The sequence below is a fragment of the Plecotus auritus genome, assembly GCF_963455305.1.
Source record: "Plecotus auritus genome assembly, chromosome: 10".
Lineage (NCBI taxonomy): Eukaryota > Metazoa > Chordata > Mammalia > Chiroptera > Vespertilionidae > Plecotus > Plecotus auritus.
In genome coordinates, this window is record NC_137785.1 from 32622358 (window position 1) to 32694446 (window position 72089).

Below are 72089 nucleotides of genomic sequence, written 5' to 3' on the forward strand. Positions count from 1 at the left end.
GCTGAAAGGCCTTTGTCTGGGCTTTAGCCTTGGCCTGATCTCGTCTTTCGTTTTTGGATTTGTGACTCCTTGTCTCTATTATTAAAGACCTTAAAGGTCATGTCTCATTGGGGTTTTTTTTCTTCTAGGCTTATAATGTCAAGATTGGTGTATTTTCTCATGGCCTGTGTAAGGCGAGGGAGGAAGACTGCCAGATTTTCATGTCTTTCCTGGGTGACTTTTGCTAATTTTTTATAATTATCTGCTTTGTGGGCTGCATTTTTCAGTCCTTCTAGGCAGAGAACCGTGTGGTCTTGAGACCTGTGACCTGCGACCTGCCTGCCCTTCCTGATAGATTTACAGTGGGTCTCTATCAGGGACAGCATCCGCTCAGACTGGGAGGGCAAGGGCCTGCCGGCAGAGGGTATCAGCATGGCCCTGGGCATGAGCCAGATTTGGTGCCAGCAATCTCTGGAAGGGAGCGCTTTAAGGCTAGTGCCGGCACGGGGGGAGAAAGAGAGCCAAAAACTGCTCCGGAGCGGGTGTGAGATGGAATGGTGGTGGTGGGATCTGCTGGGTAGGGTGGCAGACTCTCAGGCTGCTGAGACTGAGGAGTCATAGGCTGGTGGGAGTGGGGTGGGGATGGTCGGCGAGATCAAAAGTGGTAAAGGAAGAGGAAGATTTGATATTCTTTGGGGGCTTAGAGTAAAGAATGAAAAATCTGTGAGGGAGAGCAGCTGTTACAGAGAGAAGGATGTGTCCTTGAGTGTAAAAAAGCCTGGATATATGGGACCTCAGACAAGTTGCCCTGCCTGCGGCAGAATTGTCAAGGTCAGTTAGGATTTGGAAATTGAAAGTGCTGTTTTACTGAGGCCAGAAGTCCTACGCGAATTCTAGGGTCTGAAGGCTTTTAAGTAGACAGCAGCGAAGGGGTGTGGTGCGGGGAATGGTCGACTGCGAATTCCCTATGGTGACTGGCAGTGACTTAAGGTCTGCTTTCCGTGAAGTTAAGGCTGAGAAAGGCATCCCCGTCTCCCCCTAACGTTCACCAGAAACAGAAGAACGGAGCCCTTCCCTCATGACAGGCATCCCTGTCAGGAGAGTGGGCGAGGGAACCTCGTTCCCCTGGAGGACTTGTCTCCACTAGCGCTGGATTTCCATGGGGCCGGCTGAACAGTATAATCCCCGAGCCTGGCTCCAAACCCAAAATGACAGGACAGTCCGGATGGAGGAAAATAGACTAAAGCCACTTACCTATGAATTTCTGTCTGGTGTTGATGCAGGAGGAGGCAAGGCAAGGAGAGGTCCACTATCCAGACCGATCCGAAGGAAGGCGAGGGAAGCCCATGTAAGTGTCCGGAGTTCAGCAGAAGTTCAGCTGTGCAGGAGGGTGGTTGTGGGCCTGTGGGGAGGGGTTTCCCCAGACATAAGGAGAGTTCAGGAGCCAGATGATCAGGGTCTCTCTGAGTGCCAAGTGACCGGTTGCTGGAACCTTGCGATGGCTCTTACCAGACTCCTCACTAGACCTTTCTGGGTGTTTGGCACCAAATGAAAGGTTCAGATTGAGCCGGGATCACACACCTTTGACATGAAGCCATAATGTATCAAAAGAGATTTTATTCCTGACACTTGGGTGCAGGTGGGCTGAGAATGAGAAAGGCATCAGCCAAGAGAGCAGGGAGATATAGGTTTTTATTCATTTTTGCTGGCTGTAAGCCGCTCTGCTGACGTAAGGGTCTGGTCCGTCCTTGGTTCCTCCCATGCCAGGTGTCTTCTGGTTATCTGAGCTATGCTGTGCTCAAGGCTGCAGGCTTTCTGCAAAATATCTGCTAAGCACAATAAGTTTTCCTCTGCCCCATTTTATTCTCTTTAACCCTTTCATGTACCATCTAAATGTTTTTTAAAATTTATTTTAAATCATAGTTGGCATACAATATCGTGTTTGAGTTGTACAATATAGAGAGTCAACATTTATAAATATTACTAGAGGCCCGGTGCACAAAATTCGTGCACAGGGGTGTGTGTCCCTCAGCCCAGCCTGCACCCTCTTCAATCTGGGACCCCTTGAGGGATGTCCCAAAATGGGCAGTCAGACATCCCTCTCACAATCCAGGACTGCTAGCTCCCAACTGCTCGCCTCCCTGCCTTCCTGATTGCCCCTAACCGCTTCTGCCTGCCAGCCTGATTGATGCCTAACCGCTCCCCTGCCAGCCTGTTTTCCCCTAACTGCCCTCCCCTGCAGGCCTGGTCACCCCTAACTGCCCTCCCCTGCAAGTCTGGTCACCCCTAACTGCCCTCCCCTGCAGGCTTGATCGCCCACAACTGCCCTCCCTTGCAGGCCTGGTCCCTCCCAACTGCCCTCCCTTGCTGGCCATCTTGTGGTGGCCATCTTGTGTCCACATGGGGGCAGGATCTTTGACCACATGGGGGCAGCCATCTTGTGTGTTGGAGTGATGGTCAATTTGCATATTACTCTTTTATTAGCTAGGATAGAGGCCTGGTGCACGGGTGGGGGCCAGCTGGTTTGCCCTGAAGAGTGTCCCGGATCAGGGTGGGGGTTCCCTTGTGGCGTGGGGCGGCCTGGGCGAGGGGCCTGTGGTGGTTTGCAGGCCGGCCATGCCCCCTGGCGACTCAAACAGAGGCCCTGGTATCTGGAGTTTATTTATATTCTACAATTGAAACTTTGTAGCCTGGAGTGAGCCAAGCCTTCTGCTTGCTCCGTGGCAGCAGCCATTTTTTTTTTTTTTTGGATTTATGTGTCTTCTATAATTGAAACTTTGTAGCCTTAAGCGGAGGCCTGGGCCGGCCAGGGTGTGCAGAAAGCTTGGCTTCCTCCATCGCCGGGGGCAACCCTAGCCTCCTGCTCTTTCCAGCTCCTTGGCTGCCGCTATTTCTGTTTTGGTTTATGTATCTTCTATCATTAAAACTTTGTAGCCTTGAGTGGAGGCCTAGGCCGGCAAGGGCAGGCAGAAAGCTTGGCTTCCTCCAATGCTGGGGAAACCCAAGCCTCACTCCTGCTCTCTGTGGCTGTAGCCATCTTGGTTGGGTTTATTTGCATATTTACTCCTGATTGGCTTGTGGGCGTGGCTTGTGGGTGCAGCAGAGTGATGTTTAATTTGCATATTACTCTTTTATTAGATAGGATTTTATAGATATGAAATGCATCAATTTATTCTTCAGCAGATACAGGGAGAAAAGCAGGACTGAAGAAGGGAAAAGAAACTTCACCGACTTTTGAAATGATTTACTTCTTTTTAAAATTTTAATTAAAAACAATAAGATACCTAATTAGTAAGGTGCTGTTTTTCTGCATTTTTAGTCAAAGAAATTTAAAATAAAATTTGAAAAAATGAGTTGAAATAGACAACTCAGGAACAAAACCAGAAAATAGATATTATATAGCAAAAAAATTACTGCAAATGGGTCAGCAAACTACAGCCTCCTGGTCAAATGTGGCCTCTTGCTTGTTTTTATAGTTTTATTATAACACAGCCATGTTCATTTATTTACAGGTCAGGATTTCTCAAATTCAGTATTACTGACATTCAGAATCAGATAATTTTATGAGGGGAAGGGGTACACTATGCATTCTAAGATGTTTAGCAGCATCCCTGGCCTTTACTGAGGTGCCAGCAGGATCTCCCTTCACAGTGATAACCAAATATGTCTTGGGGCATTGATGAATGCCTCCTGTGTTTGGGGGAAGGGAAAGCAAAATTACCCCTGGTTGAGAACCACTGGTTTATGTATTATGTGTTTTCATACTACAAAGGCAGAGTAGAGACTGTATGACCACAAAGCCGAAAATATATACCATGTGGCCCTTCACAGAAAAAGTTGGTTGACTCCTTTTGCCACAAGAAAGGCACAAGATACATACCAAGACCAGAAAACAAACTGCAAAGTGTATGACAAAACAATCTCTATAAAGTTTCTACAGATTGCTTAAAAAAAACTCCAATTTTTAAAAAAGAAATAGGTAAAAACAAGCAATTCACAGAAACAAAATCCAAATGACTCTGTCAGTTAAAAAATGCAAATCAATGGCACACTTTTTTTTTCTTCATCCTTTTAAAAAAACGTTCATCCTAGTTAAAACTGATGGGAATAGAATACATTCCTGTAAAGATTAATGGTGAGTTTCAGAAAACAATAAGGCATCAACTACTACATTTATTGTATTTTAACTTTTCAGGAGATATTTATTAGGGAGAGAGAACCAGAATGGCAATAAAAATTCCATCACCTAAACAAACCAGTTCCAGGTCAATTTGACAAATTAATCTAAAGATAATGTTCCAATTAAGAATTTTGTAGGCTTTCAGTCTTCCCAAAAACAGATCCTACTTGAAGCTTTAAAAATTTTTGGGACATAAATGTTGAGAAAGATTTAAGTATTTTCTGGATTAATGACGATTATTACCATCACTCAGTTACACCAAAATTTATCATTTACAGCAAGCAAATCAATATTTTCAGTGTTGAAAAGCAGGAAAACTTTTTTCAGAAACACCAATTATACTAAACCTTCAATATTATATCTGACTAGAGGCCCAGTGCATGAAAATTCATGGACTGGAGGGGGCGTCACTCATCCCAGCCTGCCCCCTCTCACAGTCCAGGAGCCCTCAGGGGCGGGAGGCGACCTGGGGATCAGGGGAAGGCAATGCCCCATCACACCTCTGCTGCTGCCACTGTCAGCAGCACAAGCCTTGGCCAGCCCTTGTTACCTGCACCTCGGGTCAGCCCTGGGGGGCTGGGCAGCCACCATCCGATGCTTGCCTGCGCCTCGGGCCGGCCCTGGGTGGCTGGGTGGCTGGGTGGCTGAGGGAACTGGGGGACTCTGGAGGCAGGCGCCCTGGTGGGGCTGAGGGGACAGACCATCACCATCTTGTAGGCTGTGGGTGCCACCATCTTTGAGGGTGGGGCAGTCAATTAGCATATTCCCTCCTTATTGGCTGTGGGCGCCGCCATCTTTGCAACAGTGTGAGGGTCAATTAGCATATTCCATCTTTATTAGATAGGATATTAAAAGAAGTATTTTTTTTACAGTGGTGTTGCTGAAATCATCACAATTTAGCTGCATCCTTTTTTAGAAAGTAAAGGAAAATAAATATATACCAAATATCCAGGTCACTGGCTTTACTTAACAACTAGAGGCCTGATGCACAAAATTTGTGCAAGAGTAGGCCTTCCTTACCCCGGCTGCCGGCACTGGCTTCCCTCTGGCACCTGGCAGCCCCAGCTTCATCCAGAAGAATGTCTGATCTAATTATCATATTACACTTTTATTATTATAGATAGCCAAACAGTTAAAAACAACATTAGATACAGACACACTTTTATTAAATAACTTCACAACAATTACTTTTAAGGCCAGTTCTGAAAATGTAATCTTTCTGTGTGCCCCCACCAGCTTAGATAAATACACAAACTTGTTATTAAAATAATGCTGAAGTCAACCTAAGTCTCTAAAATATGAACAACTGTCCCTCATACCACATCCAAAGTTAAAAAAAAAATACAACCTTTAAATCTCCAGCCAAAGACATGGTTGTTGGAAAAACATTAATTTGTAAAGTCCAACATTTACATAGCATCTTGAGGGGAGGGCAATCCTATCCCTTCAACCTCAAGCTCGAATTAGACTTTAACATTTAGAGCAGTTATTGGTTTATAGTACGCAGGTCGGAGGATGAACTTCACTTCCTCTTCTTTCCTCCTTGGTGTTGCCCTCCTTTCCTCTTGCCACCCAAGTTGGGCGGCCCAGAATTCATCTTGCCTCCCAAGTCTCCTTTCCTCTTACCACCCTGGCTGAGCTGCTCCCCTTTCCTCTTGCCCCCAAGGACCCTGCCCCCCCCCCTTTCTTTTGGCCTTTTGGCTCCTTTTTCTCCTCTTGGCCACTTCCTCCTGGTCCTCCTCCCTCATCTGCTTATTGGTGGCCCTCGCCATGTCCAATTGAGGCTTTTTTCTGTTCCTGACTTGCAGCATCTCCAACTGGCTCTTTTTCTCTGCTGCAAAGTCCCCGGAAAGGGGTTGATATGTCCTCTTCTTGCCGAAACCCTGGAGCCTTCTCCTTGGGCAGAGCTCCTGGAAGTGCCCCACAAAAGCAGCGGAGACCTTGGCCACTTGCAGGGCATGGCCCAGCTCCTCCTTACTCTGGTGTCCCTTAGGGTGCAACTGGCCGAACTGGGGAGCCGCATCTTGTGCATGCAGCTAAGTTATGCAGTCGGTTCGCTCATTCTTGGCCACCTGTTCCTTCTTAGCCTAAATCCACTTGGTGAACTGGTCCTTCAAGGGGTCGGCACTACTGGGCACCTCCATCAGCCACTCCTTGGTGTGTCATTTCAGGCACGCTGGTAGACCCAGCAGTGTTGCCACTGGCCTCTTACCTAGTCTCAAACCAGATTGGTCTTCTTTTTGGGATGGATGCCCTTGAGGTGGGTGAACTGCTGCCAGTGTGTAAGTGGCTGTGGCTGGGGCACTGGCTTCTCCCACGGCAGGCGAGTGGTGGGCTCCAACAGCTGTGCCACCAGAGCCTCCACCACGCTTTCCATGGGCAGCTGTCACAGCTGGTTGATGAGCAGCTGCGTATTGTCCCGCGCCAAGGCCTGCAGTTTGTCCTCCGGGTGGGTTCCCCATGCTGCAGGCCCATGAGAGGATTCCAGTGCGAGGCCAGCAGGTTACCCAGGTCAAACTCCAGCACCAGCCCTTTGTGCACTGTGATGCACTGCAACTTGCCGGCTTCACCCCACTCCATCTTTGACAGCAGCTCCTCCATGCTCTGGCCCTCCAGGGGACCAGCTCCACTCACTAGCTCCAGTAAGACAGTTCAAATTACTTCTCTAAAGTACTACCTTTTAAATACATTATGTTGTAAGGTAAGGAATCCACTTGGTAGAAATCCACCCACTCTACAGAAATAAAAACATGTGACAATATACACTGAGTGGCCAGATTATTATGATCTCTGAACACATAATAATCTGGCCACTCAGTGTATATGTAGTGAAACTGTTATATAATTATTTGTAAAACTAGAGGCCCGGTGCATGAAATCTGTGCGAGGGGAGGGGCGGTTTCCTCCTCAGCCCAGCCTGCACCCTCTCCAATCTGGGACCCCTTGGGGGTTGTCCGACAGCTGGTTTAGGCCCAAAACCAGCAGTTGGACATCCCTCTCACAATCCGGGACCGCTGGCTCCTAATCGCTCACCTGCCTGCCTGCCTGGTCACCCCTCACTGCCCCCTGCTGCCAGCCAAGTCACCCCCAACTGTCCCCCTCTGCTGGCCTGGTCGCCCCTAACTGCCCCCCCCCCCGCCAGCCTGGTCACCCCACACAGCCTGCTGTTGTCATTTGGTCATCCCTCACTAACCCCCCTGCCAGCCTGGGCATAGGCAGCCATCTTGTGAGGGTGTGATGGTCAATTTGCATATTACCTCTTTATTATATAGGATAATAAACCTGAAGTTTCATTGGTGGACAACCCATGTAAACTACTCTATATAAATAAATATATCACCCAAACAAGCCTCATAGTTGTGGATATGCTTCTTTAGTATTAGGAAAAGCCTGAGAGGCTTTTGATACTGGCACTTCAGAGAATAAGTGTGGATATACTTTTTTCTTTTAAAACCTTTACAGTATACTCCTGATTTTTTGTAAAATACGCTATATAAATTTGGAATAAAACTTTTAAATCTGTTTTTAAATCTTTTTTTCCCGTTATTGATTAAGGTATTACATATGTCTTTATTGCCCCATTGCCCCCACCTCCCGACTAATGCCCTCACTCCCTTGGTATCTGTGTCCATTGGTTAGGCTTATATGCATGCATACAAGTCCTTTGGTTGATCTCTCCCTCTTACCCCCACCCTCCCCTACCTTCCCTCTGAGGTTTGATGGTCTGATTGCTGCTTCTCTGTCTCTGGATCTGTTTTTGTTCATCAGTTTATGTTGTTCATTATATTCCATAAATGAGTGAGATCATGTGATATTTATTTTTCTCTGACTGGCTTATTTCGCTTAACATAATGCTCTCCATTTCCATCTATGCTGTTGCATATGGTAAGAATTCCTTATTTTTTACCGCAGCATAGTATTCCATTGTGTAGATGTGCCAGAGTTTTCTAATCCACTCATCTGCTGATGGGCACTTAGGCTGTTTCCAAATCTTAGCTATGGTAAATTGTGCCACTATGAGCATAGGGATACATATATCCTTTCTGATTGGTGTTTCTAGTTTCTTGGAATATATTCCTAGAAGTGGGATTACTGGGTCAAATGGGAGTTCCATTTTCAGTTTTTTGAGGAAACTCCATACTGTTTTCCACAGTGGCTGCACCAGTCTGCATTCCCAACCAGCAGTGCATGAGCGTTCCTTTTTCTCCACATCCTCACCAGCACTTGTCATTTGTTGATTTGTTGATGATAGCCATTCTGACAGGTGTGAGATGGTACCTCATTGTTTTGATTTGCATCTTTCGGATGATTAGTGACTTTGAGCATGTTTTCATATGTCTCTTGGCCTTCCTTATGTCTTCTTTTGAAAAGTATCTATTTAGGTCCGTTGCCCATTTTTTGATTGGGTTGTTTATCTTCCTTTTGTTAAGTTGTATGAGTTCCCTGTAAATGTTGGAGATTAAACCCTTATTGGTGATAACATTGGCAAATATGTTCTCCCACTCCATTGATTTTTAGAGAGAGTGGAAGGAAGGGGGAAAGGCAGAGAGAAACATCAACGTTAAAGAGACATATTGATTGGCTGCCTCCTGCACATGACCTGACCGGGGCTAGGGATCAAACCTGCAACCGAGGGAGATGCCCTTGACCACAATGAAACCTGGGATCCTTCACTCTGAGGGCTGAAGCTCCAACCACTGAACCAAAATGGCTAGGGCCCAATTGTTCTTTTTTTTAAACCTGTAAAGAATTCTTGTGAGTTTATTTGAGCCAAACTGTCGACATATGCCTGGAAGCAGAACCTCAGGGAATTGAGATAATGCTCCGGAGAATGGCGGGTTACGTCTGTATTTATACATTGCAGTCAAAGGAGGGACGTACATAAAATTCACTGGTGATAGATTAAGGAGATGGGAGAAAGCAAAGCGGTGTAGGGGGGGGGGAGAAACCCCTGGGATTGGATAAAAAGTAAAATGATGGACACATACTTAGGTGGGTGCAGGAACAGTTAACATGATAATGAAGGAATTTGTGGTATCTGTCCAGGCGCCCAGCACATTTGCTTGTGCCCCAGGGGGTCCAATTGTTGTTCTTAATCCCTTCACCTTTCCATCCATTCCCCAAGCCCCCTCCTCTCTGGCGACCATCAATCTGTTCTCTGTTCTGTGAGTTTGTTTCAATTTTGTTTATTCATTTATTTTGTTCTTTAGATTCCACACATAAGTGAAATCATATTGTAGTTGTCTTTCCCTGACTTACTTCACTTAACATAATACCCACTAGGACCATCCATGCTGTCACAAATAGTAAGATTATTTATGGCCTACTAATATTCCATTGTATATATGTATCACAGCTTTTTTTATCCACTCATTTATTGATGGCACTTGGGTTGCTTCCACATGTTGGCTATTATAAATATTGCTGCAATAAACATAGGGGTGCATATATTCTTTCAAATTTATATTTTTGTGTTTCTTTGAATATATACCCAGAAGTGTAATTGCTGGGTCATAAACCAGTCCTTTTAAAAATTTTTGAGGGACCTCCATACTGTTTTTCATAGTGGCTGCACCAATCCTCATTCCTGCCAACAGTGCATGAGAGTTTCCTTTCCTCCACATTCTTGCCAGCACTAGTTGTTTATTCATGATAGCCACTCTGACATGAGGTGGTATCTCATTGTGGTTTTAATTGGCATTTCTCTGATTAGTGATGTTGACATTTTTTCATGTCTATTGGCCATTTGTATGTTCTCTTTGTTGAAGTATCTATTCAGATCCTCTGCCCATTTCTTAATTGAATTGTTTGGGGGTTTTTTGGTGTTGAGCTGTATGAGTTCTTCATAAGTTTTGGATATCAACTCCTTATCAGATGTATCATTGGCAAATATATTCTTCCATTCGGTAGGTTTTATTTTCATTTTGATGGTTTCTTTTGCTGTGCAGAAGGTTTTTAGTTTGATGCAGTCCCATTTGTTTTGTTTTGTTTTGCTTTTTCTTTGTTTTCCTTGCCAGAGGAGACAGATCACAAAACATTCTGCTAAGAGAAATGTCAGGGTTTCCTACATATGTTTTCTTCTAAGAATTTGTTTTGAGTCTTACTTTTGTCTCTTATACACTTTGAGCTTATTCTTGTATATTATGTAAGAAGGTGGTCTAGTTTTATTTTTTTTTGCATAAAATAAATCTGTCCATTTTTTCCAACAATATTTATTGAATAGACTGTCTTTACTCCATTGTATGTTCTTGGCTCCTTTATTAAATTTAATTGACCATATAGGCATGAATTTATTTCTGGGCTATTTATTTTGTCCCATTGACCTATATACAGTATGTTTCTATGCCAGTAACATGCTCTTTGATTACTATGTGTTCATGCCTAGTAATACTTCAATACTTCTAAAGGGCACACATCTTAAGATGATATGTACAACTTCTAAGAACAGACTTATGAAGTAACTATACCAGTGGAAATAAAATTGAATAATCATTTCTCCCCTTTAAAAAACGACCGAAATTTTGTTAAATTGTTCACTAATAAGCTTGACATTTAGCTATGACTCATTTAATTTACCACATATTGCATGTTTACATTAAACTTACTCAAAATCCTATCTAATAAAGAGGGAATATGCTAATTGACCCTCATGCCATTGCAAAGATGGTGGCGTCCACAGCCAATAAGGAGGGAATATGCTAATTGCTGCCCTGCCCTCAAAGATGGCAGCGCCCACAGCCAATAAGGAGGGAATATGCTAATTGACTGCCCTGCCCTCAAAGATGGCAGCTCCCACAGCCACAAAATGGTGGCGCCCAGTCTCCTCAGCCCCACTGGGGCAGCAGGCATGCAGCAAGGCCAGGCCTGCCCCCAAGGCAGGCCCAGCCACTCCACGTGCCTGCCTCCAGAGTCTCCCAGTCCCCTCAGTCCCCCAGCCCCCCAGGGCCAACCTGAGGCACAGGCAAGCCTTGGATGGTGGCTTCCCAGCAGCCCAGGGCTGGCCCGAAGTGCAGGCAAGCCTCGGATGGCAGCTGCCCAGCCGCTCAGGGCCGCCCAAGACTCAGGTAACCAGGGCTGACCGAGGCTTGCATAGCCAGCAGTGGCAGCAGCAGACGTGTGATGGGGCATCGCCTTCCCAATTGCCAGGTCACCTCCTGCCCCTGAGGGCTCCCGGAATGTGAGAGGGGGCAGGCCAGGTTGAGGGACCCTCCTCTCCAATGCATGAATTTTCATGCACCAGGCCTCTAGTATGTATTATATTCTAAGGTGTGGTGCAAAAGTGGAATCCACGGTATGATTATTCCGAACGTTGAGAATGTCTAATGATTATGAGGTATGTTTAAGTGGACAATGAGTGATTTCACAGTAGTCAAATATGCATATGCTGCAATAGTTTCTTGTTTATTACTTTCAGTGATAAGTTTAGTTTTCAATGTGTAAACACTATATTTACACACTACATTTTAAAAAAATTTTCAGAGAGGGAGAAATAGAAACATCAATGATGAGGGAGAATCATTGATTGGCCTTCTCCTGCATGCCCTCTACTGGGGATGAAGCCCACAACCTGGGAATGTGCCCTGGCCAGAAATTGAACTGTGAAATCCTGGTTCATAGGTCAATGTTGAACCACCAAGCCATGCTGGCTGGGCCACTAGTTTATTTTGTTCATTAATTTTATTGTACACTTATTTTGATTTTTAGATTTAATTGTTGATAGCTATGTATTTGTTGCCATTTTATTCATATTTTTAAATCTTTTCTTCTTTTTTTTAAAGAATATCCTTCAACATTTCATGTAATACTGATTTTGTGTTGAGGAACTACTTTAGTTTTTTCTTGTCTGGGAAGTTCTTTATCTGACCTTCAATGCTAAATGATAGCTTTGCTGGGTAGAGTAATCTTGGTTATAGGTCCTTGCAATTCATCTCTATGAATATTTCTTGCCACTCTCTTCTGTCCTGCAAAATTTCTGTTAAGAAATCAGCTGACAGTCATATGGCACTCCCTTGTAGGTAACTAACTGCTTTTCTCTTGCTGCTTTTAAGATTCTCTTTGTCTTTAACCCTTGGCATTTTAATTATGATGTGTCTTGGTGTAGGCCTCTTTGGGTTCCTCTGTGCTTCCTGGACTTGTAAGTCTATTTCTTTCACCTGGTAGGGGGAGTTTTCTGCCATTATTTCTTCAAATAGGTTTTCAATATCTTGCTCTCCCTCATCTTCTGGCACCCTCATGATTTGAATGTTGGTACACTTGAAGTTGTCCCAGAAGCTTCTTACACTGTCTTCATATTTTTGGAATATTTTTTCTTTTTGCTCTTCTAATTGGGTGTTTTTTGCTTCCTTGTATTCCAAATTGTTAATTTGATTCTTGGAGTCCTCTACTCTATTGTTGAATCTCTGTCAATTATTTCAGTTAGTGTATGCTTAATTTCTTTGACATTCTTACTAAGATCTTTGAATGTCTCACTAAGATCCTGGAAGCTCTCCATTTATAGCCATGGTTTTGAATTCTGTATTCAGTAATTTGCTTGCTTCCATTTCTTTCATTTGTGATGTTTGCCTCCACATTTTGGCTGCTTCCCTGTGTTTGTTTCTATGTATTAAGTAGAGCTTCTATGTCTCCTGGAATTGGTAGAGTGGCCTTGTGTATTAGGTGTCCAGTGGCTCAGCCACCCCAGTCACCTGAGCTTGGCACTGTAGGTACACCCATGAGTGGGCTGTGTGCACAGTCTTGTAGTTAAGCCTTGACTACTGTTGGCATTACTGGAAGTTGTTCTCCAGGCCAGTTGGCTGTGAGGACCAGCTGTGACTAAAACGAAAAAGCTGCTGTGCAGGAAACACCTCTATGGCATAGGATGTGCTTCAGGGGGGCTTCGGTGCTCACTGTGTCTGGTCCTTGAGTGTGTCGCTTATGGATATGTAGAGTTGTATTCTGGTGTGATCTGAAGCCGTCCACCAGGTGCACTGGCTCTAAGGCCTTCAGGGAGGTTCAGTCAGCCACTGCCTTGGGCCACTTAGCAGGATGAGATCTGCAAATGGATGCAATTTGTATTGGGCTTGGAAGTGCCCAGGTGAAGCCCAGCTGTGAGCAAAGCAGACTGGTGCTAGTGCCAGGTCTTGGCCTTTTATTAATAGGTTTGGGGCATGCTGATAACATCTGCAACTTTTTGAGAGATTTTAGCAAAGTCTGAAGCCTGAACTAGGACAGGCCATTCATATTGAAAAACAGCTGCAAACAGTTTGGGTGGGGCTGAAAATTGGATGGGATCTCAGGAAATCATCAGGGCAAACAGTTTAAGCCAGGTTGATGGAGACACAGATATGGACCCTGACAGTCAGCTCTGAAACAGGGGAAGTCCCAGCACAGGAACAATGACCCCTGCAAGCACCCCCATCTGGGATTAAGCTGGCCCTAAGTTCCTGCTCTGATGCCAGACAATCCAGTTCCATTATATGTCTGGGTCCCCTAAAGCTGCCAATACTGGAGGTCAGAGGGATTGAGTCTGAGTAAGTTTGTGCACTGGCCCTTTAAAAGGAACACCTGAGTCTCTAGCAACCTCTATATCATGCAGCTCCAATCCCCACTGGTCTTTATAGCCTGTAGTTACGGGACTTCTCTTCCCAGCTCTGGAACCCTGGGCTGGGACACCTTGCTCCTGATGGGCAGCCTCCTCAGCAACGATCTACCTCCCAGTTAAAAAAAAAGGCACACGTGGGTGTTGGACCAGCCCATTCCATGCCTGTGCCCCTCCTGCCAGTCTCAATGTGCTTACTTCTTTACTTCTCTAGTTGTAGGACTAGAGAAGTAAAGAAGCTTTCAGCTAGCTTTCAGGTGATTCTGAGTAATGGTTGTTTTATATTTTAGTTGGAATTTTGATGTGGTTATAGGAGTGGTGTGTACTGACACTCACCTACACCACCATCTTGGTTCTCTTTACACATTACATTTTCAAACAATTGGACAGGTCAGGTCACTTTATTCTGGATAAAAAAAAATCCTATTACTTTTCTATTAGACTGCTAGATTTGACTTGGTATTTTAATTGGAATACTCATCTATGATAAATACAATGTATTATTTTTTATAGCTGATTTGGATTTGGATACTTTCCTTACCCAAATTTGGTCAACGGGTTATGCTAGCCTTGTAACTATGACTTTGTATATTGAACACTTAGAAGATTTTATGTGTAAGATACTCTGGTAATAGAGGAATAACACGGTGTAGTTCTTTTTTTAAAAAAAATACCTATTTTATTTATTTATTTACAGAGAGGAAGGGAGAGGGAAAGATAGTTAGAAACATGTATGAGAGAGAAACATTGATCAGCTGCCTCCTGCACACCCCCTAATGGGGATGTGCCCACAACCAAGGTACATGCCCTTGACTGGAATTGAACCTGGGACCCTTCAGTCCACAGGCCGATGCTCTATCCACTGAGCCAAACCAGTAAGGGTGGTGTAGTTCTTTAATTAGTTTTTTCTTAAAATAATACTTTTCTAGGATTTCAGACAACTGTAAAAAGCTGAATATAAATAGGCACACTGCAAAATACTCTAAACACACATTTCCTATGAATTACCAAATCACAGTTGAGTGTGCATATACACATATAGGCATATTGTGGTTTGCTCTATTGCATGTCACAGATGTTGCATTTTTTTTTTTTACAAATTGAAGGCAAGACTCTCCAAAAGCAAAAGGATCATGACTCACTTTAATGCCATACTCAATATATTGTAGTGCTCTGAAACCATACCTGAAATATGTCCAAGGTATTAATATATGTTTAAGAAAGTAATGCTTTTCCACAATTTGTTATACTGTAAAAAGATGAATATAAACAATGTCCCATCTTACTAAAGTTGAATAAATGTGTGTGTGTGTGTATATTTATAAAAGTATTTTTTCCTGAGACTCAGATATATTATAAAAAGTTGAGTATAAACTTATAACAGATATGATGGAGTTTCTTTTTCACACAAGTCTAGGAACAGGGCAGTTCTGAATTGTTTTATCAGTTCAACAATGTTAAGGACAAAGGTAATTCCCACATATCCCATGCCAATCTGTCTCTTACCCCTCTGGTTGCAAAATGGCCACAATTCCAGATATCATACAGACATATAGACATGCATCCTATATAATAAAATAATATGCAAATTAACCATCACTCCACTACACCCACAAGCCATGCCCACAAGCCAATCAGGAGCGAATATGCAAATAAACCCAACCAAGATGGCTACGGCCACAGAGAGCAGGAGGGAGGCTTGGGTTTCCCTGGCAATGGAGGAAGCCAAGCTTTCCGCCTGCCCTTGCCGGCCTAGGCCTCCACTCAAGGCTACAAAGTTTCAATGATAGAAGATACACAAACCCAAACAGAAATGGCGGCAGCCACGGAGCTGGAAAGAGCAGGAGGCTAGGGTTGCCCCCGGCGATGGAGGAAGCCAAGCTTTCCGCACACCCTGGCTGGCCCAGGCCTCCACTTAAGGCTACAAAGTTTCAATTATAGAAGACACATAAATCAAAAAAAAAAAAAAAAAAAAAATGGCTGCTGCCACGGAGCAAGCAAAAGGCTTGGCTCCGCTCCAGGCTACAAAGTTTCAATTGTAGAAGATAAATAAACCCCAGATACCAGGGCCTCCGCTTGGGTCACCACGGGGTGTGGCCAGCCTGCAAACCACCACAGGCCCCTCGCCCAGGCTGCCGCACACCCCAAGGGAACCCCCACCCTGATCCGGGACACCCTTCAGGGCAAACCAGCTGCCCCCCACCCATGCACCAGGCCTCTATCCTATCTAATAAAAGAGTAATATGCAGATTGACCATCACTCCAACACACGAGATGGCTGCCCCCATGTGGTCAAAGATCCTGCCCCCATGTGGACACAAGATGGCCACCACAAGATGGCCAGCAAGGGAGGGCAGTTGGGAGGGACCAGGTCTGCAAGGGAGGGCAGTTGTGGGCGATCAAGCCTGCAGGGGAGGGCAGTTAGGGGTGACCAAGCCAGCAGAGGAGGGAAGTTGGGGGCGACCAGGCCTGCATGGAAAGGCAGTTGGGAGGGACCCAGGCCTGCAGGGGAGGGCAGTTGGGGGGGACCCAGGCCTGCAGGGGAGGGCAGTTAGGGGTGACCAGGACCGCAGGGGGAGGGCAGTTAGGGGCAAACAGGCTGGCAGGGGAGCAGTTAGGCATCAATCAGGCTGACAGGGGTGTGGTTAGGGGGTGATCAGGCTGGCAGGCAGAAGCAGTTAGGGGCAATCAGGAAGGCAGGGAGGCGAGCATTTGGGAGCCAGCAGTCCTGGATTGTGAGAGGGATGTCCAACTGCCCGTTTAAGCCCGATCCCGGTGGGTCCCAGATTGGAGAGGGTGCAGGCTGGGCTGAGGGACACCCCCCCCACACACCGTGCATGAATTTCATGCACCGGGCCTCTAGTTCTGTATAAAAGAAGACCATTTCCTCCTATTTTGTTAGGAAAGAAAACTTAACTGAAGCTCACTTGCAGACTTTTGCTCAGTTCTCCTATGGCCAGGACTGGTATACATGTGCCAAGATGCAAAGCAAGCTAGGTGAGCAATCATCTCGCATTTAGACTTAAGTGGGTGGCAGGTAACCCTGGCAAAGGGAGAATAGTTAATACCAATGAATAGGCAACCAACAGTATCAGCCACAATAATATTGTCTTATTCCTTTAAATATCCTCCACTTTTGTAGTTATATACCCTCTCTTATTCATGAGTTTTTTTCTTTCTTTTTAGGATACAGTGTTTTTCATTTCAAAAAATGTTTTCAAGTTTTTTTCTTTCTTTTTTGGCTTTATACTTATTTTGTTAGAACTTTTCAACCTATGAGGGTCAAATGCTTATTCATTCTCTCTCTTATTCCTTTGATCAACAATGTTCAACCTACCAGGAACAGGGAATGGGCCGTGTACCAAGTATAGTTAAGTGGGAAAGAATCCTGGCCTTAATTTTTCCTGTTTCCTATACATAGTGAAAGAAGTAAATTTTCCTCAAGTCTTGCATTGCAGTATCCTGCAAATTTCAACATGTAGTCTTCTCTTTGTCATTCATTACTAATGATAATTTGCCTTTTAATATAAAAATATTTATAGTTATCTTTTAAATTTCCATATAGAAAAAATGGATTTAGACTAAGGCTTTGTTATTTTCTAATTATCCAGAACAAAAGTCATAGGGTGTGCCCTATGTAAATTTTTTTAATGTCTTAATATATCATCCAGATCTTCACCCTGACCTCAGAGCTACCCACTTTTATTCTACTGGGGTTCTTTACATTATGAATCTTCTGATGGGACAAAAATGTAAGCTATGACAAAAGTTTGTTTTTAAATTTTTCTCCAGAAGGAATTACTTACCATTCTTCAATAAAGACATGAATTAAGATGTTCATATAGTCACTGAACCCCAGAGGCTTTCCTCTTGTATAATCTCTCTAATAATACACACTTATGAAAATAAAAATGCTTATTAATAAAGGCAACTCTTATCTAGCAGACTTTCAATACAATACAGACACTGTTCTATGGGATATAATGTAATTATTTAATCTTCACAATGCTACTAAAAAATATGGTGCTAATATTACCAATTTATAAATGAGAAAACTTAGACATAGTTAAATAATTTGCCCTATAAAATATGAGTTATAGTGTTGAAGGCAAATAAAGACTAAATATTGGTTAAATGCTTTCCCACTCTGATTCAGTTCAAGTTAATTTTAGAGAATGAGTTTGCAAATCTGAACAAGATTTGGGCAAGGTAAATTAATTTTCTACAATTTTAATATTAATGTAGCCTTCATCAAGTGTGACTATCAGATAAATAACTTGTTAGCTAAAGCAAATTGGTGTCCCATATATATGCCATTTATATTATAAATCTTTTTATTTCCCTTAAAGGTTAATGACCCTGATGTTGAGAAAGATTTAAATGATTAATGTCTCTAACATATTTGCTGCCTTCACACTTTCCTTACATTCATGAAGGTTTTTGCTTTTGCACCAATTGAACTCTGATATGAAATGAATTTTAAAACACAAATAAATGCTTCCAATTCTTAACACTTACAAGGTTTCTCATCAGTAACAAATGCTCAATTAATTCTGGCCCTTAAATAAAGACTTTATATCTACAGTACAAACTCTGTTATTAAATTATTATCCTCAAATGCTTTCCCACGTTCCTTATAATCACAGAGGGCTTTGTTTGTTTTTATTTTACTAGTATGAACTTCAGATTACAATTAAATTCTGAACCTTCCCTCATGTCTTCATTCATTCCTCTATGCTGCATGAATTTTTTGATGTTGACTAAGGTGTGAACCACGAATAAAGGCTTTTCCACATTGCTTACATTCATAAGGTTTCTCACCAGTGTGAATTTTCTGGTGTCGATTAAGTTCTGAGCTGCGACCAAAGGCCTTCCCACATTCCTTACACTCATATGGTTTTTCACCAGTATGACTTCTCTGGTGATGAGTAAGTTCTGACCTTCGAATAAAAGCCTTCTCACATTCCTTACATTTATGGGGTCTCTCACCAGTGTGAATTTTTTTATGTCGAATAAGTTCTGTGCTACAAGTAAAGGCCATTCCACATTCCTTACATTTATAGGGTTTCTCACCACTGTGAGCTCTCTGATGTCGAGTAAGTTCTGAGCCACGGCGAAAGGACTTCCCACATTCCTTACATTTATATGGTTTCTCACCAGTATGAACACTCTGATGTCGAATAAGATGTGAATCAGAGATAAAAGCTTTCCCACACTCCTTACATTTATGAGGTTTCTCACCAGTATGAATTCTTTGATGCAGATTCAGTTGTGAGGCACAACTATATGCCTTTCCACATTCTTTACATTCATAGCGTCTTTCACCAGTATGAATTATTTGATGAAGACTAAGTTGTGTATCATAACGAAAAGCTTTACCACATTCCTTACATTTATGGGGTGTCTCACCTGTATGGATTCTCTGATGTCGAAAAAGGTGTGAAGGACGGGCGAAGGCTTTTCCACATTCCTTACATTCATAGTATTTCTCATCTGTATGAATTCTCTGATGTAAATTAAGTTGTGAGGTAGATGGAAATGCCTTCTCACACTCCTTACATTTATAGGGTTTCTCACCAATATGAATCCTTTGATGTTTTCTAAGTTGTGAGCTAGAATGAAAGGCTTTCCCACATTCCTTACATTTATGAGCTTTCTCACCAATATTAATGCTCTGAGGTTTAGTAATTTCAGAGTCATGAATAAAGGCACATTTCTCATGTTCATTACTTTTCTTTCTTTCATGAATTCTTTGATGTTTAATCAAGTCTGATCTACTATTAAAGGCTTTACCATAGTCTCCACATTTAGAGCTTTTTTCCTTATTATGACTGCTTTCATGTTGGAGGTGATATGCTTGGTAACTGAAAGCTTCCTTACATTCCTTGCATTCACATTTCACTCCAGTATGAATTATCTGAGGTAGTCTATTGACTGTACACTGAATAGAAGCAGACCAGAGGTCATTACCTTCAGAGGTCATTACCACTGGTCTGAAATGTCCATCCTGTTGTTTCTCCAAGTAGCATTTGATTTCACTATTATCTTTGACCCTAGTGCACACAAGGTTAGAACTTATAGGTCCTTTTGTTATCTTTGGTTGCAATGATTTAATTTTATAACTGCCCTCCTCTGGAGACAAATTCTTGGTTTCTCTTCTGGACTCCCAATCTGTAAGATAACAAGAAAATAGGAGGTATTTTTTATTGCAGGAAAAAGGAAAGCTTTTCTAAGGTAGAAATTACAAACTAAAAATAGCAAATAAATAGCTCTTAAGATTGCTTTGCAATTAAAAAAAAAAAAACAAGGGGCAGGGGAAAATGAGAATAGAGAAAATGAGGTGGACTTACAGAAGTAGTAGTTCTTTGGAGAAGTATCAATTTAGGTCCTTCACCCATTTTTTAAATTGAATTGCCTGTCTTCCTTTTGTTAAGTTGTATGAGTTCTTTTTATATTTTGGAAATTAACCTCTTATCAGATGTATCATTGATATATATGGTCACCCATACAGTGGGATCCCTTTTCATTTTGTTATTGGTTTCTTTCACTGTGCAGAAGCTTTTTATTTTGATGTAGTCCCATTTGTTTACATTTTCCTTTGTTTCCCTTGCCCTAGGAAATGTATTGGCAAATATCTATAATAATAAAAGCATAATATGCTAATTAGACTGGACAGTCGAATGACCTTTCGGCTGAAGCTGGGGCTGCGGGCTGAGGGCAGCCGCCATGGCTGTGAGAGCTGAGCTCCTTACACAAATTTCATGCATCGGGCCTCTAGTATTGCTATAAGAGATGTCTGAAATTTGCTACCTATGGTTTTCTCTAGGATTTTTATGGTTTCAGACTTACATTTAAATCTTTTATCCATTTTTAGTTTATTTTTGTGTATGGTGTAAGTTAGTGGTCTAGTTTCATTTTTTTTTTTTTTTGCATGTACCTGTCCATTTATCCCAACACATTTATTGAAGAGACTGTCTTTACTCCATTCCTTACTCCATTCCTGTCAAATAGTCTCCAAAGAGGACATACAGATTAACCAAAGAAATTATATGCATAACCCATGGACATAGAAGGTGGTAGACCTGGGGGTAGAGTGGGGATAGGGTGGAGGGTGTCAATGGGGGTAAAAAGGGGACATCTGTAATACTTTCAACAATAAAGATAAATTTTTTTTTTTTTTAATTTAAAAAAGTGGTTCTTCACCTCTGGTGAGAAGCTGAATCAGCTGAGAAACTTGTAAAATACAATGTTGAGGAACCATCTAAGATCAACTAAACAAGAATCTAAAGGAGTAGGACATTACAACTAATAGCAAGTCCTCCCATTTCTAGCCTCAAAATATATCCAGATTATGACTACTTCTATCAGTATCTTTACCACCCATCCAACCATACTAAGATTAACATCTATAATAATAAAAGTCTAATATGCTAATTAGACAGGTCAGCTGAACGACCTTCCAGATGTCATTCCGGATGTCCTTCTGGATGAAGCTGCAGTGGCGGGGGCCAAGGCAGAGACAGTTAGGGGCAATCAGGCAGGCAGGCAAGCAGTTAGGGGTGATCAGGCAGGCAGGCAGAGGTGTTTAGGGGCGATCAGGCAGGCAGGTGAGTGGTTAAGGGTGATCAGGTAGGCAAGCAAACAGGGACAATCAGGCAGGCAGGTGAGCAGTTAGGGGTGATCAGGCAGGCAGGTGAGCAGTTAGGAACATCAGGCAGGCAGGCAGAGTGGTTAGGGGCAATCAGGCAGGCAGGCAGAGGTGGTTAGGGGCGATCAGGCAGGCAAGCGAGCTGTTAGGAGCCATGGGTCCCGGATTGTGAGAGGGTGCAGGCCGGGCTGAGGCCCCCCCGCCCCATGCATGAATCTTGTGTACCAGGCCTCTAGTACTATCATAATGGGTCTCCCTACTTCCACTGTTGCCTTCCTAATATTTCATAGCCAATACAATAACTAGCATATCCTTGTTAAGATAAATTAGATCATATCATTCTTCTGCTAAAAACCTCCACTGAATTTCTTTCTCAGGAAGAGTAAAAATAAAAGTTTTTTATGTGGTCTATAGTGTCTTCCCTGAATTTTTGCATTACCTCTTTCTGACCTCATTGCCTATCTCCTTCCTTTAGCTGACTCTGCTCTTGCTCTTGACCAACGAGATGTTCTTCAAACTTGCCAAACATACCCCTGCTTCAGAATCTCCGCCTGGAAATATCTTCCTTAAGATATCAATATGACTTATTCAATTACTTCATTCTGACCTCTAATCAAATGGCAACTTATGAGATTACTCTTTATAAAATAGAACCCTCATCACTCTTACTCCATTTTTTATAGTGCACTTCTATCATATGCCATGTACCTATTTCCCTGACATTATTATGAAGATTTTCAAACAATAAAAACAATAAAAGAATTAGACCATGAACCCCCATATTCCAGCATCAGATGTCAGAAGATGATGTTACTTTAAATATTGGGAAAAACAATCTTATAGTTGAATCTTGTGATGACCCCTCATGCACTAGATAGATGAAGGCCACACCTTCATTACTTAGAACCTGAGGCGGGGTGGCTCCTATAGCTCTGAATCCTCAACTTACAAACTGGTACAAAAGAGTAAAATGAAATTTTATGGGTCAAAGCTACTGTAATCTGGATGTCTGTAACACACAACAAAACTATATCTTAACTCATATACTGGCTTCTTGCTGATACTCCATTCACGAAGCCCATTTTCTCTCCAGAGCTTTTGTGCTTATTGTTCTCTCTACCTTGACACTCCCTCCCTGCTGCATCTTCAGACATCTCCTTTTCTCCCTGCTTTCAGGTCCCCCCTGGTTCCAATATTACTTCTTCAGAGGACCATCTCCAACACAATCCAATATTACAGAATCACCTCTCACCATTCTCTAACTTAAATGCAATAAGATTTTTTTCTTCAAAATGTACTGTTATTTAAATAACATTACATATGTATCTACTTTGTCCATTTTTCCCACTAGAAGTACAATAAACTCCATGAGACAGGGCCTTTCACTTTTTCACTGTTGTATCAGCAATAAGAAATTGTTGAATGTTGACCAATAGATAACTCTAAATACAATACAGAAGACAGGAGATTGATTTTAGAGTGGGAACCTTGGTGAACTTACTTTCCTACAAAAACAATAAAAAGACTGCAAAGAAACAAACAAGCAAACTGGGAAGATAATTAGGATCTGATATTTTAATTTAAAGTTGTGGGGCTATTCCCATTCCCCCTTTCACCAGCTCATTGACACAGCTGCTAGCCGATTTGCAGCCAATAGAGAAGTCTGATCTCTTTTGGAGTCCCATTAAAAGCATCACAATCCATCCAATATTTTTTCAGAACTCTGGAAAATATATTCCCAAGTTGTTACTACTATTTAATTTGAATCAGGGCTCAACTAGGATGAGAGAGTGGAGGGATGGGAAGTTCTATCCCACAGCATTACGGAAAACAATAGCAAGCAATGGCAACACAGGAGCTGACTAAGGCTCTTAATTTCAGTTGGGGCAACCAATAACTAGAGGGGAATTTGAAAGGAAATCTTAAGAACTAGGTGACCACAGAAAACTCTAAAAATTTCCAACAGGTTCCTGGGAATATAAAAATCCCAATCAGCCCTAGCTGATTTGGCTGTGGATAGAGCATCGGTCTGCGAACTGAAAGGTCCCAGGTTCAATTCCGGTCAAGGGCACATGCCCGGGTTATGGGCTCGATCCCCAGTGGGGGACTTGCAGGAGGCAGCGATTCATGATTCTCTCTCACCATGGATGTTTCTATCTCTCTCTCCCTCTTCCTTCCTCTCTAAAATCAATAAAAATATATTTTTTAAAAAGCCCAATCATTCATATTTGCCTAACTTTGAGGTCCTGTGAAATTATAAAGTGCATGATAAGACTGTAATATAAGTTGCCTAAAGTTTTAAGGTCAGCCTTCTCACATAGATTTCCTTTGCAAAGGGTAGAAGAAATACAGGCAACGCATTTAAAGCAATCTTCTAACCAATCATTGACTTACCACCAATTTACACTGACCCATGAGTAACCCCCAGGAAACGAAGCTAAAAAATAAAAACAAGAACTTAAAAAAAAAAGCTACTGTAAAACTTAAGAGGCTGCAAACTATAGAGAACAGGCTGGACAAAATTAGCCAAAGAAAGTTGCTAAATCAAAGAAACAAAACAAGAACTAAAAAATAAATCAAGGAAACAACAACAAACTATTGGTGAGAGAGGAATAAGATACCAGACCTGTGACAATACATTATCTAAAATGTCTACATTTGCCAAAAAAGACGAGACATACAAAGATACAGGGAACATGCCACATACACAGAAAACAAAAAGGAACCAATAGACAATATCCCTGAAGGAGCACAGTTAATGCACTTACTTAGGCAAACACTTGAACTAAGCTATTATAAATATATATATTTGCTGAAAGAACCAAAAAAAGTCATATATAAAGTATAAGGAAAAAATGACAGTGGAGTAAGTGAATGCTCCCAGGACCAAACTGGAATCACAACTAAAACACACACACACACACACACACACACACACACACACACACACACACACACACACACATTGAATAATCAACTGAAGACTAGCTGGATAACCAAAATAACCAAGGATGGAAAGAGGAGACCTCATTGAGATTGAATGGAAGGGAAGAGGCACAAAAGGAGTGGCCTGGCACTCCACAGACAGCACCTGACATTCAGGAGAGATATCTCAGCCATGGGGGGTTTCCACTGACAACTCTGGGGTCTAATCCCTAAGCTTCCCCCCCTCCCCCACTGGAAGAGAGCACCAGAACTGAGAAAGGTACCCACATAACATCTGGCAGTGAAAAGCAGCAGGGTTGCTGTCTGCCAGGGAGAGAAGGCTGGAATACAGGCACCCTCTTAAAGGGCCATAGCAAAAAATTTTGTGTGTAGCCACTCATCTTGGGCTCCGGCAGAGAGAGGGCAGACTTAACTGGAGCTATGTGAGTAAAAGCCAGGGTTGGGGACTCTGGGGTTAGAGCTCAGAAGACAGGCACCCCAGCTTCCTGTCTGGGTCATTCCCTCATACTGCGGAGGTCATCTATCTCATGTAGACATTAGCTATCCAGGCAGTTATTGCTTGGGGGAAGACAGTTGACCCACCCTATCGGAAACACCCTTACCCCACAGTGTAGAGACCCATTAAGAGACTGAGAATAACAATTAGCCTCCCGGCAGAAGCAATTGCCCCACCCCATTAGAAAACCTTTCCCCCACCTGTGGACAATTGCCTGACGACTACTTAAGACTGAATCGAATCAGTCAGCAGGCAGAGGTGGGTCTCTGGAGTCTTTGAGTCTTTGCCAGGTCTAATTAGTCAGAAATAGTGTTAGCCACTGTCCTGCACTAGAGATTCAGAGGCTTAGCAGATCTATCTAATGGTCACAAACCCAAACAGCCAAAAGCGGGGGAAAAAACAACAACCTCCAAAGGAAAGAGCAAGAGATTCCTCCAGAAGAAGAGATAAATGAAATGAAGATAAAAATGTATCTGGTTTAGGGATCATAATAATGATGGTGAAGATGCTCAACAGTATTAGAAAAGATATAGTAACTATGAAAAAAGAACAGTTGGAAATGAAGAATGACATAGCACTAATAAAGAACACATTAGAAGGAATACACAGCAGATTAGGGGAAGCTGAGGATTGGATCAGTGAATTAGAAGACAGGGTTCAAAAAAATCACTCAATCAGAGAACCAAAAAGAAAAAACAATTAAAAAACAGGACAGCGTAAAGGAGCTGTGGAACAACATGAAACAAAACAATATTCATATTTTCAGTGTCCCAGAAGGGAAAGAAAGGGAGAAAGAGATAAAGAACGTGTTTAAAGAAATAATGGCAGAAAACTTCCCTAACCTGGTGAAGAAAAAAGTCACACAAGTTCAGGAGGTTCAGAGTCCCAAGCAAAAAGAACCCAAACAGGCCCACATCTAGACATATCATAATTAAAATGCAAAAAATTAAAGAAAAAGAGAAAATATTAAAGGCAGCAAGAGAAAAGCAATTTATTACCTACAACAGAGCTCCCATAGGCTGACACCTGATTTCTCATCAGAAACTCTACAGGCCAGAAAGGAATGGCATGAAATACTCAAGGTAATGGAAAGCAAGGATCTGAAACCAATATTACTATATCAAACAAGGCTATCATTCAAAATAGATGAAGAGCTTCCCGCACAATAAAAGGCTAAAGGAGTTCATCACCACCAAGCCAGCATTACAAGAAATGCTAAAGGGGCTGTTTAATAAGAAGAAGAAATAGAGAGAGAAACCTAGGCATACAGAATTAAAATGGTAATAAATAAGTACCTATCCTATATAATAAAAGCCTAATATACTGTCTGGTCATCTGTTCAACCAATCAAAGCATAATATGCTAATGATATGCTAAGACCACTCAACTGCTTGCTATGACATGCACTGACCACCAGGGCGCAGATGCTCTGACTAGTAGGTTAGCTTGCTGCTGGGTTCAGGCCAATCGGACTGGGTGAGATGGGCCGGACATGCCCTGGAGCCCTCCCATGGCCCCTCCCCAGTTGGCCAACCTCCCGCATTCCTGCACGGCCCCGATCGTACACCAGTGGGGACCCTCGGCCTGCCTGCGCCCTCTCACAATCAGGGACCCCTTGGGGGATGTCGGAGAGCCAGTTTCAGCCCAATCCCACAGGCCAGGCCGAGGGACCCCATTGGTGCATGAATTTGTGCACCACACCTCTAGTCAATAATAACCTTAAATGTAAATGGATTAAATGCTCTAATCAAAAGACACAAGGTAGCTGAATGGATACAAAAACATGACCCAATTATAACTGTCTACAAGGGACCCCCCTCAGAACAGAAGACACACACAGGATAAGAGTGAAGGGATGGAAAATTTTTTTCCATGCAAATGGCAACAATAAAACCTGGGGTAGCAATACTCATATCAGACAAAATAACCTTCAAAATGAAGGTCATCACAAGAGATAACAAAGATCACTACATAATATTAAGGTGATTGACCTAAAAAGAGGATATAACTGTGGTAAACATATATGCACCCAATATAGGAGCTCCTAAACATATGAAAAAATTCTAGAGGACTTTAAGGGAGCGATCAACAACAATACAGTCATAGTAGGAGATTTTAACACCCTGATGACTTCACTGGATAGATCTTCCAGACAAAAAATTAACAAGGAAATAGTGATTCTAAAAGACACACTGAGCAGAGGGATTTAATTAACATTTATAGAATATTTCACCCCAAAGCTGCAGAATATACATTCTCCTCAAGTAGATCATTCATAGAGATAGACCACTGTTAGGACACAAAACAAGTCTCTTCAAATTCAAGAAGACTGAAATCATATCAAGCATCTTCTCAGATCACAGTGGAATAAAATTAGAAATCAATTATATTAAAAACACCCAAAAACATTCAAACACATGGAGGCTAAGTAGCATGTTATTAAACAATAAATGGGTTACCAAAGAGATCAAGAAAGAAATAAAAAACTTCCTGGAAACAAATGAAAATGAACACACAACAACTCAAAATCTCTGGGACACAGCAAAAGCAGTCCTGAGAGGGAAGTTCATAGCACTACAGGCATACTTCAAAAAACTAAAACAAAACAAAAAAAAGAAAACAAGAAAAACCAACAATAAACTAACCCTACAACTAAAAGAACTAGAAAGAAAACAACAAGAAAAGCCCAGAGAAAGTAGAAGGAAGGAAATAATAAAGATTAGAGCAGAAATAAATGACATAGACTAAAAAAAATCAATACAAAAGTCAAGGAAACCAAGAGCTGGTTCTATGAAAGAATAAACAAGATTGATGAACCATTATTCAGACTCATCAAAAAAACACAGAGAGAGGACCCAATAAATAAAATGAGAAAAGAAAGTGGAGAAGTAACCACTGACACCACAGAAATTCAAAGGATTGTAAAAAATACTATGAACAACTATATGGCAAAAAGCTGGATAATGTGGATGAAATGGACAAATTCCTAGAAAAATACAATCTTCCAAAACTGTATCACAAAGAATCAGAAAACCTGAGTAGGCCAATAACAACTGATGAAATAAAAGTAGTAATCAAAAAACTCCCATCCAACAAAATCCCAAATCCAGATGGCTTCACAGGGGAGTTTTATCAAGCATTCAAAGAAGAACTAACACCTATACTCCTCAAACTATTCCAAGAAATCCAAGAGGAAGAAACACATCCAAGCTCTTTTTATGAAGCCAGCATTATCCTAATTCCAAAACCAGATAAAGACACTACAAAGAAAGAGAATTACAGGCCAATATCCCTGATGAACAAAGATGCTAAAATCCTCAAGAAAATATTAGAAAATTGGATCCAGCAATATATTAAAAAGATCATACACCATGACCAAATGGGATTTATTCCAGGGATGCAGGCTGGTACAATATTCACAAATCAATAAATGTGATATATCACATAAACAAACTGAAAGACAAAAATCATATGATCATATCAATAGATGCAGAAAAAGCATTCGACAAAATCCAACACCCTTTTTTGATAAAAACTCTCAGCAAAGTGGGAATAGAGGGGGCATATCTCAACATAATAAAAGCTGTATATGACAAACCTACAGAGAATATCATACTCAATGGGCAAAAACTAAAATCATTTCCTCTAAGAACAGAAACAAGACAGGGATGTCCACTCTCACCATCCTCATTCAATATAGTATTGGAAGTTCTAGCTATAGGGATTAGACAAGAAATAAAAGGCATCCAAATTGGAAAGGAGGAAGTAAAACTCTCATTATTTGCAGACGACATGATATTGTACATAGAAAACCCTACAGACTCCACCAAAAAACTACTAGATTTAAAAATGAATTTGGCAAAGTAGCAGGATCAAAGTTATCACGCAAAAATAGATAGCTTTTTTATACACCAGTAATGAATTCTCAGAAAGAGAAACTAAACAATCCCTTTTACCATTGCAACAAAAAAATTAAGATACTTAGGAATAAACTTAACCAAGCAGGTTAAAGACTTATACTTGGAAAACTACAGGAGGTTGTAAAAACAGATAGAAGGTATAAACAAGTGGAAGAATATACTGTGTTCATGGATTGGCAAAATCAACATCATTAAAAGGTCCATATTACCCAAGGCAATCTATTGATTCAATGTAATCCCTGTTAAAATACCAACAGCATATTTCACAGTTCTAGTACAAAAATTTGTATGAAACAAAAAAAGACCCTGAATAGCTGCAGCAATCTTGAGAAAGAAGAATAAAGTTGGAAGGATCAAAACACCAGATATCAAGTTATATTACAAAGCCACTGTAATCAAAACAGCCTGGTACTGGTATAAGAACTGGCATATCGATCAATGGAACAGGACAGAGACCCCAGAAATCAACCCAAGCCATTGCACTCTATTAATATTTGACAAAGGAGACAAGATCAAACAATGGAGTCATGAGAGTCTCTTCAATAAATGGTGCTGGAGAAATTGGACAGATACATACAGAAAAATGAAACAAGACTACCAACTTACACCATACACAAGAATAAATTCAAAATGGATAAAAGACCTACATGTAAATCGGAAAACCACAAAAATCTTAGAAGAAACCATAGGCAGCAAAATCTAAGACATATCTCATAGCAATATGTTTATGGATACATTTCCTAGGACAGTGGTCGGCAAACTCATTAGTCAACAGAGCGGCTTGCCGACCACTGTCCTAGGGCAAAGGAAACTAAGGAGAAAATAAACAAATAGGACTACATCAAAATAAAAGGCTTTTGCACAGCAAAAGAAACCATCACCAAAACGAAAAGGGAGCCCACTATATGGGAGAACATATTTGGCAATGATACATCTGATGAAGGGTTAATCCAAAATATATAAGGAACTCACACAACTTAATAAAAGGAAGACAAACAATCCAATTAAAAAATGGGTGAAAGACCTAAATAGACACTTCTCCAAAGTGGACATTCAGATGGCCAAGAGACATATGAAAAAATGCTCAAGTCACTGATCATCAGAGAGATGCAAATTAAAAGGACAATGAGGTATCACCTCACACCTCTCAGAATGGCTACCATCAACAAATCAACAAATTACAAGTGCTGGTGAGCATGTGGAGAAAAAGGCCCCCTAGTACACTGCTGGTGGGAATGCAGACTGGTACAGCCATTATGAAAAACAATATGGAGTTTCTTAAAAAAATCAAATATGGAACTGCCATTTGACCCAGAAATTCCACTTCTAGGAATATATCCCTCAGAATCCCAAAACACCATTCAGAAAGATTGTATGCATCCCTATGTTCATAGCAGGACAACTTACAATAGCTAAAATCTGGAAACAGCCCAAATGCTCTTCAGTAGATGAGTGGATACAAAAAGCTGTGGTACATTTATACCATGGAATACTATGCAGCAGTAAAAAAGAAGAATCTCTTACCCTTTGAGACAGCATGAAGGGACCTGGAGAGTATCATGTTAAGTGAAATAAGTCAGCTAGAGATAGACAAGTATCACATGATCTCACTCATATGTCGAATCTGTGATGAAGGGAGTGAATCTAGAGACATTGGAAGCATGGAACAGAGTGTGGAATCTTGGAGGAAAGGTGGGGGAGGGTTGGTCATTGGGAGGCATTCAACCAAAGACCTTGTATGTATATATGCATAACCCATGTACACAGACAACTGGGTTTGGGAAGTGGGCTTGTGGGGGTCTATGGAGATAAAAAAGTGGGCACATGTAATACTTTCAACAATAAAGATTAAAAATGAAGAAAGTATAAGAATATCTCATTAAATAAAAAATATCAGTAGAAATTATAAAAAACAACTAAATAGAAATCTGAGTTGAGAAGTATAATAACTGAAATAACAACTTCATCAGTAGAGCCCAGTAACAGATTTGAACTGGCGAAAGAAAGGATCAGTGAAAATGAAGATAGGTAAATAGAGAGAATATCTAGTCTGTGGTACAGAAAGGATCAAAAAATGAAAACAAAAACAAAAACAGAGCCTCAGAAACCTGAAGAATATTGTCAAGCATTGAAATATATGCAAAAAGAGAGTACATGAATGAGAACAAGAAAGGCGTAAAAATACATTTGAAGAAATAATTTCCAGCAATTTCCCAATTTGATTAAAAAGATTAATATACACATCTAAGAGGTTCAACAAACTCCAAGTTGAAAAACTTGCTGTAAAATTGGAATAAACTTGATCAAAACCTAGACACATCAGAGTCAACTGATGAAAAACCAAGAGAGAAGTAACTAATCCCACATATTTTTCATCAGAAACCATGAGAACAGAAAACAATTAAGTGACATATTTGGTGTTAGAACAAAGGGTTGTCAGTCAAGAATTTTCTATCCAGCAAAACCATTCCTTATAAATAAAAGGAAAATTAAGATATTCTCAGAATATTTTTAAAACAAAAAAATTTTATCACTAGCAGATCTGCCCTATAAGAATTACTAAAGGGGGTTGTTTAGACTGAAATAAAAGGACAAAAGATAACATGAATCTGCAAAAAAGTAAAGGTAACTATGTAGGTAAATATCTACACTAATAAAAGAGAAAAATGCTAATTGACCGTACCTCCGCTACGCCCACAGCCAATCAGGAATGATATGCAAATTCAGCCAGCAAAGATGGATGGTAAATTTGCATATGTAGGAGGGGCGGGCAGTGCGTGACGCCACCCGTGGGGTCCAATCTGCCAAGGGGGACCAGGCAGGCTGGGCGGGCAGCACCTGACACCGCCTGCGGGGTCCATGCCGCCATCGGGGACCGGGCAGGCCGGGCGGGCTGCTTCTGATGTAACCTGTGGGGTCCAGTCCGCCAAGGGGGACCAGGCAGGCCGGGCGGGCTGCGCCTGACACTGCCCGCAGGGTCGAGGCCGCGATTGGGGTCGGGCAGGCCGGGTGGGCAGTGCCTGACGCCGCCCGCAGGGTCCAGGCCGCCATCAGGGACTGGGCAGGCTGGGCAGGCAGCGCCTGATGCCGCCCACGGGGTCCAGGTTGCCATTGGGGTCAGGCAGGCCAGGCGGGCAGCGCCTGACACCGCCTGCAGGGTCCAGGCTGCGATCGGAGACCAGGCGGGTGCGCCTGATGCCACCCGCAGGGTCCAGGTCGCTATTGGGGACCTGGGTAGGCGGGGGTGGCCAGGGTCTCTGGGATCACTGTTTGCCCCTGGGCCGCCTGCGGACATTGGTGGAGCAGTCCGAGGTTGAGCATTTTAATGAAAATGGGATGCCTGTGCCCCGGCCCACCGCGCCCCGTCCCTGGTAAGGAGAGGGCAGTGGGCAGTTAGCAGGCACCAGGGCTTGGAAGGGACTGGGAGCAACCTGCAGGTATGCTACCAGGAAGAGGTGCTGAACCATGACGACGCAGAGGGCTGGCTGATGGAGGCGCACAAAGGTGCAGATGAAAAGCGCATCGACAGCCTGATGGACTAAATCGCCTTTCTGAAGAAGGTTCATGAAGAGGAGATCGCCGAGCTGCAGGCACAGATCCAGTACGTTCAGATCTCTGTGGAGATGGACATGTTCTCCAAGTCCGACCTCTCTGCCGCGCTCAAGGACATCCGGCGCAGTACATGCAGAATGCAGAAGAATGGTACAAGAGCTGGTTCACCTTGCTGACCGAGAGCACTGCCAAGAACACCTATGGGGTGCACGCCACCAAGGACGAGGTGTCTGAAAGCCACCACCTGTTCAAGGCCAAGACCCTGGAGATTAAAGCATGCTGGGACATGAACAAAGTTCTGGGAAAGCAGCTGCGAGAGCTGGAGGATAAGCAGAACTCCGATGTTAGTTCTATGCAGGACACAATCAACAAATTAGGAAATGAGTTGAGAACTACAAAGAGTGAAATGGCATGATATTTAAAAGAATACCAGGACCTCCTCAATGTGAAGATGGCTTTGGACATTGACATTGCAGCTTACAGGAAACTCTTGGAAGGTTAGGAGACCCAGCTCAGTTTCACCAGCGTGGGAAGCATAGCCAGTGGCTACTCCCAGAGTTCCCAGATCTTTGGTCAATCTGCCTACGGTGGTTTACAGACTAGCTCTTACTTGATGTCCGCTAGCTCCTTCCCTTCTTAATACACCAGCCACATCCAGGAGGAGCAGATCGAGGTGGAGGAGACCATTGAGGCTGCAAAAGCCAAGGAAGCTAAGGATGAAGCCCCCTCTGAAGGAGAAGCTGAAGAGGAGAAGGAGAAGGAAGCGGCTGACAAAGAGGAAGGAGAGGATGAGGAAGAAGGTGCCAAGGAAGAATTTGAGGATGCAAAGGAGGAAGAAGAAGGTGAAGGTGAAGGAGAAGATGCCCAAGAAGCTGAGGATGAGAAGAAAGATGAAGTGCTGGGGAGGAGCAAGCAACCAAGAAGAAAGATTGAGCCCCCCTTTCCTTAATTATTTCAGGAATAATCCTCCTGAAACCAGGTCAACCCCGTCACCAACCAAGCAGTTGAGTTCTTGATACTATATGAATTAAGAAGTCAATATATATAACATTCTGAGGTGACTCAGGTTGGACATTAAATGTTGTGCTATGACTTTTCTCCTTATGCAGAGTGGCTTCCTGGCTTGCTGCCAGCCTGTGCATGGTCCATGCTTATGAGTTCAGGATCTATGACAATGTGAATAATTCAGATGTTTACAATAAAAACACATGAATATATGAATTCACTGATGTTAATAAACTTCATGGAAAAAATAGTCCTTTGAATCTTTGGTGGTTAGAAATTAAAGACCTCAAATCATGTGCAATAAACAGTAAATAAAGTTACACTGAATGACAAAAAAAAATAAAAAAATACATAAGGCCAAAACCGGTTTGGCTCGGTAGATAGAGCATTGGCCTGCGGACTGAATGGTCCCAGGTTCGATTCCGGTCAAGGTCACGTACCTTGGTTGCGGGCACATCCCCAGTGGGAGGTGTGCAGGAGGCAGCTGATCGATATTTCTCTCTCATCGATGTTTCTAGCTCTCTGTCCTTCTCCCTTCCTCTCTGTAAAATATCAATAAAATATATTAAAAAAAAAATACATAAGGGTCCAGGAAACGTTCAAAGAACTGGGGAACCATTCCCAAATCAGGAAGGGAAGTCAAAGGGTGTATATTATTGCTACGAATACAGTATTTCCTACTATTTACAACATATACAATGTAATGTATTAGATGCCTTCCTATCACATGAAGTATGTATTCTCATAGAGTAATACTGGTACATATGTTATAGTTATGGCAGTATGTCATATCCTATCTATATTAATAAAAGGGTAATATGCTAATTAGACCATGAGACCTTTCAGACGTCCTTCCGGACAAAGCCATGGTGGTGGGGCCGAGGCATAGGTGGTTAGGGGTGATCAGGCCAGGAGGGGAGGGCAGCTGGGGGTGATCAGGCTGGCGGGGGGGGGGGGGTGTGGGACAGTTGGGGGTGAGCAGGCCGGCAGAGGGGACCAGTTGGAGGTGAGCAGGCCAGCAGGGGGGTGCAGTTGGGGGCAATCAGGCCAGCAGGCAGAGTGGTTAGGGGTGATCAAGCAGGCAGGCAGGTGAGTGGTTAGGAGCCAGCAGTCCCGGAACACGAGGGGGTTGTCTGACTGCCAGTTTAGGCCCGATCCCACAGGGGTCTCAGATTGGAGAGGATGCAGGCCAGGCTGAGGGACACCCCCCTTCCCCCGTGCACGAATTTCGTGCACCAGGCCACTAGTAAGACTATATAAAAGTATTTTTGTTTGTAACTCTTTGCTTCTTCTATTTGATTTAAAAGATAACTACTTAAAACAATAATTATAAAAACGTGTTGATGGTATATTAGTTTCCTATTTCTGATACAAGATCCTATCTAATAAAGAGGGAATATGCAAGTTGAACATCACGCCATCACAAAGATGGTAGCGCCCAGTGCTCTCAGCCCCACCAGATTCCCCCAGTTGTTTCAGCCCCACCAGGAGGGTGGCAGGCGCACAGTGCGGCTGGACCCGCCCTCAGGTGGGTCCGGCCACTCCTTGCGCCTGCCGCCGGAGTCCCACAGTCCTTTCAGCCCAGCCAGGAGGGCAGCAGGTGCATGGTACTGCCAGACCCGCCCTCAGCCCCACAGCCGCCCAGAGCCAGCCTGAGGCATAGCCATGCAGCTGCCTAGGGCCAGCCCGAGGCATAGGCAAGCCTTAGATGGTGGCTGCCCAGCTGACACCCAAGGCGCAGGCAAGCCTTGGATGTTGGCTGCCCAGCCGCCCAGGGTGGGCCCAAGGCACAGGCAAACCTCAGATGGCAGCTGACCAGCCACCCAGGGCCGCCCGAGGCTCAGGTAACCAGGGCCGGCTGAGGCTTGCACTGCTGGCAGTGGTAGCAGCAGAGGTATGATGGGGGCGTTGCCTTCCCCTGATCGCTGGGTCACCTCCCGTTCCTGAGGGCTCCCTGACTGTGTGAGGGGGCAGGCCAGGGTGAGGAACGCCCCCCTCCAGTGCATGAATTTTCATGCACCAGACCTCTAGTGTTAACATAAACATAGTGGCTTACTAGTAAAACAAACCAATTTATTATCTTACAGTTCTGAAGGTCAGAAGTCAGAGAGAGGTTTTAATAGGTCAAAATAAATGTGTATATAGCAAGACTGTGTTCCCTTCTGGAGGCTTTAAGGAAGAATCTATTTTTTTATCTTTTCTAACTCCTAAAAACTGCTCATTCCTTAGAGTATCATGGAACCCTTCCTCTCTGTACATTACTTATGTTGTCACATCTCTGATTCTTTCAAGGACTTTTGTGATTGCATTGAGCCCATGTGAATAACCTAGGATAATCTCCCTAATTTAAGGCCAGCTGACTCATAACCTTAATTCATTATTCATAGGTTCCAGGGATTAGGATGTGGATATCTTTGGAAGAGTCATTATTCTGCTTACCAATATCTACTTATAATGTATTAAGGTATAATTTGTATGCTGATAATAGTACAAAGAAGAAAAGGAGGGACCAGGCTATATTAGGGCATAGTTTTTTAATAAGATTAAAGTTAAGTTAGTGTTAATCCAAACTAAATTATTTTAAGCTAAGCTACAACTGAAATTCTCAGGGCAACCACTGGGAAAAGAACTAAAAACTGTTGTAAAGAAACAATCATAAAACTAAATGGGACTCTAGAATATGGCTACGTAACATAAATTATAGTAATGTAAGAATGAAGTACAAAACAAAAATAACAAATGTGGAAAACAAATACCTTAATGTAAGACATAAATCCTACTTTATTGATAATTACATTAAGTATAAACATATTAAATATTCAAACATATAGCAGATATAGGCAGGATGTATTAAAAAACATGATCTGAATATATGCTGTCTTCAATAGACACAATAAATTCAAGGACACAAAAAAATTAAAAGAATGGGAAAAGATTAACCAAAAGTGAGTTTCAATAGTTATACTATTATCAGACAAAATAAACTTTAAGACAAAATTGTAATAGAGACAAAGAAGGACATTTTATAATAAGGGGGTCAATCTCAGGAAACTATAAGTCCTAAGTGTATAAGAACCTAATTCCAGAGCCCCAAAGTACATGAAGCAAACACTAACAGAAATGAAGAGAAAAACAGACAATTCAACAATTCAATGATCTACTTTCAATAATGTACAGATCAGCTAGCCAGAAGATCAACAAAGAGAGGGAAAACAACATACTCTTAAATAACTAATGGGTCTAAAGAAACTGCAAGAGATTTTGGAAAATACTTTTGAGTTGGATGAAAGGAAAACTGAACATACCAAAACATATGGAATACTGTTAAAACAGATCTTAAAGGGAAATTAACAGCTTAAAATTTCTATATTAAAAACACACACACACACAAGAAAGATCTCAAATCAATAAACTAATTATACTAATTATCTATAAGGAAATAGATAAAAGAGAGCAAACTAAATCCAAAGATACTAGAATAAAGGAAATAATAAAGATTAGAGGGAAGATGAACAAAATAAAGAAAAATAGAGAAAATCAATGTAATTGTAAGTTGATTCTTTGAATAGATCATCAAAACTGACAAACCTTTAGCTAGATTGACCAAGAAAAAAAGAAAGACTCATATTAATATAAGGAATAGAAGAGGAGATATCACTACCAACCTTACAGAAATAAAGAGGATTATAAGATGATTGGTGGTTGCCTAGGTCTGGGTGTGGACAGTGACTACTGACAGGTATAGGGTTTAATTTGGGGTGATGGAAATGTTCTACAGTTAACATTGTTGTACCAGTTGCAAAACTCTGTGAATATACTAAAAATAGATGAATGTACTTTAAACAAGTGAATTTTACAGTATCCCAATAGCATTATATCCCAATAGATTATCCTGGTTTTAAAAAGCCAGGATAGCCTACCTGGTGTGGCTCAGTGGTTGAGCATGAACCCATGAACCAGGAGGTCACAGTTCAATTCCCAGTAAGGGCACATGACTGGGTTGCAGGCTCAATCCCCAGTAGAGGTTGTGCAGGAGGCTACTGATCAATGATTCTGTCTTATCATTGATGTTTCCATCTCTCTCCCCTCTCCCTTCCTCTCTCTGAAATCAATAAAAACATAATAAAATTTTAATAAGTCAGGCTAGTCCTGGCTGATGTGGCTCAGTTGGTTCGAGTGTCGTCCTGGACACTGAAAGGTTGCAGGTTCAATTCCTGGTCAGGGCCATTACCCAGGTCGCAGGTTCGATCCCTGGTCTGGGTGTGTAGGGGAGGCAAAGTTTCTCTATCACATTGATGTTTCTGTCTCTCTCCCTCTCCCTTCCTCTCTCTCTAAAATCAATTTTTAAAAAAATCCTCAGGTGATGACTAAAAAACATAAAAAAATAAAATAAGTCAGGATAAAACTGGACCCAAAGAATAGGGAAAATGATTATCTCCTGGAAAGGAGGAAGGCACTTCCTTCATGAAATCAGAGGGAAATATGAGGAAGGATAGCAAGAGAGTATTAAGTGAAGTAAAATTAGAGGCCTCATTTTGATACATCCTTAGTGTTCCAGATCTCAGGCTTTTTCAGAGAGCTTTCCTCCCAACATCTCAGAAGTGCTACCTTCTCACAGTCCCACCTGCCATGGCCTTCTCCATACAAGTCACCATCACTCACCTGGGCACCATTCTTTTGCCTCCTTCTTTTTAACAATCCAGGGCTCTTTCCCCTGTTCCAATAAGGAGATCACATCTGGCTTAGAATCAGAAAGTCCTGCTCAAGGTAAAAAAAAAAGTATGTTGTGGGTGTCCCAGAATTAAAATCAATCCATGATTATCAAGAAAGAAGAGTAAGTAGTTTAAGGGTGAAGGTCAGAGGAATGAAAAAGATAAAGTTGTAAAATGGAGCAGCCAAGTTTTAACTTCACAAGAAACAACTATTCTTTGGTAAGCAAGAATCATTAATTCAGCCAGGCACTTGAAAAAGCACTCACAAGAAATTGATAACAAAGAACATAAAAATTCCAGAAGGCCAATTCTGAATTTTGAGGGCCAGATAAACTTACCCAGTGAGATCAGGTTGTTATAATTTTCCAACATTATATCTCGGTACAAATCCTTTTGGGTAGAGTGCAAGCATTCCCACTCCTTTTGAGTGAAGAAAATGGCCACATCTTCAAACTTCAAGCCCTGAAACCAGAGATAAATATACTATTTGGGATATTAATGGACAAAATCTTCATAATAGAATAAAAGAAAATGGAGAAAGCAATTCAGTAAGGAAATTGCTTGGGAAAATAGGCTATGCTGGACCCTTCAACATGGATAGGTCAGTGTAGAAACAAGAGTGATCAGAGCACACATTATTCTTGGTGCATATATCATTCTTAAACATGCCTGCAACTATAAATGTTACCTCTTGGCATTATCCTCTTCCATTAGCCACTCAGGTCTGGGAATAAACAAAGGTCAGATAATTGGTGTTTCCCAACTAAGTAAAACTGTACACTGAAGTACACAGCACAATCTATCTTCAGCACATAAACTCTGTGAATATACTAAAAATTGATGAATGTACTTTAAACAAGTACTTGATCATATCCTTCCCATCCTCCCAATAAATTTTTTAAAAGTCTGAATCATTCAAAAATATCTTATAAAACTTCTATTTCTGAAATTGAATTTAAATATAACTTAGTGACTTAATCAAATCGTCAAAACTCAAGCTCATAAATATGCCAGAAAATTAAATCCTAATCACTTTTCCATGTCATCAAAAATGATGCTACCAAAGGCTGCTGTCCTGCATCCCTCTGTTCTCCAACAAATGTTTAGGTATTCATTTTGCAGGGTCTGGCTTATATATGACTGGATTCTTCATGCAGGTGCAATTTGTGGAGCCATACTCTTCATTAGTGTGTGCTTTCTTGATGCATCAAGCATCCCCCCTGTCTCCTTTCCCTCCATCTTGTTTTCAGTAAACCACTTCTTTTTAACTTGTTTCACCTCCTTTCTTGACTTCTGTTGAATAGAGGCAGGAACTCCTTCAATTGTGACAAAAGCATGAAAGAGGGCTCAACCTCATTTAGTACCAAAATATGCAAATTTAAAATCAGAATAATATATCAATTCATACCCACCAACTGGCTGAAAACGTAAAAGTCTGACAATACCAAGTGTTAATAAGGATATGAAGTAACAGGATTTGTAAATGGGTATAAACACTGGAAAGCAACTGGGCAGTGTCAGGAAGGTTGAAGATGCATATACCCTATGACCCAACAACTCTATTTCTAGTTATATAGCTAGAGAAAATCCTTACATATGATACCAAGTAACAAGTTCAAGAAGTCCACATGAATATAAAAGAAAAATGTATATTTATACAATAAATGGCTATACAGTAGGATAAATTCACAATCTGAATGAACTTCCTCAATGTACATTGAGAGACAAGTAATAAAGTTGCAGAAGATTTCAAACAGTATGATTTTATTTACATCAAATTTTAAAATGAAAATAAACACATATAGTTAAGACTATAAACAAAATCAAGGAAATGAAAACATAAAACTCAGAACAGTTACCTCTGGGGGTGGAGAAGGGCACTGGATAGGACTAACTCCTGGTGCACATGTTTATTTTTTTGTTTTATTTTTAACAATAATTAACATTCTATTTCTTAAAATGGGTGATATGTCATTCATCATACCTTATACATTTTCTACTATTCAATCTATACTAATAAAAGGGTAATATGCTAATTAGACCGGACATCCTTCCGGACAAAGCCACGGTGCGGGCCGAGGCAGAGACAGTTAGGAGTGATTAGGCCAGAAGGGGAAAGCAGTTAGGGGCGATCAAGCTCACAGGGGAGGGCAGTTAGGGGGCAATCAGCCAGCAGGGGAGAGTAGTTAGGGAGGCAATCAGGCCAGCAGGGGAAAGCAGTTGGGAGGCGATCAGGCCAGCAGTTTGGGAGAGATCAGGTCAGCAGGGGAGCAGTTCGGGGGCAGTCAGGTCGGCAGGGGAGCAGTTAAGGGGTGATCAGGCCGGCCAGGGAGCAGTTAGGGGCATTTGGCTGGCAGGCAGAAGCAGTTAGGGGTGATCAGGCAGGCAGGCAGGTGAGCGGTTAGGAGCCAGCGGTCCCAGATTGTGAGAGGGTGTCCGACTGCCAGTTTAGGGGATCAGGCCTAAACTGGCTGTTGGACATCCCGCGAGAGTCCTGGATTGGACAGGGTGCAGGCTGGGCTGAGGGGGACCCCCCCCCCCACCCCCGTGTACAAATTTCATGCACCAGGCCTCTAGTTTAATAAAAGCAGTTTTAAAAATGTTACAATACAGTGTGATAAGAACTATGACAGATGCAGAATAAGGGAATGTGATCAGAGTCACCGAGGATAATTAGGAGACTCAAGTAGGCTTCATAGAACCCAGAGAAAATGGTGGTATGGTATAAGCACCTCTCTTGTATCTCTTGTGCAACAAAGACAAGAGATAGCACTGTGTATTCTGGGAACTACTAGAGGTGAGTGAGAGAGGGAGCAGAGAGAGATAAGGCTGAAAAGAAGGATCACATCCTTAGATGGTTAGACTTATTTTCACAGGTGAAGGGTTTTAACCAGGTTAAATTAGCTCCTATTACAAATAGAAGAATCTTGATATGGGAAATGAGTGACTTAATTAGGTTAAGGGTATGTAAAAGTTTCACGTAGCATGCAGAAGATTAATTGGGATTCAGAAAAGGAATAGGATTCCAATAAACAAAACCAATTTCAACAACATTCCAAAGTACAGTGAACAGAGTAAGCTGAAGGTAGAGAAGGAGACTAATTGCATCCTGTGTGTCTGAGAAGTAGGAAATTAACTGGGGTAACTGGTGAGAGATTCTGGGAAAGGAATATGTCTAGAAGTGATGGTGGAGAAGTCCAAAGGGGCCAAGATAGATAAGTCTTAGATGACAGGTCATCCCTGGCAGGAATAAAAATACTCTCATTCACCACTTTACTCCAATACTAGGATTGGTGCTCTAGTAAACATTTACTGTGCTTTTTAGTGTACATCTATATATATGAAAGTGTAAGAAACCATTACGACTTAAAGATAAGAATGACTGGTCTACCAATCGCTATAATGCGCACTGACCATCAGGGGGCAGACACTCAATGCAGGAGCTGCCCCCTGGTGGTCAGTGTGCTCCCACAGCCAACCTCCCACGGTCGGCTGGTGGGTTGGCGTCCAGCATCCATTCCTTCTGCGCCTGGCCCAGCAACCGTAGCCTCCTCTCCCAATCCCGCTGGGGCCTTCGGCCCTGGGCTGGGATGGGGAACCGGGGGTGGGAGGTGGTGATCGTGGCCTCTTTCCCAGGGGGGCCGAAGGTCAGCTCCCTCCTTGGGGCTGATGGCCAACCTCCTGTACCCATCCCTGCCCCGGGCCGGCAGGCCCCAATTGGCCTGCCACCCGCTCACTGTGGTGGCAGTGCTGTGGTGAGGGAAGGAGGAGGGGGTGAGGCAGGGAACCACGCAGTGGTGGGGTGCTGGTGTCAGCTGGTGACGGTTTCCGGCATCCATTCCTTCTGTGCCCGGTGACCATTGTTTCCTCTTCTATCCCTTCAGGCCCCGGGCTGGGACAGTGAGCCGGGAATGGGTGACAGCAGATGCAGCCCCTTTCCCAGGGGGGCCAAGGGCTGGCTCCTTCCTTGGAGCTGGAGGCCAACCTCCCATGCCCTATTCCTCTCTCTGGGCAGCAGGCCCCGATGGGCCTGGCCCTGATCAGCCCTCATCACCGGCCAGGCCTAGGGACCCCACCCATGCACAAATTTGTGCACTGGGCCTCTCGTCCATACATATAAGAACCTAAGTGACCGAATGACTGGCCGACCAGTCGCTATGATGTTCACTGACCACAAGGGGGCAGACGCTAAACACAGGAGCTGCCCCTTGGTGGTCAGTGCACTCCCATAGCCAACCTCCCGCTATCCCTATCCCCAGCCGCCTGGGTGGTCAGTGCACTCCCACAGTCCCTCCCCCAAGCTGCTGGCCCCGATCGGCCCTGTGCACCAGCCAGACAATGGAGGGAGGTTGTAGAGCCCAAAGGAGACAGAGCGATGACATTTGGCACCTATTGAATGTTGGGAAGATCTGGAGGTAGGAGTTGGGGAACCTCCACATTGAGGTGAATGTCCATTACCATCATATTCCCCAAACCTTGTAGCATACCATTATGCAGAGGAAGTTATGGGAAAGGTCATGGTCACATAACTAGTAAGTAGGAGAAATGGGGTAAGAGTCTACCATTTTATAACAGTACTAGAGGACAGCTGTTTTTATAACAGAAATTTGTGCGAAGGTCCCTAGGCCTGGCCTGTAATCAGGGCCATCTTCCCTGGCTACTTGCAGCCAGCCCCTCCCCCCCCCCGCCCCCCCCGCTGCCACTTATCCCCAGTTCCCTGTTCACCATCAGGTGATCGGAGCCTGCTGGCTAGGGGGAGGGACTGAGAGGTCGGCCATTCCCGCTCGTTCGCCGGCCCCACCCCCACCATGGGTCACCCTCTGTGTGTGGGGTGACTGGCAGGGCGGGGGCCTTGGCCTGGCACCACCCACATCCCCCGCCACTCACCCCCCAGTTCCCCATTTGCCATCGGGTGATCAGAGCCTGCTGGCCAGGGAAAGGGACCAAGAGGTGGTCAGTGCGCCTCATAGTGACTGGTCGAGCGGTCGTTCTGGTTGTTCCACCATTAGGGTCAATTTGCATATTACCCTTTTATTATATAGGATAGAGGCCCAGTGTACAGGTGGGGGCCCGACGACCTGCCCTGATGGGGGTCCCGTATTGGGGTGGGGGGGTCCCCACTGGGGGGCAGGGCTGGCCGGGGCGAGGGACTGTGGGTGGTTTGCAGGCTGGCCACATGCCTGATCGGGGTGGAGGGGGTCCCCACTGGGGGGTGGACCAGCTGGGGCGAGGGGCTGTGGTTGTTCTGGTCTCTGGTTGTTCCACTGTTTCAATCACTGGGCTTTTATTATATAGGACTAGTGGCCTAGTGCATGAAATTCGTGCATGGGGGGTGGGGGGAGTGTCCCTTAGTCCAGCCTGCACCCTCTCCAATCTGAGACCCACAGGGATTGGGCCTAAACCGGCAGTCGGACATCCCTCTCGCAATCCGGGACAGCTGGCTCCTAACCGCTCACCTGCCTGCCTGCCTGATCACCCCTAACCACTCTTCCTGCTGGCCTTCTCGCCCCCAACTGCCCCCCCTTGCCAGCCTGATCACCCCCAACTGCCCCCCCCCACCGCCGGCCTGGTCACCCTCAACTGCCCCCCCCCCACTGCTGGCCTGCTCGCGCCCAACTGCCCGACCCCCCACTGGCCTGATAGCCCCCAACTGCCCCCCCTGCTGGCCTTCTCACCCCCAACTGCCCCTCCTCCCCGGCCTGCTTGCCTCCAACTGCCCGCCCCCCCTCCCACACTGGCCTGTTCGCCAACTGCCGGTCTGCTTGCCCCCAACTGCCCTCCCCTGCCGGCCTGATCGCACCTAACCACCTCTGCCTCGGCCCCGCCACCATGGCTTTGTCCAGAAGGTTGTCCGGAAGGTCTCCCGGTCTAATTAGCATATTACCCTTTTATTAGTATAGATAGCCTCACATTAATACAGAAAAAGAACAATAACCACTCTGAGGGGAGAAGGAAAGAGGGAGAAATTGACAATAAAAGGCTGAAGATCAAGGGGAGCTGGAGTTCCTTCCTTACCAAAATGTACTGAGAATGAATGGGGAGGATGTAGTCCTTTTCTAAGAATCACAGGAAAGTTCTAGCCAGGATGGGAATGGGAAGATAAGTTCTCACAGAATACAGAAGAAAAGTCAAAGAGGAAGGAAGAAACAGATGAATCTAGAAAACAAATATTATTTCTTAGTCTTTAGAGAGAAAGGAAATTCTTCAGAACTGACTGGCCAACATTAATGAAGAGCCACACTCAGACACATCTAGGAAAAAAAACAACACACCTGAACATACTACAAATAGTATGCCATTCTTTAAAATAGTTTAATCATAGAAAAAAGCCTAAACACCCTAAATCAGGAATGTGACAGCCCACATTTTTTTATCATATCTCACACCAGATACCTTAAAGATTAAAATGTATGAACAAAAGAAAAAAGTACTTTAGGAAAATATGAATAACTTTTCTATTTTTATAGTAGGGAAAAACTTTTGGCATAACATAAAGGGAAGAAAACATTTTTTAAAAACTCTGAATTTAAAACACAAACAAAAAATAGATCGACTAGGAAAAACATTTCTAAAACAACTTATAAATGATAAAGAGAAATATGCTTGACATATTAACTTATTTAAAATAAACCAAGAAAGATAATATACTCTTTGACAAGTGGGGAAAGGAAATCAGTAGACAATTTAGAAATCCTAGTTATATCATTTAATATGTAATTTTGGAACAAGTGACTTAACAGAATCTAATTCCTCATTTTTCAACTTAAAATATTAGCGTATTTCAATTCTGAGATGCTATTGATTTATGCATCAGGGAAAAAAAATGCCATCAATGAAACTATGACTTGCCAGAAATTGTAAAACCTATCACGATGTGAAAGTAAAGTGCATCATAGAATTAATGAAATATAGTCAGACATGTCTTATGGGTTGTTATGTGGATTCAATAAGATAACACATGAAGAATTTCAAACTTAAAGTGGCTTAAAGACAACACAATAAGTTAGTTGCTTCTATCAGTAACATGATCCCATTCTGAAAACAAATTTACGTACCTAAACATATGTGCAGACAAAATAATTTGAAAATAGCCCTGGCCAGTGTGGCTCAGTTGTTAGAGCATAGGTGGGCACACTGAAGGGTTGCAGGTTCCATTCCAGGTCAGGGCCCTGGCGGGTAGTAAAATCAATCAATGTCTCTTTCTTTCTTTCCCCCTCCTGCCTCCCTTCCACTCTCTCTTTAAAAAAACAAAAACCACAAAAACAAAAACAAAAAAAAGGAAAAAATATTCTCTGGTGAGGACTAAAAATAATAAGAATAATTTGAACCCAACTGGTGTGACTCAGTTGTTGAGTGTCAACCTATGAACCAGGAGGTCACGGTTCGATTCCCGGTCAGGCACAAGCCTAGGTTGCAGGCTCAATTCCAGTGTGGGGCATGCAGGAAGCAGCTGATCAATGATTCTCTCTCATCATTGGTTTTTCTCACTCTCCCTTTCTCTTTGAAACCAATAAAAATGTATTTAAAAAATCTTTTAAAAAAAGAATTTGAAAATATTAACAGTGACTATCGCTAGATGGTGGGACCATGGATGACAAACTCTTAATAAGCTTCTTAAGTTTTGAAATATTTGCAAGAATCCTATATTATCTCAGTCATTAGAAAGAGAACAATTAGGTTATTTCTATCTTGGGGAAAAAAAATGTCTAGAATGAAAAGTGCAGGCAGGCATCCCAGGCTATTACAAATTTGGAAGCTGCCCTGGACAGTTTTTCTCAGTGGTTAGAGCATCATACAAAAGTGTTGCAAGTTCCATTCCTGGTCAAGGGCATGTACCTCAGTTGCTGGTTCAATCCCCCACCCCAGTCAGGGCTCAAGCCAAGACAGTGGGTTGATGTCTGTCTGACTGTCTGCCTATCTCCCCTTCCTCCCTTCCTTTCACTCTGCCTACAAATCAATGGAAAAAATATCCTTGGTGAGGATTAAAAATAAATAAATAAATTTTTCCCTGCCAAATCACTGAGGCACATTTGGACTGTTGCAGGGGTGGGGAATGTTAGGCCCCTGGCCATATAAGGCCCATGAAATCATTTGGTCCGGCCCTGCCAAGGCATTAGGGGTGAATTAATTAAATGTTTGACCAAATATAGCAGGCTAATTTCTAAGCTGATAATTCTGTATGGCCTGTAAAAGATGCTATAAATACCCAAATGGCCCTTGGCAGAAAAAAGGTTCCCCACCCCTGGACTATGGGAATGAACAAAATCCAGGGGAGTGAAAATTCTAGATCAGAGCTCTGGTTTAGGCTTCTGTCTGGTTCAGGAAAATTCTCCATAAGCGTGGTTTCCTTCTCTCTTCCCTTTTCTCCAAATCACTAGAGCAGCCGTGGGCAAACTATGGCCCGCGGGCCGGATCCGGCCCGTTCGGCTGTTCTATCCGGCCCGCGAAGCCGAAAGAGTGGAGGGTTCTCTTGCTCTCCCCTCCGCTCCTTCACCAGCAGCAGTGTTAACATGGCAACGTCTGGAAACACAGCAGCAGCTCCTTCTTCTGAGTGGGCGGATTTATATCCCCATTCAGTAGAAGGAACAACCTCTCAATCTTCCAGAGGCTCCTTGTAATGCCCACGGACGCGTCCCCCGACCTCACCCTGGGAATGCGTAGACACGTTATCATGGTGATGTAGGGAGACACGCCCCTGGAGAGCACAGTATCAGAGCATTAGCTAAAAAGGAGACCAACAACCCTGTTCCCACTGAAGTTGATGTTTTAAAGACCAAAAACCTTTCAACCCAGTCTACACTGCCATCTACATCTACGTCCCGGGCATAATTTGGAAGTTGCACTAAAGAAAATGTTTAATTTACTGTTTACACATTTTGTTCTTTTCTATTTGTTTTAGTTTTAAATTATTTTATTATATTTAAGTTTAATTTGAAAGGCTTTTGTACCTTTCCTTTGTTAGGCAATTTTATTTTGCCTTTGCCATCTTCAATATAAGGTATGTTATTGTGCTATGATTCCTCCATTTTTTGAAGTTTCAAATTATCATAATTAGTGTTTACATTCTTCTTGTTAAAATGTTTGAAATGAATAAAACTATTGAAATAATAATAAAAAAGGACCGTACCCTTTTATGTAATGATGTTTACTTTGAATTTATATTAGTTTACACAAACACTCCATCCATGCTTTTGTTCTGGCCCTCCTGTCCAGTTTAAGAACCCATTGTGGCCCTCGAGTCAAAAAGTTTGCCCACCCCTGCACTAGAGTAAATCTCTTAGATAGAATCCTGAAATAGGATAGTGTTCTGAAAACCAAGAAACCCTTTCCAAGAAGAAAGTGCCACATACAACTTACCGCTGCCATGACTTTTGATCCACAGCGGATCTTCTTTCCTCCTGTTCTGGATTCTAAGAGAAGAAAAAAGGTGCAAAGAGATTAGGAAACTAGGAGACAACAGTCTCTCCCAGGTTCCTGGAGGAGGCCCAGTTAAAACAAATCCCTGCTCCACCCAGGCAATAAGAGGCCCAAAGCCAAAGAAGCCTGCAACTTCCACCATCCTCTCCATCATATCACAGAAGCACAGTGGCTTTAGGGGTCCAGATGGGAGTCCTGGGAGAGTATCCTAGACTGTGGCTGCCTTCCTCCATAAAGCCTGACTTGGGGTTCTTCCAAGCCCCGTAGATTATACTGAGCCCAGAGCTGTAGCTCCAAGACACAGCGTAAGTGGATCCATGTGCCAGAATCCCCACACCCCTAGGCTGGGGGCACCTATATGGGGCCAGATCCCTGGCGACCAGGGTGAAAGAACAAAAAGTACAAGTAGGAGGAGCTCCCAGGCCCAAGCTCTACAAACCAGCTGGACAGCAGAAACAGCCCCCCGGGCGAAAGCTATTCACAGGGCTGGAGAGCAAATGGCGGCGGTTTGTCAGCAGCGGCTGGGCTGGAGAGTGTAATTGGAGATACAAAGGCTGGAAATGCAGGCGGGGTCTGGGGTAGACGCCCAGAACCCATCCAAATGCGGACACTCCCAGCGTTGATCAAGAATGGACAAAGAGGGCGCCCTTCCCAGTTCTGGCCCCAAAGGCAGAGACGGAGTCGTGGCCACATGGGATTCTCACACCAGGGCCACAGAGAGCTCCGCTCGGATGGTGCCCTCCGCGTGTTCCCACAGGCACTGCTAGCCCAGCGCGGGGAGTCGGCTCGCGATACAGGTCGGGAAAGGGTCGCACGTACTTGCGGCCAAGGCAACACCTGACACCGCCAGCTGAAACCACGTCCACCCCGTGCACGCGCGCGGCCGCTACCTCCCTACCCGGAGGGAGGACACGCGGCCACGGCGCCCCAGGTCTCCCGGACGTCCTTTTTCCAGCGAGGGCATGCAGCCTGGACACACCCCACAGACACCCAGCCCCGCCCGGGAGTCATTCACGTCTACTTACCCGGGTGCCTTGTGCTCCGGTCTGATCGAATCCGCCACTACCAGTGAACTACTTTGTGGCGCGCTTCCTCAAATTCACCACAGGTCAGCCAACTCTGGCTGTAAATGGATATGCCGCGAAGCCGTAGGGAAATGTAGTCCCCCAGAGGGAAATCCAACGAGGGCCCGGCGGGCTCAGAAGGCTTCTCCGCCGAGTCGCAGCCCAAGCCTTAGTGAAGCTCAGTGCTGATCACCCAGTACACCTGAGCATCCTGCGAGGATCTGGGCGACCCGACAGGTCTGGGTAGCGCGAGACGGCTGCAGAGGATTAAGAACAGGTTGTGGACCCTGAAGGCTTCTCAGATATGTAGCCCACAGCTTGGGAAAGGGCGGGGCGGTCCTCCACAGGATGTCCTGAGACCCAGAAGTTAACCCGTCTGCAACAGTCTTCGCCCCAAACTGGGAGATGCCCAGAGATCTCTAAAAACTGTATTTAAAAGCCGGGAAGCCGACTGTCCAGAGTTCTCTCCACAAGGAGCAGGGCTCTGAGCGCGGGGCCAGCAGAGGACTACTCTCCACCACGCCAAAAACTAGGAGTCGTCCGGACCTCGGCGATTCCGCCCTCGGAGACCCACAATCCTGATCGCCTGGGTGCTCAACTTTCAGCTGAGAATTTTTTCCCTGGACTTGGGCGCCGCTGGGAAGGGTAGTCCTCAGTCAGGAACGCCATAACACTGCAGCCCAGGCTTTTCAGCACAAATTGAGCGGCGAGGCTACAGGGATGCGGGATAGTGGCTGGGTCCACCCTGGAGGCATCCGGGAAATTTAGTCCGGGTCTTGGGATTTGGAGATGTGCCCAGACTGAAGGCAGGCCGTCTTGAGCTCTGGGTGCAGGAATCTGAGAAGGGACTGAGAGGACAACCCTGGGTCCAGAGTGGAAATAATGGAGTACCAATACAAAACTACTATTTTTAGGTTTTATAAATGCATAAATACAGATAGAAAGGCACTTGATAAGCTCTCTGGAAAGTTACACTACCATTTGTTAACAACAGTTTATTTCTAGGACGTGTAATTGTGATATTCTTTTTACTTTACGAGTATGCTCATATTTGGGGCATTATCATGTCCTTCTTATGAAACATTGCTTATTAAATTTAGTTAAATATAAAATGAGTAAGTATACACCCAAAACTGATGTACTAGAAAACAAAAAAGTGGACCAGGTTTTTAAAATCACAATTTGGTTCTAAGAGATCAATTAAACGAATTATTGATAAACAAAGAATTAAATCAAAACAAAAACATTAGAAAGGTTAAACCACACAGCATTTCACAGAAATTTGAGGCTGTTAGGTATTATGTGCAACTCTATAACCACAGTAGGGGTAATTGTAGATTTTCTAGTAAAATTTAAGTTATTAATTTTAGTAAGAAATAGAAAACCTGAATGGAACAATAACCATAATAAAACTAAAATGTCTTAAAATATGTACTATTGAAAAGTATACAGATGAATACAGCTGAGTTTTAGCTATTTTTTGAACTCATAATGATTATGCAATTTATTCATATCCTAGGAAATGATAGAAAGTCCTCCAATAATTAATTTTGTCTAACTAATATAAAATCTGATAAAAATAGTCCAAAAGAAAAGTATTACCCGTCTTGCATTAAAAGATAAACTGAAGCATGTTTCAATTTTCAAGAGTTTATCTGAGCACTAGAGGCCCCATGCATGAAAATTCATGCACTGGAGGGGGGTGTCCCTCAGCCAGGCCTGCCCCCTCTCACAGTCCAGGAGCCTTCAGGGGTGGGAGGCAACCCGGCAATCAGGGGAAGGCAACATCCACATCACATCTCTGCTGCTGCCACTGCCGGCAGCATAAGCCTCGGCCGACCCTGGTTACCTGGGCCTCGAGCAGCCCTGGGAGGCTGGGCAGCCGACATCTGAGTCTTCCCTGTGCCTTGGGCTGACCCTGGGCAGCTGAAGGGCTGAGTGGACTGGGGGACTCCGGAAGCAGCACGCAGAGTGGCTGGACCTGCCTGGGGGAGGGCCCGGCTGTGCCACATGCCTGCCGCCCCAGCAGGGCTGAGGGGACTGGGCACTGCTATCTTGTGGCTGTGGGCGCTGCCATCTTTGAGGGGGTGGAAGTCAATTAGCATATTCCCTCCTTATTGGCTGTGGGCACCGCCATCTTTGAGGGCAGGGCAGTCAATTAACATATTCCCTCCTCACTACCATCTTTGAGGGCGGGGCAGTCAAATAGCATATTCCCTCTTTATTAGATAGGATAAATAGATTTGAATCAGGCAGAGTGCTCCACCAACAGGAGCTAGTGAAGAGATTTTTATAGAGAAGACCCAGAAGCAAAACAAGGAAATTATTTGGTTGGTATAGCTTAAGCACTTGCCTTATTTTGGAAAGCTAAATTGGATGTTTGTGATTGGTTGTTTTTAAATTTTATTTTCTCCAAATTGAGTCATTCACTCTGGATTAGTTTTTTGTTTGTTTATATAGGGACTGAAGGCAGTATAGCCACCTAAATGTAATGGTGTCCTTGTTTAATAACTTTAACATTTGTAGTTAATTATTGATGCAAAAATTCCAAATAAGAGTCTGATTTCAACAATGTAGTTTAAAATTTGTACAATGAATTTCATCAAAATATTTCATAACATTGGAAGAACCTTAAGCAATCCAGTGACAAAATGCATTGTATGAACAAATTAAAGGAGAAAAAGAAATATATATATTAAATGATGCCAGTAAGATAATGTGGTAGATAGAATAATGCCCCCCACTTCAAGATGTCCAAGTCCTAATCCCCAGAACCTATAAATGACTATGTTATTTTACATGACAGAAAGAGACTTTGCAGATGGACTTAATTAAATTAAGGCACATTAGAGATGAGAAGATTATCCTGTAATATCTGAATGGCCTAATGTAATCACAAAGGTCCTTATAAGAAGAAGGTAGGAGCATCAGAGGCAAAGAGGTTGGAATGATGGGCTTTAAAGATAGAGTAAGATGCCATGAGCCAAGGAATAGAAGTAGTTTATAGAAGCTGGAAAAAGTAAGGAAATAGATTCTACCCTAGAGCCTACAGAAGGAATGCACTTCTGCCAATGCCTTGATTTTAGCCCATAAGAGGCATTTCAGACTTCTGACCCCAATCTCTGGAGGAGGAAATCTTCCCTCAGAGCAAGAAGAGAATGGAATGACCTGTCATTCATCAGAAAGTCATGTTCTTAATAAGTTAAATCTGCTGCCTTACTTACTGAGATACTGTTTCCCCCCACCCCAACCAAGATATTCTGCAATCCTTTTTCTGCAAAATTTTCTTACAGAAACAAATTAAGGAATTATTTCTATTTCCCTAGTTTTTCTGTTCCAGTGGGGTCTTTTGGTACATCCTCAAGTAGCTCAGTGCCCTCCCATATTTATCTCTTCCATATGATAGTGTCATCTAATAGGCAAACTTTCTTCAATTGTTTATTTTGAAAAATTTTAAATCTTCAGAGGCATTAAAAGAACAGTACAAAGAACTGTTTTTTAAGGTCTTTATTTATTTTTCTTTATTGATTAAGGTATCACATATATGTCCTTATCCCCCTATTGCCCCCCACCCCCCACACTCATGCCCTCACCCACCTGGTGTCTGTGTCCATTGGTTAGGCTTATATGCATGCATACAAGTCCTTTGGTTGATCTCGCCCCCTTACCCCCACCCTCCCCTACCTTCCCTCTGAGGTTTGATGGTCTGATCAATGCTTCTCTGTCTCTGAATCTGTTTTTGTTCATTAGTTTATGTTGTTCATTATATTCCACAAATAAGTGATATTTATCTTTCTCTGGCTTATTTCGCTTAGCATAATGCTCTCCAGTGCCATCCATGCTGTTGCAAAAGGTAAGAATTCTTTCTTTTTTTACTGCAGCATAGTATTCCATTGTGCAGATGTACCACAGTTTTCTAATCCACTCATCTGCTGATGGGCACTTAGGCTGTTTCCAAATCTTAGCTATGGTAAATTGTGCTGCTATGAACATGGGGGTGCATATATCCTTTCTGATTGGTGTTTCTTGTTTCTTGGGATATATTCCTAGCAGTGGGATTACTGGGTCACATGGAAGTTCCATTTTTAATTTTTTGAGGAAACTCCATACTGTTCTCTATAGTGCCTGCTCCAGTCTACATCCCCATCAGCAGTTCACGAGGTCCTTTTTCTCCGCATCCTCTCCAGGACTTGTCATTTGTTGATGATAGCCATTCTGACAGGTGTGAGGTGGTACCTCATTGTTCTTTTGATTTGCATCTCTCAGATGATTAGTGACTTTGAACATGTTTTCATGTCTCTTGGCCTTTTTTATGTCCTCTTTCGAAAAGTACCTATTTAGGTCCGTTGCCCATTTTTTGATTGGGTTATCTTCCTTTTGTTAAGTTGTATGAGTTCCCTGTAAATGTTGGAGATTAAACCCTTATTGGTGATAACATTGGAAAATATGTTCTCCCATGCAGCAGGCTTTCTTATTGTTTGTTGATAGTTTCTTTTGCTGTACAGAAACTTTTTATTTTGATGTAGTCCCATTAGTTTTTCTCTTTAGTTTCCATTGCCCTAGGAGCTGTATCAGTGAAGATATTGCTTCAGGATATGTCTGAGATTTTGCTGCCTGTGGATTCCTCTAATATTTTTATGGTTTCCCGTCTTATGTTTAAGTCCTTTATCCATTTTGAGTTTATTTTTGTGTATGGTGTAAGTTGGTGGTCTAGTTTTATTTTTTTGCATGTATCTGTCCAATTTCCCCAACACCATTTATTGAAGAGACTGTCTTGACTCCATTGTATGTTCATGCCTCCTTTGTCAAATATTAATTGAGCGTAGTGGTTTGGGCCGATTTCTGGGTTCTCTATTCTATTCCATTGGTCTATATGTCTGTTCCTGTGCCAGTACCAGGCACTTTAGAGAAAAATGGCTTTGTAATACAGCTTGAAATCTGGTATTGAGATCTCTCCACTTTGTTCTTCTTTCTCAGGAATGCTGCAGCTATTCGGGGTCTTTTTTATTCCAGATGAATTTTTGGAGAGTTTGTTCTAGGACTGTGAAATATGCCATTGGTATTTTAATGGGGAGTGCATTGAATCTATAGATAGCTTTGGGTAGTATGGACATTTTAATGATATTGATTCTACCAATCCATGAACACGGTATGTTCTTCCATCTGTTTATGACTTCCTCTATCTCTTTTTTCAATGCCCTATAGTTTTCCAAGTACAGGTCTTTTACCTCCTTAGTTAAGTTTATTCCTAGGTATCTTAATTTTTTTGGTGCAGTGGTAAATGGGATTGTTTTTAAATCTCTCTTTCTATAAGTTCACCATTGGTGTATAAAAATGCCATAGATTTCTTGGTGTTAATTTTGTGTCCTGCTATATCCCCGAATTCATTTATTAAGTCTAATAATTTTTTGATGGAGTCTTTAGGGTTTTCTATGTACAGTATCATGTCATCTGGGAATAATGACAGTTTTACGTCTTCTTTTCCAATTTGGATACCTTTTATATCTTCTTCTGGTCTAATTGCTATGGCTAGCACTTCCAGTACTATGTCGAACAGGAGTGGTTAAAGTGGGCATCCCTGTCTCATTCCTGTTCTTAGGTGAAATGGTTTTAGTTTTTGTCCATTGAGTATGATGTTGGCTGTGGGTTTGTCATATAAGGATTTTATTATGTTGAGGTATGATCCCTCTATTCCCATTTTGCTGAGGGTTTTAATAAAGAAAGCGTGTTGGATTTTGTCAAATGCTTTTTCTGCATCAATTTATATGACTATGTGAGTTTTATCTTTCAATTTGTTTATGTGATGTATCACATTTATTGATTTGCAGATATTGTACCATCTTTGCATCCCCGGGATAAATCCTACTTGGTCGTGGTGTATAATCTTTCTGATGTAATGCTGGATTCGATTTACTAGAATTTTGTTGAGGATTTTGGCATCTATTTCACGAGGGATATTGGCCTTTATTTCTCTTTCATTGCGTTGTCTTTATCTGGTTTTAGTATTAGGGTAATGCTGGCTTCATAGAATGAGCTTGGAAGTGTTCCTTCCTCTTGAATTTTTGGAATCGTCGGAGGAGGATAGTTTTTAATTCTTCTTTAAATGTTTGGTAAAACTCCCCTGTGAAGCCATCTGGCCCCAGGCTTTTGTTTGCTGGACATTTTTTGATGACTGCCTCAATTTCCTCCATAGTTATTGGCCTATTGATTCTTCCTGATTGTTTTGGAAGGTTGTATTTTTGTAGGAATATGTCCATTTCCTCCAGGTTGTCTAGTTTGTTGGAATAGAGTTGTTCATAGTATGTTTTAACAATCCTTTGTATTTCTGTGGGGTCTGTTGTTATTTCGCCCCTTTCATTTCTGATTTTATTTGTGTCCTCTCTCTTTGCTTCTTGTTGAGCCTGGCTAGAAGTTCATCAATTTGTTTATCCTTTCAAAGAGCCAGCTCTTGGTTTCATTGATCTTTTGTATTTTTATTTTTATTTTTATTTTTTTAGTCTCTATGTCATTTATTTCCACTCTAATCTTTATTATTTCCTTCCTTCTGCTCACTCTGGGCTTTTCTTGTTACTCTCTAATTCTTTAGGTTGTAGAGTTAGATAATTTATAACCAGGTTTTCTTGTTTGTTTGTGTGTGTGTGTGTGTGTGTGTGTGTGTGTGTGTGTGTGTTTTGAAGTAGGCCTGTAATGCTATGCACTTCCCTCTCAGGACTGCTTTCACTGTGTCCCACAGATTTTGTATTGTTTTGTTTTCATTGTCATTTGTTTCCAGAATTTTTTTTCTTAGATCTCTTTGGTAATCATATAATTGCTTAATAGCATGCTATTTACCCTCCAAATGTTTGAATTTTTTTATTGTTTTTATTATAGTTGATTTGTAATATTATGCCATTGTGGTCTGAGAAGATGCTTGATATGATTTCAATCTTCTTGAATTTGGGGAGACTTCGCCTGTGACCCAATATGTGGTCTATCTTTGAAAATGTTCCATGTGCACTTGAGAAGAATGTATATTCCATGGCTTTGGGGTGAAATGTTCTGAAGGTGTCAGTTAAGTCCATGTGATTAAGCGAGTCATTTAGGATTGATATTTCTTTGCTCGCCCTAACCGGTCATTGCTGATTGTCTAGAGGATTTATCCAGTGATGTCAGTGGGGTATTAAAGTCACTTACTATGATTGTATTGTTTTCGATCTCTCCCTTGATATCTTCCAGGAGATTTTTATGTATTTGGGTGCTCCTGCATTGGGTGCATATATGTTTACCAGGGTTATATCCTCTTTTTGTATCAATCCCTTTAGTATTATGAAGTGGCCTTCCTTATCTCCTATTATGGCCTTCACTTTGAGGTCTATTTTGTCAGATATAAGTATTGCTACCCCAGCTTTTTTTTCATTTCCATTTGCCTGAAAGATATTTTTCCATCCCTTCACTTTCAGTCTGTGTGAGTCCCTTGTTCTGAGGTGCGTCTCTTGTAGACAACATATATATGGGTTATGTTTTTTTTTTTTTTTATCCATTCAGCCATTCAATGTCTTTTGATTAGAGCATTTAGTCCATTTATGTTTAAAGTTATTATTGATAGGTGCTTCTTTGTAGCCATTTTCATTTTTTGTGCCTGTGTTCCTTCTTACCTTTTTATTTCTTTTTACACCAGTCCCTTTAGCTTTTCTTGCATTGCTGGCCTGGTAGTGACAAACTCCCTTAGCCTTTTTTGGTCTGTGAAGCTCCTTATTTCCCCTTCCATTTTGAATGATAGCCTTGCTGGATAGAGTACTCTTGGATTCAGTCCCTTGCTTTGCATCAATTTGTAAATTTCCTTCCATTCGTTTCTGTCCTGATGTGTTTCTGTTGAGAAATCATTTGATAATCTAATGGGAGATCCCTTGTACGTAACTTTCTGTCTCTCTCTTGCAGCCTTTAAGATTCTTTCTTTGTCCTGAACGTTTGCCATCGTAATTATGACATGTCTTGGTCTGGGTCTTTTCACGTTTATCTTGTTTGGGACTCTCTGTGCTTGTGTGACTTTCTTTTTCCCCACATCCGGGAAGTTTTCTGACATTATTTCTTCAAATAGGTTTTATAACCCTTGTTCCTCTTCCTGTTGTTCTGGCATCTCTGTTATTCGTATGTTGCTTTGTTCCATGTTATCCCAAAGCTCCCTTAGGCTCTCCTCCCATCTTTTAATTTTTTTCTCCAATTGCAGTTCAGTTTGGGTGTGTATTGCTTTCCTGTCTTCTAATTCGCTAATTCGTTTCTCCACTTCTCCTAGTCTACTTTTGAAACTTTCCATGGTTATTTTTACTTCAGCGCTATCACTCTTTATTTCTTCTTCTTGAGTCTTACATAAATTGTTCATTTTTTCATGCATTCAGTTTATGAACTGTATGACCCTTAGTCTGAATTCTTTTTTCTGACATATTGCATGCGTCCGTTTCACCTAGCTGCTTTTCTGGCGATCCATCCTTTTCTTTCCTTTGAGGGTTACTTTGTCTCCCCATTTTTGCTCTCACTGAAGGATCTAGGTGTTGATATGTGCGGGTGCTCCTCCTCAGGCAGCAGCGGTTCCTCAGGTGGTGGCTTCTCCTTGGTGGTTGTGGCAGTGGCTGCTCCTCAGTTGGCAGAAGCTCTTCTGGTGGGCGCTGCTTGCAGCAGTGGTGGTTCCTCTGGCTGGCAGGGGCAGGCTGCTCATGCAACTGCTGCTCCTTGGACAGAGGCAGGCTACTCACGAGGTTGCTGCTCCTCAGATGGGGTGGGCTGCTTGTGCAGCTACTGCTCCTTGTATGAGGGCGGGCTGCTCTTGGGGCTGCTCCTCCTCATACAGGGGTGGGCTGATTGTGCAGCTGCTGCTTCTCAGATGGCATTGGGCTGCTCACATGGCTGCTGCTCCTTGGACGGAGGTGGGCTGCTTGCATGGCTGCTGCTCCTCAGATGGCTTTGGGCTGCTCATGTGGCTGCTGCTCCTCGGACAGGGTCAGGTTGCTCGCCGGGCTGTAGCTCCTTGTATGGTGGTGGGCTGTTCACACGGCTGCTGCTCCTCGGATGGGGACAGGCTGCTTGTGTGGCTGCTGCTCTTCAGACTGGGATGGGCTGCTTGCACGGCTGCTGCTCCTCTGATGGGGGCGGGCTGCTTACAGGGCTGCTGCTCCTCGGATGGGGGCTGGCTGCGCAGGTCTGCCGCTCTTCGGATATGGATGGGCTGCTCACGCAGCTGCTGCTCCTCGGACATGGGCAGGCTGTTCATGTGGCTGCTGCTTCTTGGATGGGGGAGGGCTGCTCACATGGCTGCTGCTCCTCAGACAGGGGCAAGTTGCTTGCAGGGCTGCTGCTACTTGGATGTGGATAGGCTACTCAAGTGGCTGCCGCTCCTCGGACATGGGCAGGCTGCTCACACAGCTGCTGCTCCTCAGACAGGGGCAGGCCATGCGAGGCTGCTGCTCCTCGTACTGGGGCAGGCTGCTCACAGGGCTGTTGCTCCTTGCATGGGGGCGGGCTGCTTACATGGCTGCTGCTCACATGGTTGCGGTGTCCTAGGCTAAAGTGTTGGGCTGGCCAGAGGTGAGAGTGTTTTGGAACTCACAGGAGCCTGCGCCTGGGATGGCTGGAGTCTCAGTGACCATGGGACTGCAGCCTAGGCAGCAGGTCTCTGGCAGGGGTGGCTTTAGAGTCTGAGGGCACCCTGGGTGGAGGTGAGGCTGGACTCCCAGTCACAGCAGCTCTCCCCTTCAAAAAGGTGCAGCCTCTGTGGAGGAGCCAGCCACTCTGGGACTATTTGCAGTGGTAGCAGAGGCTGCCTGGTTAGGCGAGCCTGGTCAGCTTGCCCCTGAAGGTCCTGTGGGATCTGTGACACACACACACACACACACACACACACACACCACATCCACACACTCCTCTTTCACTCCCTCCCTCACTCACACTCTCTCCCTCACTGCCACCTTCTTCCTGCCTCTGTAGTTGGGTCTGGAGCGTTATTGACCCATTTGTGAATGGAATCTCCTCTCCGGGTGTCTGGTTATGTGGCTTGCTCTCTACCACATTGGCCAAAAAGGACAAAATGCAACTCGACAAGACATGACACAAAGGGAACAAAACACGAATGTACTCACAACACTGTTAACCCCAATATAAGTGACGACCATAGAAAAGAGAATTAAGGGAGAATAAAGAGAGCACAAATGATATTGAAGAGAGAAAAAATGGTATGAGAGAAAAGAAAAAGAAGAAAAAGGGAAAAAATATATATGGATAAAACACCAGAGAACAAACATATAAATCAAAACATACAAACACCAAATACCTAGTAAAGAGGTTCGGGGCAGAATCCGTAGAGGCAGAGCTTATATACAGAAAGTGAGGTTAAGGAATTGGATTACTATGGGGCAGACCTCAGTTCAGTATAGAGGAAGTAAAAGAGGATGAGTGGATAAGAAGAAAGAGGAAGAGAAGAAATAATAATAATAATAATAATAAATTTAAAAAATTAATTTAAAAAATAGGACAAAATAAAAAATTAGAATGATGAAAAAATAATGTGAAAAGAAATAGAAAATAAAGAAACAAATGAAAAAAGGAAAATAAAGCAAAAAGATAACAAAATAATAAAATAAAATAAAAATGAAAAAATTTAAGTGTCGTTCCTTTCCGCCTAATTTTAATTCCCCCTGAGGGCTGGCTTAAGATCCTACTCTTGTATACTGTCTGCTGCTTCTCAGTTTCCAGTTGCTGGGACTGAACAGCCTCTCTTCAGGCCAGTCCCTGAGGACTCTCAGGGACTATTCAGATTTTTTTTGTATCCTTTGTACCACTCAGGGTGTAGTCTGGGTGTGGCTGTATTGGTGCCTGGAGACTGCAGGGAGGGGCTATCTCTTCAGGAGAAAATGGATGCCTAGGTCCCTCACATCAGGTATGACTCAGTGGCAGACTCACGGCCACCTGTCCCTGGACCCTCTCCTCTCCCCAGACTCCACAAGTCCACACTTCCACTTGCACCTCAGAAACAGGTGAGTGTTTGTATTTGAAAGGTCCTATGAACTAGGTTTAGCAAATCAAAGCAAAGACTAAAAGGAGGGGAAAGAGATGCACCACTGTGAGCCCCTCTCCCCCAGGCATGGTGCAGCTTGGGCAGCCATCCAGGCTGCCCTCTCTGGGCTCAGGCTCTCATGGCTGTGGACTTAGAGCTAGAATACTCTGCCACCAGCAGTCCTGCAGACCTCCTTTCCACAGTCAGATGCTATCCCTGTCCCAAGAGACATGGCCTTGGTGCTGTGCAGCTTCCTTCTGACCCTCTGGGCTTGGAGGTCTCACAGTTCTCTCCAGTCCAGATCCCTAACTTTGCCATTCTCCAGGTGTCCTCTGCCCACCCTGGCTGTGAATTGTCTCACCAGGTGTGTCTACTTAGCCAATTCAGGGTGGATGTTATTCGATTTAGTTGTTCATTCTATCTGCTCCGGGACAAGGCACAGGACATGTCCAACTATTCCTTCACCATTTTGTCCCCTGCTCCCCAAAGAACTTTTATACAGTCCCACTGAATATTCTGCTGCCTAAAGAATAAATTGTGGGAGAACCAAGATGGCGGCATAGGTAAACACCTGTACTTGCTGCCTCTCACAGCCACATCAAAACTACAACTAAAAGACAAAACAACTATCATCCAGAACTGCTGGAAAGCTGGTTGGGTGGAAGTTCTATAACTAGAAGGGTAGAAAAAAGTGCATTGAGACTGGTAGGAGGTGCAGAAGTGCAGATGTGAGGAGGCGTGCACAGAACAGGCTGGAAACTGGGTGCGCTGTTTTGTGTGTTGTTTTTTTCAATTGGGAGAGAGATACAAGCTCCCGATTGCCCTGAACTCCAGTTCTGGGTGAGACTCTGGAGACCCAGACTCATACAGGGAGAAACTGGACTGTCTGGCATTGGGCTGGAACACAGGGTGGCTTTCTCTCAGAGGTGCTTGCAGCAATCATTGTTCCTGTGCAGGGGTGTGGGACACGGAGACACAGGGACATCTCTAGTACAGGGCTGACTGGAAGCCATTGCTCTTTGCTCTGCCCTGGTGATTCCTTGAGACCCCGCCCCACCCAATTTACAACCCCACCCAAGCTGTGCGCAGTGGCTTTTGCATATGAATAGCCTGTCCTTTCTCAGCCTAAAATCTGTCAAACTGCAGCTGGGTCAGAGAGCCCCAAAGCTTCCAAAAGAAGGCCCAAGGCCTGGCAGCAGGAGCCTGCATTGCTTCACAGCTGGGCCTCATCTGGGCACTTCCAAACCCCCCAAAAAGAGGAGGAATCTTCAGATCTCTCTGTAGCTCCTGCTGGGTGGCCTCAGGCAGGGCCTGACTTTGCACCTCCTTGGAGATCCAAGAGTCAGTGTACCCAGTGGTCAGTGTGAGACCATACCAGATTACAACTCTTCACATCCATAAGCGACACACTCAAGGGGCAGACTCAGTGAGCACCAAAGCCCCACTGAAGCAAGTCCTGCCCCATAAGGGTGTCTCCTGCACAGCAGTTCTTCCATTGTAGACACAGCTGGTCCTCACAGCCAATTGGCCTGGAGGTCAGTTCCTCCCAGTGATACCAACAGCAATCAAGGCTTAACTACAACAAGACTGTGCACCCAGCCCACAAAGGGGTGCACCAAGAGTGTCCACCTCAGGTGATTGGGGAAGCTAAGCCACTGAGCCCTATAGGACACCTACCACACAAGGCCACTCTATCAACTCAAGGAGACTTTGCAGTTACCCAATACATAGAAACAAACACAGGGAAGCAGCCAAAATGCAGAGAAAAAGAAACATGTCACAAATGAAAGAAATGGAGGAAAGCAAACTACTGGATATAGAGTTCAAAACCACAGTTATAAGGTTACTCAAGAATCTTCTAGAAACCTCCGAGGAACTTAGTGAGACCTTCAAGGATCTTAGTGATAATGCAAAAAAAAAAAAAAAAAAAAAAAAAAAGGAAAAGGACCAGTCAGAAATTAAGCATACACTGACTGAAATAAAGAATAATATACAGAGATTCAACAGTAGACTAGAGGATCCCAAGAATCAAGTCAAAGAATTGAAATACAAGGAAGCAAACCAGAAAAGCAAAAAGAAAAAAGAATCCAAAAATATGTTAGTATAAGGAGCTTCTGGGACAACTTCAAGCGTACCAACATCCGAATTAAGGGGGTGCCAGAAGAAGAGAGAGAGCAAGATACTGAAAACCTATTTGAAGAAATAATGATAGAAAACTTCCCCTACCTGGTGAAAGAAATAGACTTACAAGTCCAAGAAGCACAGAGAACTCCAAACAAGAGGAATCCAAAGAAGACCACATCAAGACACATCATAATTAAAATGCCAAGGGCAAAAGAAAAAGAGAGAATCTTAAAAGCAGCAAGAGAAAAACAGTACCTACAAGGGAGTACCCATACGATTGTCAGCTGATTTCTCAACAGAAACTATGCAGGCCAGACGGGAATGGCAAGAAATATTCAAAGTGATGAATAGCAAGAACCTACAACCAAGATTACTCTACCCACCAAAGCTATCATTTAGAATTGAAGGTCAGATAAAGAGCTTCACAGACAAGAAAAAGCTAAAGGAGTTCATCACCACCAAACCAGTATTATATGAAACTAGAGGCCTGGCACATGACATCTGTGCATGGCGGAGGGTCCCTCAGCCCAGCCTGTGCCCTTTCACAGTCCAGGACACCTCAGGGGATGTCTGCTGAGGAGTCCTTAGCACTGTTGTGGAGGCGGGAGAGGCTCCCACCACCGCCACTGCACTCACTTCTGGCTGAGCGGTGCCCCCCCCCCCCCCCGCCCCATGGAAGCGCAATGACCACCAGGTGGCAGCTCCTGTGTTGAGTGTCTGCACCCTGGTGGTCATTGTGCATCATAGCAACTGGTCATTCCACCGTTTGCTCTATTTACATATTAGCCTTTTATTATATAGGATGCTGAAGGGTATTCTTTAAGAAGAGGAAGAAGAAGACAAAGGTAAAGATAAAAAATTATGAACAACAAAGTGACAACAAATACATATCTATCAACAAGTGAATCTAAAAATCAAATGAATAAAAAATCTGATGAACAGAATAAACTGGTGAATGTAATAGAATCAGGAGCATAGAAAGGGAGTGGACAGACAATTCTTGGGGGCAAGAGGGTGTGGGGGGTGTGGGAAGAGATTGACAAAAATTTTACAGCTATGGACGAGGACAGTGAGGGGGGTTGAGGGCATGAGGTGGAGTGGAAACCAGGTGGAGGGGAGCTATGGGGATAAAAAGAGGAACATCTGTAATAATCTGAACAATAAAGATTTAAAAAACAGAACAAAACAAAAAAACTACTGAGCCCAGAAAAAAAGAATAAATCATAAATTTAACTTCCAACAACTTGCATATGAAGTAAAAATGAGGAGAAAGAAGAAAAAGGTGGCTAGTATATATAGATAAACATAGTATATAACAAGAGAAAGAGAAAACCTGCAAAGCTATTAGAAGCCTCATCTCTATAATAGGATGTGAGGTCATAGTTGATATCTAAGGCTTTCTTCTTCAATGAGCCATTCCAGTATTTCCATTTTGCCCTCAGTGATAGGCTCATATACTGTAGGTTCTTTACCTATAGAAAGACCTAAACCCTCCTAAGATTCTAAGTCCTCAAGCTTTCTGTACTTTTTCCCTTTTTTTTTGCTGTCATTTTCCCATTAACCTTTACTATTGGGCATAGAAGTAGTAAAGGGAATGCCAGAGAATTCCCTGGGTTTCAGCTATAGCTCTCTATACCTCCAATGTATAGCAGTAAACTGATTCCTCCATGATAATTAAGATCAATTATTCCAGCCGGTACATTAATTTCCCCCCCCTGCTCAGTGGTGTAAGGAGCACAATATGTTCAAGAGGTAAATCACATCTTTCAATTCAATAGGACCATTGACATTGGTGTGTCCCTAGATGGAAGCATTGCCTCATTGGGAACTAATATATCCACACTAGAGGCCTGGTGCATGAATTTGTGCACCAGTGGGGTTCCTCGGCCTGGCCTGCGGGATTGGGCCAAAACTGGCTCTCCTACATCCCCTGAGGGGTCCTGGATTGTGAGAGGTCACAGGCGAGGCCGAGGGACCCCACTGGTGCACAATCGGGGCTGGGGAGGGATGCAGGATGTTGGCCAAGTGGGGAAGGAACACGGTAGGACTCCAGGGCGTGTGTGGCCCATCTTGCTCAGTCCCGATCAGTTGGAACCCAGCAGCAAGCTAACCTACCGTTTATAGCATCTGCCCCCTGGTGGTCAGTGCACGTCATAGCGACTGGTCAAATGATCGACTATCTGCCCCCTGGTGGTCAGTGCATATCATAGCAAGCGGTTGAGCGGCCTTAGCATATCATTAGCATATTATGCTTTGATTAGTTGAACAGACGACCAGATGACCAGACACTTAGCATATTAGGCTGTTATTATATAGGATTAGCAAAGCTCAAATTATGTGAGTAGCTATTAGGTATTATGGTGAAAGAAGCCACTCCCACTTTACTCCTTCATTCCTGGAGTATGTATTTTGGGGATGAGGGAGGCCATAATTGTCTCTGATTTCAAAAATATTCAGCATCCTGTAAAGGAGAACATCAGCCTTTCAGGGTGATGTCTCCAACTGGCACTGAAACTGAATCTTCAGTAAGCCATTCCACCTTTCAATTGGGCCAGCTGATTCCAGGTGACGGAATATGTAGAAATATCAGATATTACCAGCTAATTTCATAATTTATAATTTCCAAAATTATCAGTTCCATGGGCATGAATGCATTGCCATCTACCTTTGCTATAAAATGAGTTTCTTGTTCAGACAAAATGCTGTGTGGAATGCCATGATTGTGGATAAAGTATCTGTTGTTGGTAATGCTGGCAGAAACATTAGGCAGGGAAAGAAAACCTCAGATAATGTGTGCTATGCTTGTGAGGATGAACCTATGTCCCAACCATGATGCAAGAGGTCCAATATAATTGAACTTGTACCAAGAGGCTAATTGGTACTCACAGGGAATTTATACTAATAATAGAGGAATATGCAAATTGTCCAGGACTCCATCACAGTAACAACCAAACAGCAGGCTGCATGGGGCAACCAGGCCAGCAGGGGGGTTAGTGAGGGATGACCAAACAACTGAACAGCAGGCTGTTTGGGGTGAACAGGCTGGCAGGGGGGGCAGTTGGGGGTCACCAGGCTGGCAGGGGGCAGTTGGGGGTGACCAGGCTAGCAGGGGGGTATTGGGGGTGACCAGGCTGGCAGGGGGGGGCAGTAAGGGGCAACCAGGCTGGTGGGAGGGGCAGTTGGGAACAACCAGGCTGGCAAGGGGGCTGTTGGGGATGACCAGGCTGGTAGGGGGGGCAGTAAGGGGTGATCAGGCCAGCAGGGGGGAAGTTTGGGGCAACCAGCCTGGTGTGGGGGGCAGTTAGGGGCAACCAGGCCAGCAGGCGGGGGCAGTTAGGGGCAACCAGGACAGCAGGGGGGGGGCAGTTAGGGGAGACCAGGCTGGTTGGGGGGTCAGTTGGGGGCAATCAGGCTGGCAGGGGGGCAGTAAGGGGCAACCAGGCCAGAAGGGGGGCAGTTAGGGGCACCCAGGCCAGCAGGCGGGGGAAGTTAGGGGCAACCAGGCCAGCAGGGGGGGCAGTTAAGGGAGACCAGGCCAGTGGGGGGGGGCAGTTGGGGGCAACCAGGCTGGCAGGGGGGCATTTAGGGGTGACCAGGCCAGTGGGGGGGGCAGTCAAGGGTGACCAGGTCAGCAGTGGGGGCAGTAAGGGGCGGCCAGGCCGGCAGAGGCGGGTAGTTAGGGACAATTAGGTCGGCAGGCAGAGGCAGTTATGGGTGAGCAGGCTGGCAGGGGGGGCAGTTAGGGGTGATCAGGCAGGCAGGCAGGTGAGCATTTAGGAGCCAGTGGTCCCGGATTGTGAGAGGGATGTCCGACTGCCAGTTTACACCCGATTCCTGAGGGGTCCCGGATTGGAGAGGGTGCAGGCTTGGCTGAGAGGACCACCTCCCCCCCACAGGATTTTGTGCACCAGGCCTCTAGTAAATCCATATCAGGGACTCAAAGTTGGTCTCTGCTATTGGCAAAAATTAAGGGGAACAACTGTGCTAGTTGATTGTGTCCCTTTTATTAGGAAAGCAAATGCTTTCAAACACCTCTCATCCCTAAATATTTCTGTATATATCTGATGACCAGATTCATGATACATTGTTGCCCTTAGGCACAAGGTAGGCTGGGAAATAAAATATAGAATTATTCCAACATCTATAATGGAAATTCAGCTAAGACAATGTGGGCTGAGGCTGTCTGTTGTAGCTGTTAAACAACAGTGTCTACCACAAGCACCTACTAACAGCTAATTGGTTTCTTGAAGGAAAGATATAAACTTGGGCCCAAGAGTGAAGATTCCAGGTAAAGAGACAATGTTTTTGAGCTTAAGACCTGAGCAAAAATTCCAGTTAGAACTAAAAATTTCTGCAAATCATATTCTTTGGAGGGAAGTAAGAGGATAAGACCTCAAAAATAGTAATCACTCTTGGGAGGAACTACTGGCAAAACTTTGAGGAAGGGCCAAGGTGATATTCTTCAGGAAGTGGCAGAGGTTAGTGATGCTTTAAATGGAGCATTTATTACCAGGGTAGAAGAAAGAGTGTAGACTCTGGTGGATGGGAGTTGGGTAGCACAGGAGAGAAAAGTTAATACTCTATAACTTGAATACCTCATTTGTCAGAAAAAAACGTGAAAAAAATATACACATGGTGTTAACTCAAAGTGTTAAAATAGGATGGAGAATTGCTATTTCCTTAACATTTTGTTTGGCTATGATAATAGAACTAAAAAAAGTTATGAGTGTAATAGTATTTTGACATATCATTCACCCTTTTGCACATGTTAATGAACAATGTGAACAGATTTTATGTTATTGTTTCCCTTTATGTTTGTTTAGATTACATTTATGAAAATCTAGTTTTATGTTTGTTAAAGCTAAAAATAAAAAAATGGGGCTGGAGTTTTGTATGTCTTTTGTTTTTCAAGCAATTTGTTTGTTATAATTTCCAAAAGTATCAGTTCACAACCTATTGAAATTTTTAAAAAGCAAAAGTAATAATCTTGTCTTTCACCACAGATAATTTGAGAAGCACTACTTTAAAAAATAAATAATGGGATGGGATCTTTAGTTGGTCTTCTTTGAGGAAGTGGTTTTATGTATTTTAGATAATATAAACAAAGACTCCACCAAAATAAGATCACATTTACATCCTTAATGAAAATTTCAAAGACTTCCAATCAAGATGGCAGAGTAGGTAACTCTGTGCTTGCCTCCTCCCACAACCACATCAAAACTATAACTGAATTATAAAACAGTCATCATTGAGAAGCTCCTGAAAACTAGCTGAACAGAATTCCTATAATTAAAGACATAAAGAAGAAGCCGTGATGAGACTGGTAGGAGGGGTAGAGATGCAGAAAGGACAGGTCCTACACCCATGATGTTGAGGCAGAATGGTAAGAAGCTGGGAAAATTCCTTAGCAAGTGAAAAGGGGAAACTGAGACAAGATAATTAAACAAGGCCAAACAATTTGACCAATTTACAGCCAGCTAGTAAATCACAAGACCTTATCTTCCCTAACCAAAAACAATTGAGCGCAAATAGTTTGTACTTTCCCTCCCTAACCAGAGAATAAATAGCTTAAATCACCCTGGTTGGGGAGATAGGTAGCAGAGACCCAATTAATGCCATTTGTGCCAGTCAAATGCGTTGGTGTGTCAGGGGAACAAGTAACAAAAAAACCTGATTAGAGGCAGATGGACTCAAGATAAAAGTAAAGCAGTGAAGCTCAGAAGAGAATGATCCCAAACTCCTCAATATGCTCATTTTTAATAATGAACACATTGAAAGACACACCTAAAAAACTAATGAATATTCTGGTAAGACCTTCCCCTGACATCTTCCCTAGAATTCACACTCACATAAGCAAGATAAAAACCATCAAGACAAAGGATTCCAGTGTGGGCTCTCTCTGGAGCATGCTCCTGCCTGTTCTTGAGCATGAACTTTTACTTTCTCCTAAACGCTAAGAGTCCCCAAGAGACTTGCAACTAGGGGAGCAGTAGGCAGTGGCAGCTCATCCAGGGTTTACCTCCTGAACCTGTCTCAAAGGCTCCCCCTCTTCTCTGACTTTCCTATGAACTAACAGTAGCCCTGCCTTGACTCACTTTTGTCACTGTGACTTTTACTTTTCAGTGAGCTAATAGCAGCACCGCCTTGGATCATTTCTTTACTATAACGTTTCCAGGGACCCAAAGCAGAGTACCACTTAGGCTTTCTTCTGTTACTTCTACTATAAACCCATGGACTTGTATTGTCAAATCTTTCCTGAATGAAGTAAGGAATCCACACACTACATGCCAGCTCAAGGCAGACCCATTCCGGGCCTGGTCCCTGTCCAGCGACAATTTTTTGGTGACCTAGATGGGACATAGAGTTGTTTTCTCTTCTTTATTCTCTCTCTAATTCATCCTTCCTGTCACTTCTTATCACCAATGTAGGGGAAACCTATGTGTCAGCAGCAGAGCAAGTCCTTCTTCAAAATGTGCCTCATCAATGCTGAGATGGAAGGTAAGCCTGCCCTTTGGACCTGGAGAACCCTCTAGTGAGTCCAGGACCTGATCATCCCTGATGTTCAAAAGGACCCTGTCCTCCCCTCATTTTGCCAGTGTGGAGTTGAGTTCCCTGTCTGAGCAGAGTAAATCAATCCTTAGGCCTTAGGGCATCTACCACAATGTTTGTTGGTAAGGCTACTCTCGGGACACGGAGTAAACATGTCCACAAGGTAAACACACTTTCTATTTGTATTCTTCTCTCTACTAGGGACCTGATTTGCATGACCTAGTTCAAGGCACATTAACCGGGCTCCTGGACAATGTTACTATTGTGCCTCATACTTTATCTCCTGGTTGTCTGTTTTGAGCATTTTTTACACTGATTTTGACAACTTCATTGTTGTCATATCGTATCTTATTTTCTGTCACTGGGTTTCTCTTTCTCCTGTTTAAACAACTCTTTGAAATGTTACATATGCAATTCCTTGAATTGGTGCCAAGACTTTCTTTGTTTCCACAGCTCATTCACAGCCTTTAAAGCTTTCATTGAGAGTCCAACAGGTTTTCCTGCCTGATAATAATTGAAGGAAAAGGATCATTTTAAAAAACTCAAATAGCTGAAGTCACCCATGCCTGATAACTCCCCTCCCTCTCTCCAGACTTCTGTTTTTTAAAAAATATATTTTTATTTATTTCAAAGAGGAAGGGAGAGGGAGACAGAGATAGAAATATCAATGATGAGAATCATTGATGGCTATCTCCTGCACGCTCCCAACTGGGGATCTAGCTCACAACCCAGGCATGTGCCCTGACTGGGAATTGAACCATGACTTCTGGTTCATAGATTGATGCTCAACCACTGAGCCATGCTGGCAGGGCTCTCCAGACTTCTTAAAAGTTGTCAAGGACAAATGAAAAATCTTGCCTTCTTTACAATTATTAGTAATACTATTTAGATGTATAGTAGAAACAAAAACAAAAACTATTCCAAAAGGTCTGGACAAAAATACTTGATATTAAAGCTGGCTTGTTTGGTTAATATATTTGAGAGTTATTAACATAAGTATATGTTTGTTTGGCCTGGGTGTACAAAAATAAGTTTATGTTATTTCTGCTACAAATTTTGTCAAGAAAACAGCTTGAGTAATAATTGACTTTAACATTTTACCAAGTTGTTAAGAACTAATAAATAGAAGTAACTGAAATAACATGAAATACTGAAACATTGATTGCTATAGTCTTAAATTCACCTACTTTTGGCTTTTTATTAGAGGAGCTAGAAAACATCATTGGAACTATTAATGAATGTCTTACACTTTATTATAAGTTTACTAGAGGCCCATTGCAGGAAGATTCCTGCAATAGGGCTTCCTGTGGTGGTCTGCTTCCCTCCCTTCTCTGCCGCCCCACCTGCTTCCCTCCTTTCTCCACAGCCCCACTTGCTTGCTTCTCCACAGCTTCGCTCCCTTCTGCAGTGCTTGGCTTCCTTCTATGCTGTCTTCAGTCTTTGCTCTACTCCTGGATATGCAAATCAACTGCCATCTTGGTTGGGTTAATTTGCATACTCGCTCCTGATTGGCTGGTGGGCATGGCTTGTGGGTGTAGCAGAGTGATGTTAATTTACATATTACTCTTTTATTAGATAGGATATCTTGTGAGATTAACCAAAGAACTTATATGCACATATGCATAACCCATGGACACAGTGCAGTGTAGGCCATGGAGAGGGGAAGTGGGCACAGTGGCCAATGGGGAAGGAAATGGGATATCTGTAATACTTTCAAAAATACAGATAGATGGACATGCTCCCAGGACCAAACTGGAATTACAACTAAAATACAGAAAAACTTCCATAATAATCAAGGGAAGACTCGCTGGATAAAACCTGATAACTGAGGACAGAAAGTGGAGACCATATAGAGACTGATAGAAGGAGAAAAGGCATGAAAGGGCTGGCCAGGCTCCCACAAATAGCAACTAAAGTTCTGGAGAGATATCTCACATAACATCAAGCTGTGAAAAGCAGCAGGGTTGCTGTTGGCCAGGGAGAGACAGCTGGAAATGCTGGAACCCTCTTAAAGGGTCAATGCACAAAATTCCCTGTGGAGCCACTCACCTTGTGCTCCAACAAATGGAGCAAAGAGTGTACTGGAGCTGTGTGAGCAGAAGCCAGGATCAGGGGCTCTGGGATTAGAGCTCAGAAAGCAGACACCCAGGTTTCCTGTGCTGAATAATTCCCTCACACCGTGGAAGTCATCTTTCTCACATGGACAGTTGTTATACAGGCAGCTTTGCCTGGAGGGAAGACAACTGAGCCACCCTATTGGAAAACACCTTGCCCTACAGTGTGGAGTTTCTGAGACCCATTAAGAGACTGAGAATGACAATTAGCCTCCAGGCAAAAGCAATTGCCCACCCTGTTGAAAAGAACTCTTGCCACACCTGTGGATGATTCCCTGAGGGCAATTCAAGATGGAATCCTATCAGTCTGTAGGCAGTGGCGGTCTCTGGAGGATTTGAGTCTCTGCCTGATCTAATTAGTGAAAAACAGCTTTTGACACTGTCCTGCACCAGAGATTGAGAGGTGTAGCAGATCTACTTAATAATGAGCCAAAAACCCAAACAGGGAGCCAAAATTAGGAGACAAAAAAAAAAACAAAAAAAAAAACACCCAAATGAAAGACCAAGAAAATTCTGCAGAAGAAGAGATAAATGAAATGGAGATCAGAAACTTATCTGATACAGAGTTCAGAATAATGATGGTAAAGACACTCAACATCATGAGAAAAAATATAGTAACTATGAAAACAGAAATAAAGAATGACATAGCACAAATAAAAAACACATTGGAAGGAATACACAGTAGATTAGGGAAGCTGAGGAATGGATCAGTGAATTAGAATACATGGTAGGAAAAATCACTCAATTAGAGAACCAAAAAAAAAACAACAACAACCAAACAAACAAACAAAAACCCAGGAGGACAGCTTAAGGGAGCTGTGGAAAACATGAAACATAATATTATTTGAGTAGCAGGTGTGTTAGAAGAGGCAGAAATGGAGAAAGGGGTAGAGAATGTGTTTAAAGAAATAATTGCAGAAAACTTCCCTAATCTGTAAAGAAAAAAGTCACACAAGTTCAGGAGGCACAGAGAAACCCAGGCAAGAAGAACCCAAACAGGCCCATGCCCGGGCACATTATAATTAAAATGCCAAAAAATAAAGACAAAGAGAGAATTTTAAAGACAGCAAGAGAAAAACAATTTATCACCTACAATGGAGCTCCCATAGGTTGACACCTGATTTGTCATCAGAAACTCTACAGGCCACAAGGGAATGCAGTGAAGTACTCAAGATAATAGAAAGCAAGGATCTGAAACCAAGATTACTATATCCAGCAAGGCTATCATTTAAAACAGATGGTCAAATAAAGAACTTCCCAGAACAAAAAAAAAGCTAAAGGAGTACATCACCACCATGCCAGCGTTACAAGGAATTCTAAAGAAACTGCTGTAATGACAGGAAGACATAGAGAGAGAAATCTAGGCATACAGAATTAAAGTGGCAATAAATAAGTAACCATCAATAATAACCTTAAATGTAAATGTATTAAATGCTCGCATCCAAAGACATGGGATAGCTGAATGGATACAAAAACATGACTTAACTATATGCTGTCTACAAGAGACCCACATTGGAACAAAAGACACACGCAGGATGGGAGTGAAGGGATGGAAAAATTTTTTCCATGCCAATAGAAAAGAAAAAAGTACACACCTGGAGTAGCAATACTCATATCCAACAAAATAAACTTCAAAATGAAGGCCATCACAAGAGACAACAAAGGTCACAACATAATATTAAAGGGATTGATCCAACAAGAGAATAACACCCTGGTAAACATATATGCACCCAATATAGGAGCACCTAAATATATAAAAAGACTTCTGGGGGACTTTAAGGGA

At 43.1% G+C, this 72089-nt stretch overlaps 1 protein-coding gene and 1 pseudogene across 2 annotated transcripts; both read right to left on the bottom strand.

Moving 5' to 3' along the window:
- Window positions 1-5369: 5369 nt before the first annotated feature.
- On the bottom strand, window positions 5370-12650 carry LOC308235977 (ribosome biogenesis regulatory protein homolog; annotated as a pseudogene). The gene is made up of 2 exons: window positions 12608-12650; window positions 5370-6792 (listed from the first exon to the last, which is right to left on the bottom strand). The product of its transcript is annotated as a ribosome biogenesis regulatory protein homolog (transcript).
- A 4270-nt stretch (window positions 12651-16920) lies between these two features.
- LOC308235739 (uncharacterized protein) lies at window positions 16921-49064 on the bottom strand. The gene is made up of 5 exons (XM_080644800.1): window positions 48458-49064; window positions 47373-47425; window positions 38354-38477; window positions 37966-38061; window positions 16921-19907 (listed from the first exon to the last, which is right to left on the bottom strand). The coding sequence occupies exons 2-5, from the start codon at window positions 47379-47381 to the stop codon at window positions 18469-18471; spliced, it is 1668 nt and encodes a 555-aa protein (XP_080500926.1). The 5' UTR covers window positions 47382-47425; window positions 48458-49064; the 3' UTR covers window positions 16921-18468.
- Between the last annotated feature and the right edge of the window lie 23025 nt (window positions 49065-72089).

Bases quoted from the DNA above. Each gene is read 5' to 3' on its own strand.
- LOC308235739 (XM_080644800.1), bottom strand. The intron at 38,062-38,353 runs GTAAGTTTATCT...TACCTTGAGCAG, and splicing joins TAACAACCTGATCTCACTGG to GACTTTCTGATTCTAAGCCA. The intron at 19,908-37,965 runs GTGAGTGATGGT...GTTATCTTACAG, and splicing joins GGCAAAAGAATGGTGCCCAG to ATTGGGAGTCCAGAAGAGAA.